General features: G+C 35.9%; 1 long non-coding RNA gene across 3 annotated transcripts; it reads left to right on the forward strand.

Annotated features, from left to right (window-relative positions):
• The first annotated feature begins 9,619 nt into the window (after nucleotides 1–9,619).
• On the forward strand, nucleotides 9,620–58,039 carry LOC113609842 (uncharacterized). 3 transcript variants are annotated; one of them, XR_003428842.1, is made up of 6 exons: nucleotides 9,620–11,072; nucleotides 14,130–14,262; nucleotides 22,620–22,743; nucleotides 24,665–24,771; nucleotides 45,142–45,352; nucleotides 50,718–58,039. It is a non-coding gene; the product is annotated as an uncharacterized LOC113609842 (long non-coding RNA). The 3 variants fall into 3 exon arrangements; XR_003428839.1 differs by lacking the exon at nucleotides 45,142–45,352 and having other exon boundaries at nucleotides 9,625–11,072; XR_003428840.1 differs by lacking the exon at nucleotides 45,142–45,352 and having other exon boundaries at nucleotides 9,625–11,060.
• The last annotated feature ends 14,050 nt before the right edge of the window (nucleotides 58,040–72,089 follow it).

The following is a 72,089-nucleotide window of genomic DNA, read 5'->3' on the forward strand; positions in this document are numbered from 1 at the left end:
TTTGACTTTGGATTTAGTAAAAATATCACCTTTTAGGAGTAATAAGAATAAAGTAGGGGGGAAAATGACTAATTTCTCTCAGTCAATGATTTTAAAACCGTGAGCCATGTGTCCTGCGTGAATGGACAGTTGCTATTGCTACTCTCTCTGGAATGACATAGGCACACTCTTCAATGAGATTTTTCACTAAAGGACCAAGATTTTCAAATATATACTAAGTATTTAGCTGTTATTAAAAAAAAAAAAACTTCAGAGATTTAACGATGGAAAAACTCTTCTGCCTGTATTTTAGGGAGTTGTTATCTGAATTTAAGACTTTGAAAATGGACTTCTATCACCCTGGTCGTGTGTCCTGGAAAATGGCAAATACTATGCTTTTATGGAAAATTGTATGTGCATTCTAAATTTTAAAATTGCCTTATGACCCATTTGTGGTTAACAGTAAAACAATGGAATGAATGGAGCATCTTACTTTCTCAGAGTTAATATTCTGCACTGGTTGTTACTGTTTTCTCTGTAAATGTGTGTATGCTCCAACTCTCATTCAGTTTTGGATGCCTGAGGATTGGAGAAGCTCACCATAATAGAGAGAAAGCAAGAAGTAGGAACATGTTCATACTGGTTCATACTGTATTATTCTGATTTCATCTGTCACTTGCAAATGAATATCATCTAAATGGGTCTAAAGCTTCTGCCAATGTAGGGTTAAAAAGGGCAGAGAACACAAATTCAACAGCATAGATGGCAAATAGAGCATAAAACTTAATTCTGAGATAAACAGAAAAGTGAAATAGAAAGAGTCACATTTTCCATGTCTTCTGATTAAATAATGGAAAGAGAAAGGGTCATCAAATAAGATCTTGGAAACAGAAGATGCTGAGTGTGAACTATTTTGAAATCCTATCCAAACCCCAATATACATGTACAGAGAACAAGTATCTGTGTGTTCTGTTAAATGGTTGTGTGGTTTCAGGATTTGCTCCAGTTGCTGCAGTCAACAGTTCTGAGTTCTATCCTCATCCTGTGCCAAAAGGACATCTTTGTGGAGACTTGCAATGTGCCCTCAGCACGAGTCTCTGTCTGTAGTCCCCAAATCACTTTCAGTGCCATGCATATCCTTAGGGCAGCACACCCCTTCTGAAAGCACTTTTCTCCGGTGCTTTTGTTATGTTCTTACCATCCGTATCTTAGTTATGGTGGATTCCGGTTCTTTGGGAGACTCTAGTTTGACTCATGGAAAAATGTTGAGTTATGGGTAGCGAAGAAGGCCACATTCTGAAACCCTAAATGGTCACGTGGTCTCAAATTAAAGTCAAACCTGGGTTTTCAGTACTTTTAGTTTCTTCTAAGTTTAAAAGGTGGAAGATATCAGGATAAAAGTTGACTATTACGATTGGAAATATTTTCTAATATGATTAATTTTGCTGTTGATTAACACTAAGTTCCTTAATTTGGTGTATATTTTTAAAAATATTCTCACATTTTATATAAACTTGTATGAGTCTAAAAACAATAACAACAAAATACCTGGATCAGTTGTAACCTGCCTAACTTAATACCTTAAATGAGAAGGTAGACTATCCTTCCACCAGTACCTACTTCATAAATACTTAAGTCCCTTGCTTGAAGATGAACACTGCACTTAAATGCTATGAAGCATAAAACTATGAGTCCATTTGAATTTAATATTTAGAGGTGATCTAATAGAGAAATAACTTATGTCTTGGGCACAAATACAAACCAAACGTGGCTTAATTCTTAATAATGAAAAAATGGGAGAATATTCATTGTGTTGGTTCTGTTTTGTTCAGCCTAATTGCCGTAAATCTAAAAGTTATGTCTATACTTATTTTAGTCCTTGAGCTATAGGTCGGTATTGATGGGAAATGTCTTGTAGCAAAATGAGTTCATTTTATACATCATGCTTCTGTGAGGGCAAATCAAGCTTCTGTAATAATCATCAAATAATTCCAACTCTCTGTTGTTAAGAAGAAAGGAACAAAATAGCCTTAACTTAGTATTTCCTCTTTCATTATTTTTACTTAAGCCTACATGTGAGCATTTCCTTCTCCCAAACCTTTACATCAGCAGTTTCCCAACTTGCCTTGCCATATTGATTTTATACTTTTGTCATTAATCATATCTGTCAGATTTTTTTCCTAATGGATGGACAACTTTACAGATTGATTTCCATCTCCAAAGTGTTCAATTTCCTTCCATTCCCAGGGTTCAGTTCACAGTGGTGTTCACTGAAAACTGCTATGTCAAAATTCTGGGCAAATTGATTGATCTTTTTGAATCTCAATCTTCTCATCTGTTAAGAAAAAAACAAGATCAAAACAGACTATATCTACACTCCCCATAGCTATAAGTTAAGTATGTATAACATGTGACTAATGTAAATGAATATAACAAATCTCTCAGGATTTATAATCCCACAAGTTTTTACTACTTGTGGGAGGTAGTCAATAATATAATTTAGTCAGTAGATGGCACTGTTTATTATAGTATTAGGATTAAGAAAGCAGTCACTGAATGTCAATTACCTCACCTGATTAGGGTCCAGGTAGGAGAGGAGGAGGTTCTGTTCTTACATAAGAGAAGACATAGATTCTTTAAAGGTTAAAGTGACCTTGAGAAGGAATCTAGTCTGTCTTCCTGGCTCATTAGACCTCTACAAGGAAAATTCTATTTCAGATATTTTTCAAAGTGGAGGATAATTTTAGCATCATTTATCCCTTTCAAATTTGAAACACTCAAGAAATCTTGTATCCAAATTGCATCTTTTTTTTTTTTTTTCCTATGTCTTTGTATTTGGTCCTGAGTAAAATTAGGAACAAATCTTCTCATTCTTTTCCTGTAAGATCCCTCCAGGCGTATAGGGAACACTATTATTTTATGCATGTACTTTTTCTTTCTTGGGGTCTTCATTCTGAAAAACACATCAAATTTGGGGGAAATGACTATCCACAGTCTAATGTATGAATTCTAATATTACAATACTATCTTGAATTCTAACATACCATTACATAACATGTAAAATCTAGTATCTATAGAAGCATTTAGTTATAAAATAATCAAAATGTGTAAATGTTTATAGGATACAACATTATATACATAGCATTCCCATTAGCTGTAACCAAATCAAATCTTTTAGAGAAATTTATAGATCAAAAAAACATATTATAATTCATAACTATTAAGTACAGAATGTTGCTTTCAACTACCATCTCTTAATCTTTCCCTCATTTTGCTGTTTCTTCATGAATTTAAAAGTTTCTAAATTAGAATAAATTAGTAATTAAAGTACCATATAAGTGAACACTATTAAATAAATATTCAGAATAGTTTTATTATAAGTTCAGAGGGTTAACCATCTTGGACAATAAAATATTACTTTTTTTCTTTAAAAATATCAAGGAAATATCAGTGTACTTAACTTTTTATAATTCTTTTTCTCTCTACTGTATTTTAAGTCTCTTAAAGTCAGGGAATATGTTTCACTTATACATGAATCCAAAGAACCTTGAAAGTAGTAGCTTAATAAAGATATACAGTGGTACATAATAAATATTGGTTGAATGAATACTTTCACCCAAGTTAATTCAATTGTTCAGGAGAATTATCAACTACACCGAAAGTATAGTTTCAGTAACTATTATGTCAACATTTGATTTCCCTGTGATGTCTACTTATCATTGTGTGTTAAGACTTTTTAGTACCTATCTTTGTGTTGTTAATAAAAAGTAAAAACAAGGATAAAGAAAGGCACTTAAAAATTAATCCTGTATAGAAATGTAATTAGATTAAATAATTATCTTTTATCAGCTTTTAGTTATTATGAATATATTCATTATATCATATTATTCTGTACAAAATGCTTTTTTCAGACATATTACTTTACACATTTTCTTTGTGTTCTCTTACAATTATATGCTTACTTATTATTTTAAATTATTTGGAAAACATTGAGGGTTTAATTTCTTCATTTGTTTCATTTTGTTTGGGGAATTTCATATTACTTGTACATTTTACTGTTTTGAAAGTGTTTCTTAAACTTCACCAATAGTCATTAATTATAGGATCATATATGCACTGTAATCTTTATTCTATACAACTCCTGAGATTATGTCACAAAGGACCCTCTGCAGGAAACCTAATATATCTGATTAATAAATGTACCTATTACTTAAAGAAATCACTTGGTATCCTGTGATATCATTTGGTATCCTATGAATATAGTTAAAATAAATAGACTTAGCCTCTTTGAGGAGATATACAGATGGCAAGAAATATATGAAAATGTGTTCAATATCATTAGCATTAGCAAAATGCTAATGATACCATGATGAGGTGGCACCACGCACCTATTAGAACAGCTAAAGTAAAAATAGTAAAAATAGTGACAGTACAAAATGCAGGCGAGGATGCAGAGGAACTGGATCTCACACACATTACTGGTGAGAATGTTACATGGTATAGCCACTCTGGAAAACAGTTTAGTTTTCTTAGAAAGTAAACATATCCTTATCATACAACCCAGCACTTGCAGTCCTGCACATTTATTCCAATAAAAAGTAATGAACTATTCATAATACAACAACTTGGATGAATCTCAAGGGCATTATTCTGAGTGAAAAACAATGTCTAAACATCACATATTGTATGATTTCATTGGTATAACATTTTTGAGATGACAAAATTATAGAGATGGAGAACAAATTAGTGGTTGTCAGAGATTACGGATGGTGGTAGGAGAGTGCTTTAAAAGGGTAGTGAGAGGAAAGAGATCTTTGTAATGATGGCATAGTTCTGTATTTTGATTATGTTGGTCATTACCCAAATCTACACATGTGATAAAATGTCATAGAGCTATACATACACATTGTACTAATGTCAATTTTTCTGTTTTTGATATAATGCTACAGTTATGTAAGATGTAACTATTGGAGAAATTAAGTGAAGAAGACATGGTACTTCTTTCTTTTGTCTTCCCAACTTCCCAACGATAAACAACTTTAAAAAGTCATTTGCCATCTTGTTTTAAATTCCAAAAAAGACAATATAATATTTTTCCTTTCTTTCCTCAATACTATTTTTAATTATTTTATACTTTAAATGATTCTCTTCTGGTGGGTTTGTTTCAATACTTGCTAGATTAAGCTATCTTGGCCGTCTCTTCTGCTTTTGAAGTAGTGGTAAAGATTAAGGGTATGTGGGAGAAATTTTGCAATTTCTCTACTCAACAGCAAGGATGGCTAATACACAGAGTATGCTGAAGTTCATTGGGAAAGAAACATGCCATGTAGGAGTGCTTATTTCTAAGATAAAAATTTTAAATGTTTTCTCTACTAGCTGAAGGAGTGATGACTGTCCTTTTTTGGAAATATATAGACGATTGCTTTTGATGATTGTAAGCAGGACAATATAAAACTAGACCTTCCTTCCCATTCCATGTTATATAGTCAAGTGTGAACAGAGAAAGAAACCGTTAGGAATAAATCTTCCATTTATTCCCCAATCAAATTATGTACAGTACAATGAAATTCTTTACATTTTTATTTGGCTCACAGATGTGTCTGGAAGGAACCTGACTTGCAGTTCAGGATGTCTAGCCATAAATTATTCTCTTCCTGATAGTGTGATACAAAGGATATGGATTTTAATTTTATATGGATTCTACTGCTAAGGACCCTTGAACAACACTATTCTGTCTGAAGAACTTTTGAAGTAAAAATGTGAGATACTTATCTGCCACTCACAGATACATAGCTTAGGTCACAAGTTTGGAAAATGCTATCAGTTGTATGCCATTAGATCTGCAATAATTTGTGATTATTCCTTACTATCATCCCATAAGTGGTTGAAGTTATTCCTGCAGTCACTCACAAAAACTAAAATAACATCATCTTCAGCCCAAATTATAATAAAATACTCACTTTATTAAATATATTTGTCCATGAATATTTGACCTAAAATTATTTTTATATTTCTCTATAAACATATGTAAAATAACTTTATGAGCTAAAATATACTTTTAAAAAACTGTCTTACAAGCCTTTTGCAAAACCTGTTGACGCCTCTTTCTATATGTTGAAGCAATTCTCTATACTTTCACTCTTTTCTTCTTCACTTATTACTGAAGTCCAGAAGTGAGTGTATATTTCAACAAATACTTCTTCCAGCTTCAGGTCTATTATATACTTTACATGAGCCAAGGGTATGGTATTGTACTTGTACCTGTCTAGGTCTCGGTCTTTACTTCCATCATGTCCTACGTTTCCTGGTGAGCTCCCTGAGGACCAAGCTCAGGAGCACTGTCTATAGCCCTGAATATGAAGTGGCCTGCATGGTGAGTATTCAAGATGAATGTGGTATTTATAATTCTGCACTTAGAAATTTAATTTATTTCAACTGAATACTTCTAAAAGAATTTAATTTATTTTAATTAAATTCCTTTAGAATTATTAGTTCAATACATGAAAGGAGAAGCTGTGTGACGTGCAACAATACTCTGCTAGAGACCAAAATGACCTAAGAAGCATGGCCAGGAGACCAGAGTGGCTCAGCCTTCCTCACCTTGGCTCAGCCTTTCTCGCTGTAACTGCAATACCACATACACTTCAACAATCTGTGCTCCATCTCCACTCACCCTTGTAGACTGGAAAATAACTGGACTTAATCCTATGCCCGTATAAAATAGGAAATGTGTTTCTCAACTCTTTAGCCCATGTCTCCTTTCAACAGGTTGAAAAATCTCATCCCTTTCTTTGAAGTTAATTGAAATACCCCAAAATTAAGATGACACACCCACACAAACTCTAAAGTCATTAAACTGCTAAATATGATGTTTCAAAGTTGTCCATGACCACTAGTCTTGATTCTCATATACACACATTGATGTAAAAGACTCTAAGCTCACATCTCCATAAACCAACCCTCACTGGCATCAATGACTGAGAATAGTTGTTGAGTTGGAGCGTTGGTTTGAAGTGCTGTTGCTTTTTCAGAATCTTAAAATGTGAATAGTGAATACACATGTGAATACTGTTATATGACAAATGCCCCAGGGCTCCAAAAAAGAGGCAGAATGTGAAGTATAATAAAACCTGAATGGTTTTTCAGTTCAGTCAATCAAAAAGGGGCCTGACTAGTTCTGCAGGTCATCAGTTTTCTCATTGCCCTCTTCTAGGTTATACCATGAAGCTCACAGGGTTTGCCAACATTCATTGACCAAAGAATTCAATAAAATACTCCTTATTATATTTGTTATATTATAATTATTATAATATATAATTATTATAATAATTCTAAAATTTATATGGAACCACAAAAGACCCTGAAGAGCCAAAGCACTTTTGAGAAAAAAGAATAAAGCTGGAGGTATAACACTCCATGACTTCATACTGTACTGCAAAACTACAGTAATCAAAACAGTATGGTACAGGTACAAAAACAGACACATAGATCAATGGTACATAATAGAGAGCACAGGAATAAATTCACTAACCTATGGTCGATTAATCTATGACAAAGGAGGCAAGGCTATATAATGGAGAAAAGACAGTCTCTTCAATAAGTGGTGCTAGGAAAACTGGACAGCTACACGTAAAAAATGAAATTAGAACATTTTCTCACCCCATACACAAAAATAAACTCAAAATGAATTAAAGACCTAAATGTAAGACCAGAAACCATAAATCTCTTAGAAGAAAATGTAGGCAGAACACTCTTTGACATAAATTGTAGCAATATTTTTTTGAATCTGTCTGCTAAAGCAAAAGAAGCAAAAGCAAAAATAAACAAGTGGAACCTAATTAAACATGAAAGCTTTTGCACAGCAAAGGAAACCATCAACAAAATGAAAAGACAACCTACTGAATGGGAGAAAATATTTGCAATTCATATGACTGGTAAGGGGTTAATAGTCAACATCTATAAATAGCTCATACAACTCAACATCAAAAACAACCAACCAACCCTATTAAAAAATGGGCAGAAGAACTGAATAGACATTTTTCCAAAGAGGAAATGCAGTGGTCAACAGGTACATGAAAAGATGCTCAACAACGCTAATCATCAGGTAAATGCAAATCAAAACCACAATGAGATATCACCTTACACTGATTAGAATGGCTATAATCAAAAAGAACACAAATAGGGCATCCCTGGTGGCGCAGTGGTTGGGAGTCCGCCTGCCGATGCAGGGGACACGGGTTCGTGCCCCGGTCCGGGAAGATCCCACATGCTGCGGAGTGGCTGGGCCCGTGGGCCATGGCCGCTGAGCCTGCGTGTCCAGAGCCTGTGCTCCGCAACGGGACAGGCCACAGCAGTGAGAGGCCCGCGTACCACCAAAAAAAAAAAAAAGAACACAAATGACAAATGTTGGCAAGGATGTGGAGAAAAGGGGATCCTTGTACACTGGTGGTGGAAATATAAATTGGTACAAACACTATGGAAAGCAATATGGAGGTTCCTTAAAAAATTAAAAATAGAATTGCCGTATAAATCCAGCAATTCCACTTCTGGGTATTTATCCAAAGACAATGAAAACACTACTTGAAAAGATGTATACCTCCCCATGTTCATTGTAGCATTATTTACAATAGCCAAGATATGGAAACTACCTGTGTCCATTGATGGATAAATGGATAAAAAAATTGTGGTACATATATACAGTGGAATCTTATTCAGCCATAAAAAAGAATGAAATCTTTCCTTTTGCAACAACATGGGTGAACTTTGAGAGCATTATGCTAAGCGAAATAAGTCAGAAAGAGAAAGACAAATACTCTATGATTTCTCTTGTATGTGGAATCTAAAAAAAAAAAAAGAAGCTCATAGATACAGAGAATAGATCATTGGTTGCAAGAAGCAGGGAGTGAGAGATGGGAGAAATGAGTGAACTGGGTTGTTGGTTTTTTTTTGTTTTTGGTTTTCGGTTTTGTGTTTTTTTAGTTTAAATAAATTAAATAAAAATTTAAAAGAAAAAAAATCTATATAATTTTCTGAGTTTTAGTACATGTTCCTCTTAAGAATGCAATGAGGTTGATGTTTCCAAAAGCTCTTAAATTCTGAAATATAAGAAGAATGCTTTTCAGCATTGAAACCCAAAGGCCACCTAGACACAGTGTGGTGAGCAGACAAATGATAATCTCTTATGACAAATCTAAGATATGCTTTGCCCAACCATATTAAGCTGTTGGAAGAGTCACGTGATCTGGCTACTTGAAGCAAAACCTACACTGTGTTATGCTACTTTTCTTAGGTGGAAGTCATGCCATGTTGCAGGAAGGTGTGTTTAATGTTTCATTTCTAATTACACCCCTGAAAAAGTTATTCCATACATATCATGCAAGAATCTGACTGCAAAAGAAAAGAAAATTCTGGGCTTCCCTGGTGGCGCAGTGGTTGAGGATCTGCCTGCCAATGCAGAGGACACGGGTTCAAACCCTTGTCTGGGAAGATCCTACATGCCGCGGAGCAACTAAGCCCGTGAGCCACAACTACTGAGCCTGCGCGTCTGGAGCCTGTGCTCCGCAACAAGAGAGGCCGCAACAGTGAGAGGCCCGCGCACCGTGATGAAGAGTGGCAGTGGACCCCGCTCGCCTCAACTAGAGAAAGCCCCCGCACAGAAACGAAGACCCAACACAGCCAAAAATAAATTAATGAAAAAAAAAATTTCTGACTTAAGAAGGCTGGATAACATTTACCTGTTTAGGTATGCATTTCACCACACCCCATACCTTCTTACTTCCTTTTTCTTCTAATATAGAGCATGTGCTTTCATTTCCCAATTTTGACTTAAAATTTTATGGCACTAATAATTCATTACATTTACTTAGAACGAGAAATTCATCTAATGACTCATGTGTAAAGGGATGCTTACGAAATAAAAATCAGTGAGCATGTTGTACCATCCAAGTGCCTCCAGAGTTACTTAGACTTGTCCTAACTGATGCTGTAAACTTTGAAATAAAGCAGACTGCAGAACTTCTGTGGTTTGTGACCCCTTCCAAAATATGGCAGAATTTATAGTCATTGCATGTGAAAACTTATATAATTATCATTATAATTTTTTCTTGTAACTAAAATTCTGAATGAGCCCAAACATAGACTTGTGAGTTCATTTTTCTATAATACAAGAAAAAATTAGAATGTTTAAAGGATTAAGTTGTATACGATTTCTGATTGTGTATCTTAGTGCTTAGAAGACTCTTGACTTTTAAAAGAAGGGTAAAAATGCCACTATCTACTATAGAAATTTTTCTTGACATCTTGGCTTTTGGGGCCTATCAATCTGAAGACAACTATTTATTTTTAATACTAACAAATCTGAATTTGGGATATATCTTACAATGATGGGTTGTTAGCGCCCTATTGTAATTTAATTGGTAGTTTTTTTCATGCCTTACAACTGATGGTGTCTTAACTTTGGTGAAATATTGCAGTTGTTAAGATGGATGAATTGATCTGACTTATTAAATCCCTTTTATGTTACTTTTATGTTTCTAGTAAACTTCTTTCACTTTCTGTCCTGTATCATCCTCTGGCCTCAGCCCATTGTACCTTACCTCTGGGCCACAATTCTCCTGCCTATAAAGTAAAGGGGATGGAGCAAGTGGTTTCCAATGTCCCTACATTTTGAATGTGCTCTGATTTACTTCTTTACTGACTACCTAATATCTTTGTCTTTCCTGAAGAGGGCATCCGCAAGGGCACAGTGGATCCCTCCAGTTCCTTAACTGAACACAATACAAAATGTGATGGAGGTAGGTGGGAATAATTAAGGGGTAGGCTCTCACTTAAGTAAGATACAGCTTAGATCCGGAAACACAATATATTTGCCTACATTTATGTCTGATAGTCTTAAAGGGTAATCCCTCTACGTGATCCAGAATTCTGGGAAGATCTATGGGAATTTGTGAGGAAGTCAAAAACTATTCTTATTCTTTTTAGGTCAATGGAGAAAATATTAAAGAGCTAATGATCTTCGTTTGTTCCTTGATTTCTTTGAGAAAGGACCTGAGGGTCACCACCAAGCTCTGAGAATGAAGGAGGTGAGGACTAGTGTAAGTGTCATTCTACACCACAGTCAGGTAATATGGAACTCTTCTTATAGACTGTTGCCGATTTGTGTTACTCAAGCCAGAAATTGGATTCCTCCCTCCTTGTTTGTAACTCCTCACATCAAATCAATTAGAAATCCTATTGATTCTAATTAGCAAACATCTCCCAAAGCTTTCTACCTTTCCCCATCACCACCGTCACTACCCTGATTCAGACTACATCATCTCTCATCTGGGTTATTACAACAACCTTCCAAAAGGTCTCCACGTATCTAATCTTGCTTCCTCTTGTTCATTACAATGAGGCTATTGTATCTGAAAGCTTTTTGAAGCATGAAACATATGTAAAGTACTTCCTGGAATAAAACCTCAAAGCCACCTAGATACAGTGTGGTGAGCAGAATTATGGGCAAATCTCTAATGCCCTTTGGATTTTATAAAGTTCAATGATTCTTTATTGCTTTTAGAAGAAAGTCCAGGGTTTTTTTAACCCAGCTTCCAACATTTTTAATGTTACAACACATTAAAATCATCATATTTAAGTGGCTCACAGGGATACCCTGAAGTGGAGGGATTTGAAGAGTCTACACTGATACTGGACTTTTTAAAAAAATCATTACATTTTATCTAGGTCATAATTACAATAAGAAAAATAAAATACAAAGTGTTAGGGAAGAAACTAAATAGTTTTACATGTATAAATCTTTCAAATAAAATATTTAAAATTTTTTCTACTAAAATTTTTAAATCTGTAAACAGATTACAACTTTTATGTTAAAATTTATGTCTCAAGTGGCTTCACCAAATTTCTAATCAAGACTTTTTAATGATGACCTCTCTGAAATCTTGACAGATCAATCTGTAAGAAACATTGGTCTCACAAAAAGTAGCTAATGACAGAGATGTGTTAAACACTCTTTTTATATTGATGAAAATGACTTTCTCATCATTAACCAGAATTTGGATAACTTGAGCTACTTACATGGTCCTTATTATACTCAATTCTTCTTAAACCTAACAGCTTTCTTTTCTTTCATTGATCAGCATCACCTCAAAATTTCTGATGGTAATGCAAAATGATTTCTAATTCAATAAGACTTTTCATTTCAAAATAATCATGAAATTTTTCCTCAAGTTGCTCTAACAGCCTGTACTAGTCAGGGTTCTCCAGAGAAACAGAACAGAACCAACAAGATATTGTACATATATGGAGAAGGAGAGAGAGAGAGAGAGAGAGGGAGAGAGAGAGATTTTTTTAAGGAACTGGCTCATGTGACTCTGGAGGCTTGGTGAGTGCAAAATCTGATGGGGGAGGAAAGCAGCCTGGAAACTCAGGAAGGACTTGTGGTTCAAGTCCAAAGGCAGTTTGCTGTAAAATCAGAAAGGTAATTTGCTGATTACATTGCACATGTAATGGGTGGAGGTCATGGGGTGGAGGTCACACTTTTGGTTGAGTCAAGCCTTCAACTGATTGAATGAGACCCACCTACATAATGAAGGGCAACCTGCTTTACTCAAAGTCCATGTTTTTTAATGTAAATATCATACAAAAACACCCTCACAGAAACACCCAGAGTAATGTTTGACCAAATATCTGGGCACTGAGGCTCAAGCAAGTTGGCACATGAAATTAACTACCAAAAGTCTTAATTAGTCTTCGAATTCAAATTATGATTCTGACTAAATATTGCTAATGAGAAACTTCCCCTTCCAAAAGAAAATTTTTTCTCTGAATTTGTAAACTTTATGAGTACATATTAATAGAATACTTATATGGTCCTAGAAAGTTTTAAGTTTATTTAAGTGCTTTAAAAAGTTCAGTTAAGTAACCTTTTTTTTGGAGCCAGTAACTTGCATTTTATTTTACTTTTGTTATTGCTCATGAGTATCAAATATAATCCAGGACTAAACAGTACAGTGAGGTAAAAAGTTGAGAAATTCTCAAATATGGAGTAAAATATCTTAAATTTAAATCCCATGCACAAAATTCAGAATGACAAGATTTATGGTTAGACCGTGCTTTACAATGTGACTGAGGTTCAGAAAAGTTAATTAAGGGACAAATGTAGAGTCAGAATGGCAAACCCCAGGGATGAAGAATATGGGCTTTGCACTCACACGTTTTGGGGCCAAAACTTTTTTTGGAGCTAAAGTTTCCTCACCTGCCTCACAGGCCTGAAATAAAAAGTAAATAAGAAAAAAAATACACAGTCCTCAGCACAGTGACTGATGCAAAGTAAGTGTTCAACAAATAGAAGCTGGTATAATTTCTGTTTATATATTCTTTTCATTTTGTTTATCATTATCTTTATTATTACCCTAATTAAGGAGCTGGGATTTGATCCAGGGAATGCTTTTGCTAAAACTCATTTTCAGTAAACTATTTCTCAAGCTGGTATTTCTGTAGAACTGATCAGGAACTAAATACTACCCGAGGAGAATAAAAAAGGAAGTGAATGAAAAAAATTAATACTAAGAAAATAAATACTGCAGTCCATATCAATCACCTCATAAAAGCCTCTTATCACCAAGATAAGAGTGGGTGGAGACACTTCGCTAAATTACTATCAAGGCATTGTGGTAGCATTTGTATTAAGTGTGCCAGAAAAGGAAAATCTTTTTCCCCCCTGTACATTCACCTCATTCATCTCTACAGCTGTGGAAAAAATATTAGTAAATCTGGTCTTGAAGGGCAGAGGTGAGTGTTTAAGCCCCTTTTAGCACCAGCTACAGTTCAGAAACCCTCCATCAGCAACACCAAGTGACTCTTTTCTCTCTTCTGACCATTTCTCTTCTTGGCCTCTGTTTAGATTTTTCTTTATCACAAGTGCTGGGCTATTATGAGTGCAAGACCTATCATATTTTGCTCAAATCTTGTGGTGGTTACAGTGGTTCTTGCTCCTGTTGCTGAAATTGCATTTCTGATAACTCAAATTAGACCTCTGGGCATGGCTCATTCTGACCACAGCTAGTTGTCATTTCATATTTCTATCTGTGAGAGGTAACTGTCTGCTGTCTTCAAAACCAACAATCAAATAAAATTCTTTCCCTTTCTTTTAGATGTTTCTGGTATATTCCTGGGAACTGTGGAGAAATGAAACATGAAAGACATGTTTATGGGCTTTATTCTAGAGCACACAGGATAACAATTGCATGAAGCCAAGAAGGACAGACGTGTCCCTACATTCATCAGGTTGGTAGTAGTTCCTTACAAGGTGGAAGGCGTTGTGGTAGAAGCTGTGAATAACAAAAAGCTGTGTTATAAATGTTCCCTGCTGTCTAAGCCTGAGAATCAAATAAGGTCACTCACTGAAGAAAATGGTACATACACTAAGCCTTGAATTATAGGTTCAATGTCAATCAGTGATGATGATTGGGGAAAAAAATCTCACATGGAGGGAAATACAGGGTAAAAAAGAACAACGCAGAACCAGGGAACTCTTAATAACAGTTTTATTATAATGCAGTGGAAGAATTAAAATTATCAAAAATAAGTCTATAAACATGAGCTGATAAATTCTACAAAAGGTATTGAGTTTGTATTTGGGAGAATTTTTAAAGTGTTTTTTAAAAAAGAATTGGCATAATCAAAGAAACGTGCCACATTTATAGAAAGATTAATGTAGTATTAATGGCAACAAAATTTTAGAAGCATAGATTTGGAATGAGAAGTTGTTCCATCTATGAGCAATTGCCCAGTTTTGAATGCTTACAGTTTTGAACTAGTAAGTTGAGAATTTAGAAGAGAACATGAGTGTGATAGACACTAAGATCCTCCAGGACCTAGTGACTTTTATAGGTGAAAACAAAGAGTGAAAGTCACCTCTGATAATTCATGAATGATCAAAATATAGCCAATACCACAAGAAGTCGGAAGACTTGCACAGAAGTTGTGAGGAGTGGTATGTGGACAAGGGCAAGGAAAGGAAGAATTGAGGTTTAACAGCTGGTCCAGGTAGGAAGAGAAGTAAATCTGAGGAGAAAAAGTCAGTAGAAGACAGAAATGTAAGCCTCATCTATGTGGAACTGATTATTAAAGCCATGAGCACAGATGGTATCACTGGGAAAAGAAGAGCATATGAGAACAAAAAGAACTTACATTTTTTGATCACTTTTTATATATTAGAGCCTGGGTTTGGTATTTCATATATAGCATTTCATTTATCTAGTGTAAAAAAATCTTGAAAAATGTCCAAAACAGGCATGAAAAAAGAGGAAAAGGACATTGAAGGAGAAAGAATAGTGGGAGGAGAAAGGAATAAAGGAAAACAAAATTAATACGTTGTCATATTACCTAAAGCAAAAGGAAGGAAGAGAGGCAGAGGCTGTTCTGCATTGGCAAATTCTGAGTGGGGGGCAACGGGAGGGGAGCATTGAAGATGAAACCCAAGATTAGGTTGATTTTTAATGATCTTTGAGATTCATGGCATAAATTGTGAGGTTGAAAACAAGATTTCAAGGCCTTAAGAATGAGTTTGTAAAATGTTCATAGTAACCCATGAGAGACTAGTGTCTTTTCCGTATAGTCCCTTAGCACTACAGAAAACAATGCAATGTTCCCTGTACTTTATCCCTTGCATCTTCTTCCTTGTGGTCTTTGGTCTAATTTTCATCTGTTCTTGTGTCTGTGAAAAAGATGGCTCTAGGTACACTGGACCTTTCATTAAAGAAATGATCATAGAACTCCATTTATAAACCTGATACTAAAAATACACCAGTGAATTATTTTTCTTCCTAATGGTTTTGAGCATCTTCTCTGTGTCAGTACTGTTGTTTTGTGTGTACTATCTAATTTATTTTCAGAATGACCTTATTGCATCATTGTTATTATTTTCATTTGTCAGTGAGGCAAACAGAGGCACAGACAGGTTATTTTTCTGATGCAAAAAACTCTCCAAATAGAAATTGGAAGCAGTTTTGTATGTAATGGATTATGTGTCTTTTGCATTTGTGATTTAGATGGATCAGTACTATGGTCCATGATCTTAACTGCCAGTTTATGCTTTGTTCTATTTGTTTCCAACAAACATCAGTGAATACTTTTCACGTATGCCCCACATGGAGAAGATATGATAGCTTTCTTTATACTGAGAGTGAGCATCTTCAAAAGTGAATAAAAATGGGTAAAAGTAAATGAAACAAATTTATAAAATTAGTAATTTAGAAAAACAAAATATAAATTATTTTAATTAAATATAAAAAAAAGTTTGACAATTAATAATTCTTATATTGTGAGCTTTTTGTCAATGTGTATTATTGTAGTAATTGAGGTGTTTTGGGGTTTCATATAAGACGCTCTTTCAAAGATATATTCGGTTTCTCTCTCCTTTTATACATTTATTTAATGGGGTTGGCATTTAACATTTTTCATACATGGCTATATTTCACATTGATGTATTAAATATTGTTGAGATGTTTCTTTCTGTATTTTTATAATCTAGTAGGTTATAGGTTTTTATACCTTTCTTAATTGCTTCTATTGCAAAACTATTTTTAAAAATTGGCTAAATAAAAATAATGTTGTAATAAGGGTGGAGTGAATCTATTGTTTTATAAAATTCTTTCCAAGTTGTTCTCTTCACTTTTGTTTTGATATTCAGTCACAGAAACTAAGTAAACGAAACCTCTCTAGGGATAATAGGAATGTAAAAAATACAGACATGCGTGCACACACACACACACACACACAATGTTCATCTCCTTATAAGACACATTTAGAATATTAGGTGAAGAAAAGTCTTAAGGACAAATACTGATTTTCCCATTTCGGTCTTGGAGAGTCAAGGAAAGATATCTCTTGTTTGTTTTTAGGATGCCCAAGTGTTCCATTAGTTCAGTCAAAGATTTAATCAATCATCCAGATGTTTGAATAATTGTCCAAATGTTTTTGTCAACTTTGTGTGAAATAACTGAATGGCCTGAACTGACTTGAGTTGTTATCTTAATGCATGGCAGAGTTCAACTGAGGAAAGTATTAATTGGATCCCAACCACATGGCCTTAACAGAGAAGTAGAAACTGGTACTCCCACATTCCCATTAAATCCTGGGGTCATGCCTATTCACTTTGGTAAAATTGAACTCAAGATTTAGAGAGGTTCTGCCTCAAGAATCTAAAGACCTAGTCTGAAGGGATCTTTTGAATATTTCTTTAGTTGTATAAAATTTGAAAAAAAATCAAATTCGTTACTACCTTTTATATCTGTCTTACTTTAGATCAAGTTCAAAGCTGGAAATGTCACTTTAGTTTCCTTAAAATAATTTTTTTTCTAATGAAATTATTAGGATTTCTTAGATTACCAAATGTTGCAAAACGGTGCATGGAATGATAGTGGAAAGAAAGGACGAACTTTAGAAATAAACACATCTGGTTTTGAATCTTAGCTCTGCTATTATAAATAACTTGATGTTGAGTAAGTTATTCGATTTTCCTAATCTTCAATTTTCTCATCTGTAAATTTCAATATTATTGTAAAGTTTAACTATAATGAACATAAAATGGCTAGAACATTATAACTCATAGCTATTATGATTTTCTTAATCATAATAGATACATTTCTTTAAGATGGAATGTGTCGTATCTATATGGAATTTTAACTTTATATTAGTGCTTATAATCGTTGTATACTCAGTTTTCAACCTGCAACTACTTGGGGCTAGTATTCATTCATCCATTCAACAAATTTTTTAACACTAACTGTATTCCTAGTACTGTCTCAGTAATGCGGAAACAATGAGGAAAACATAGAAAAAAAAAAGAAAATAGACATAGTCTCTGTCCAATTAGAATTTGAAATTAATTTGGAAGAAAAACCAAAAAGGTAAATAATCCGATTTTAAAAATATGATTCTGGAGTGTACTTTACTCGAAAAAGTACAGTAAAAGAAAAAAAAAAGTACAGGTACTGTAAGAAAGTAGAACTGAATGGCCCGATTTAATTTGAATTGTTTAAGAAGGGTCTGAGTAAGTGCTATTCAACCTGATTCTTGAAGGGTAAATGTGGTCAGTAGGTAAATCAAGGGGAAAATGGTAATTCCATGCAGAGAAAACTGATGTGTAAAAGTCCTGAGTCAGGAAAGAGCTTTCTGCATTGAGAAACTAAAACAAGATTGGTGGGGTTGGAAAGTTGGGACAAGGGGTGGCATGATCAGAGGGGAGTCTGGGGTAATGGAAGGGAAAGACAATCAAAGGCATTTTAGAGTCACTCTTAAGCTTAATCTCGAGAGGACAGAACTGAACGCTTGCTTTATTTAGCCTCTTTTCACACCTCTTCCACCGAAATCCCTGTGGAAGTTAGAAAAGAATATTTTACAGGCTGAATTCTCAAAAACAAGAAAGAGAACTCTCAAGGGACTAGAACATGGAAGGAAACCCTGACAGCAGAAGGTCCAACTGAAAAGAGAAAAGAGAATGCAAAATGTGCGAGAGAAAGTTCTGCCTTAAAAGGTGAGAAAGAGTAAAAGGCATCTTCATGACGTCAGTAAGCGACACCAGGGGCCACAGAGCCCAGGGCAGCCAACACAACAGTGAGCTGGAGTAGCACAAAGGGGAATGTATAAAGCAAATACTGTTAGCCCCACAAAGGAAAATGGGCAAATTCACAATCACAGCGAGAGGCTGAACATCTCTCTCTCAGGAACCAACCGAGAAACCACCCGCTAATAAAGAGGGATATGGAGGAGTTGTGTAATGCACTTAACAAGCCTGATTGAATAGCTACACAAAGAAGCCTCCACCATACCAAGAAAACTACATGTCATTTTCAAGCACACAGGCTACAGCCACAAAAATTCAGCATGCGCTAGACCACAATGGGAATGTCAGCAAATTCCATAAAGGTGATATTATACAGGCTCCATTTACTTATGCATCAACAATTACAAGAAATTCCACTATTCAAAAAAAATCCCCATATACCAGGAAATTAAGCACACACACACATACACACAACTGCAAATAATTATTAAAGTGAAAATCAATGTGGAACTTATAAACTATTTGGAGCTGAATAAATAAATGAAAAGTGCTACGTAACAAAACTAGTGGAATATGACTGAAGCAAGACTGAGAAGAAAAGATATAAACTTAAATGTGTCTATTTGAAAAGAAGATTGAAAATAAATAATCTTTGCTTTTAAGACAAGAATCTAGGAAAACAAAACAGAAAACAGAAGAAAGTGATTAATATAAATGAAAGCACAAAACAACTAACTCTAAACTTTAAAAATGGATAAGTAAAAACAAAACCCAGTACATTGAAAAGAATAATAAGTTACTTTAGCAAATATAACCAAGATTTAAAAAATACATATAATTGTCAGAAATGAAAAGTGAAACAAGAACAACACAGAGGAGAGCAAAAAATTGTAAGAAAGCAATAAACTGCAGAGCAGTACATTTGTAAGCCTAAATTAAACCGATAATTAATTTCCAAAAGATAAATTTCAAATGTATGTACTTTTCTGAAGCTTATTATAGTTCAAAAATAGGTTTAAAATTAATGGTAATTAAAATATATTCTCCAGGAGAATAAAAAAAAGAAAGAGAGGAGAGGCAGAATCTAGCTAAAAGGTTCCAGGTGAGTAAAAGTTGTGGGACAAAAGAAGTGGTTCCTTTAGGGCATGTTTAGGACTGTAGTATTCTGTGCCAGGCAAGTTTTCAGGGAGAGATGGTAGGAATATGTAATTTAATATTATTTATTAATATTGGTCATTACTGAAACCTCTAAGTCCTGAACAGTCATTCTGCTTTTTTTTTCTGTTCTGGCCCAAATCTCAGAATCTAGGCTATTATGAGGGTGTTTTAATTTGAAGCCCTTGGAAGCTCTATCAGACCTCCAAGAGTCAAAGAAAATAAGAATGGCTTCTAATAGTTCCCTCCCACCCCAATGAGTGCTCAGAATTCAAAAATAACCCTAATAACAATTTTCTAGGCTATATATACTTTCTTAAAATATTTATTTTCCTGGCCCAGCCTCTCTGACAACTGATATTAATGTTTTAGAAAAGTGCATACAGTCTCAAAAATTGTATGAATTATCATTTATAATTGAGTTGGAAAACGGCGAGACCGTCTGATCTCTTTTCCCCACTAAATAAATGCTTTCTCATGATGACGTGAACTTTATTTGTTATTTAAACTTTTTAGGGGACAAATATGTTTGTTTTTCTACCATCAGGGCTGAGAATGTGCATCTAGAGGTGAATGCATCACTAGTGACTCTGAGCACCCTTCCTCTGTGACTGGGTGAAGTTTACTCAGTGTGTTGGTGGCCCAGGTAGTGCCATCGTGCACCTGCTTTCTCACCCTTTGATTTGGCTTTTAGATATTGTGCCCTTTTTACAAAGGATTACTTGAAAAATACAAGGCATAAATAAAATAGAAGTAAATATGATGAAAAATCATGTGAGAAATGCACACACTTCAGGGTGGATGAGTTTGGTAGGTCTGCCGTAACAAAGTACCAGAGACTGGGTGGCTTAAACAATAGAAATTTCTTTTCTCACAGTTCTGGAGGCTGGAAGTCTGAAATCAAAGTGTCAATAGAGTTGGTTTCCTTCTGAGACCTCTCTCCTTGGCTTGCAGGAAGCTACCGTCTCCTGTGTCTTCATGTGGTCTTCCCTCTTTACCCATCTGTGTCCAAATTTCCTCTTCTTATAAAGACACCAGTCATATCAGATTAGAATCCATCCTATAGAACTCATTTTAACTTAATTACATCTTTAGAGACCCCGCCTCTAAATACTATCACATTCTGAGGTATCGGGGGTTAGGGCTTCCATATGAATATGTGAGAGGGACACGGCGCAGCCCATAACAGGGGATTTTTGTAGAATATAAAAATAAAAGGGGGAAAAATGAGAAATATGGTGTAAAGATAGCTGATAAGACCGTTGTGTGAGCAATGAAAGAAAAATGATTTGAGAAGAATTTAAAACGCTCACATGGGACTTCCCTGATGGTCCAGTGGTTAAGACTCCTCGCTCCCAATGCAGGGGGCATGGGTTTGATCCCTGTTCGGGGAATTAAGATCCCGCATGCCACAAGGTGCATTCAAAAAAAAAGAAAAGTGCTCACAAACTTGGCCAAATACTAGTTAAGCAGTTGAAATTAACTTCTACTTTGCCGCCGACGTAACTCCACAGTACTTTGTTGTTTCCTGTAGCTCGTTGCATTAACCCAGTTAGTTGTGTGAAAAGCTTTTAGAAATTGCCTGCACACCATAAGGACTTAGCAAGTATCAGCCGTCTTGGCCGTCCTCATTGTTAGATTGCATTCTAGCACTCATCACAGTCTGCCTTTAATGCGGTCCACTCATGTGTCTAGTCTCCCCAACAATCCTGAATTCCCAAAAGGCAGAGAGACTCACTTCTGTTTCTCTGTCTCAGGATACAGTGTAGCCACATAGTGTTTGACACCTAGAATGTGCTAAATCAAAGTTAAGCTTCAGAGGAAAAATAAAAACAAAAAACAGATTTGCCATTTCTTAATGTTTTTTCCCCCCTTAAAATCCTGGACTAGACAAATGCTCTAATACATGCTGAATGAAATACAAGTAATATTTGTTTAAGTATGGAAATAAAATTTGTCTTTTTTTGAGAACAGACAAAAGGAAAACCACTTACTGAGGTATTTTAGAGGCTCATGAGAAAAACAGGCAGGAGCTAAATTTTAAACAGTAAAGAATTTTAATTTGGTAGTGTTTGTAAAATGCTTTAAAGATGCAGAGTGATGCATGTGCTTTTTTTTGAACTTGGCAAAAAGGAAAAGGACAAATACTTAAGACCAGATGGAGTGTGAAAAACATGAAGAAAAAAAGTGAAAACTAAGTCAGCAAAAATATAGTTTTTCAGAAATAATTGATATTTTTGCTGTCATCTGGAATGACCAAACCTCCAACTTTAATAAGAGAAAATATAATTTTTAAAATATCCAATTTGTAAATGTATTTTTATTTTGAAGAAATTTAATTAGAGAGGTATGAAAAATGTTATCATTCTGCTTTCTCCTAGAAAGTAAAAATGGGATATCTATATAAACAGGAGCTGAATAGGAAAGCTCTGCTTGGTCTGAACACCTCAAACTTTTGAGTGTGAGATTGGTGTTTTGGTGTGGGCTGCAGGCACTGTATGTAGCTTCCTTATTGTATGTTGTTTCCAGTGGTGGTGATGTATTTTGCTCTCCTACTTTACAGAACTCTATTACAAAACACCTGGTGCAATTTAATAGTCATTTTTGTACTGCTGTTCCATCACTTTATGGTCATATTTAAATTTTTTGAAGTAATTCAAAAATGTTAGCCTGGCATGGTTTGAAGAACTCTGAATCAGGACCTGGCTGGCATTAATGCTCTGCTCAGCTGTGCATTTAGATGTAAACAATGGATAAGTCACCTAATTTCTCTAATCCTCTATTTTCTTATTTGAAAGAGGAGGAAAATACTATCTATTCTCGCTATCTAACGTAGTTGTAATAAGGATCATATGAGAATATGTATCTAAAAGCGCTGCTTAAATGAAATGGGCTTACCTTATTATTATTTGTTAAACAGAACTCATAATTGACTTTTGTCGAATCACCAGCTCCCATACTTCAGATGATATCAACTACAAGAGATGCGTGTTTTCTATATATATTGCTCAGAGAAATTGTAGCAGGCAGCTTCTGTGACAGAGGTTGGTATATGATAAGACATAACCAAAATTTAGAGTTGCAAAAACACTCAAAGATATCTAATTAGGTTTCCATGTGAATTTGTAAATAAGACTGAAACCCAGAAATGGTTAATAATTTTCCTAAGATTAGTGTGCTCTGATAGCTAATTTAGTGCTTACTATGGCTCATACATGATGCTATTGGAAATGATTGCTGGATTAGACAGGGCCTTGCTCAATCTTTTAGATCAGGGGTCAGCAAACTACAGTTCATGGGTTAAATCTGGGCCACCACTTGTTTTTGTAAAGTTTTATTGGAACACATCCACATCTATCTATTTACATACTGTCTATGGCTGCTTTCATGTTACAGTGAAGTAAGTCAGAAAGAAAAACAAATACCATATGCTAACACATATATATGGAATCTAAAAAAAAAAAAAAAAAGGTTCTGATGAACCTAGGGGCAGGACAGGAATAAAGATGCAGAGGTAGAGAATGGACTTGAGTACACGGGGAGGGGAAAGGGTAAACTGGGACGGAGTGAAAGAGTAGCATGGACATATATACACTACCAAATGTAAAATAGATAGCTAGTGGGAAGCAGCTGCATAGCACAGGGAGATCAGCTCCGTGCTTTGTGACCACCTAAAGGGATGGGATAGGGAGGGTGGGAGGGAGACTCAAGAGGGAAGGGACATGGGGATATATGTACACATATAGCTGATTCACTTTGTTGTACAGCAGAGGCTAACACAACATTGTAAGGGGATTATACTACAATAAAGATATTAAAAATAAACAAATTTTTAAAAGCACCATTATTAAAAAAAAAAAGAAAGTAAATTCCATAAATGCTAACTTCCTTGACAAAAGTAAAAGATTTTATTTCCCTCCTTGTAAAGTAAGAAGATACGAACTTCATGGTGTGCACATAGAAGGAGCTTCTGAGACAAAGAACAGAAACTCTCAGTAAACAATAGGTTTTCACACAATAAACAACAGAAAGCAATGGATACTTCTGGAACCCTCTCCATCCTTCTTTCCTACAAGTTTACAGACCAGGGATTGCCTTGACAGGGAAGTGACTATACTGTCTTACTGAAAGATGGTTCTCAAGTCACTAAACAAGAATTAATTGCACATGCTTCTATCATGTTACTTTTAAAGCAGGTCATTGTAAGACAGTGCTAGCCTATGAATTCTCAAGAGAAGTATGTCCTGAGAAAGTAAGCATAGGAAGTTTACCTATTTCCTTATTCATGTTTCTTCCCTTGCCTTTTGCCTGGTGAGGTAATGCAATAACAGAACCTTCAGCTTATTATTTTAAGCAGAGTTCATCTAGTTCACTTTGGGTTCCTGGGTGGTGAAATGCTTGAAGACCTCCCATGGATAGAAAACCTTTGCATTGTAATCTTATTACACAACAGGGAAGGTCAATGGAATGAGCCTTTTTTTCCCCCTCATTTTAGTTTGTCTCTACCACATAAAAATGTGACACAGAATGAAGCAGACCCAAGTCTCTGCGTGTGATATTAACTTGGAACTGCTTTTTGTCTGTCATCATTGACCATGTCACCACTTTGTCACCTGCCTCCTAGATTTTGTCAACTGTAGCTGGGTGTCTAAGATCACTTTCATCCTTGTGGAATGTGCCTGCGGCGTTTGCATGAGGGCTAGTCCACTCAGATAAGGCTATTGCTGCTGGGGAAGTTATTTTGTTTGCATTCCCTGGATTTGTGAGATTAATAGAGAGCCCTCCAAGGTGGGATGAGGAGGACTTCAAAAATGTCAAGGGAGGAAACACGCCCTCTAGCCATTTGATTGTGAGATTGATTTTGCGAAATGACATGTGTAGTGACCCCTTTACACACAGCTTTTTACTTCATCCAGTATTGTGGCTGAGCTTTCTTCATCCCGGTTTTTCTTTCATTCAAAACAGAAAAAAAGAAAGTTTTATCAAACCCCAGAACTCAATCTCCCAGCATCTGTTTACACTTCTTGGAATGACTGAATATGTGTGAGAAGAAAATGGCAGAAACCGGGAGGGTAAGTGAGGAATGGCCCCCTTCCTAAACTCTTCTGAGGACATTTGGTTTCTTCCCGCCTTCATTCCCCTCCTCTTCAGTTCCTCCTTCCCCACAAACAACTTTACTCATTCTGTGCAAAAGTTTGCCATTTGGTGTTCAAGATTAATTTTAATACCTAGATGTTTCAGCTGCTAGTTCTTCAATAGACTCCAGGATTCCCTCTGCACTTTTGGTGACTATATAATAGTCATGGCATAAACAGTAGGATTTGTTTTCATCTACAATCACAACCACAGAGTTTTGTATTTGCTTTAGAGCAGTAGCTCTCAAAATGGAAACTTTGAAAATATTTTATTTATTTGGTTAAAACCATTGGGTCATATCAAAAAACACGACTGAACAAAGAAATATGGAGAGGAAGTGTGGGGAAAGGAAGGACTCAGAGTTATGCTGGAGGACCAATAAAGGGAATAAAACCCATCATTTTAATATCTTATACATTTCCCTTTTCTATTTAAAAGAAAATCTCAATAAGCAGGCTAGCCTGTAACATCATTCTTCCAGGCTTCTCCGTTCCTATTTAACTACATGAAAACCTGTCTGTAAGCCCCCCACTGGGAGAGGGAAAACATTCCCTTTGCTGGCAGGTGGTCTTTTGCAAGCACTTCCCAATTGAAAGCATATGTTCCTGGGTGTGAGGAGGCTTCTGGTAAGTGGAAGGAAGCTCATGTGTAGAATGATTGGATTATGTAGGCAAATTCAAGATAAGCATGCTTAGTCCTCCCTTCCTTCCACAATAAAGGTAGAGGCTTTTGATATCACATAGAAGGTCTCTATCCTACTCATCTTCACCTCCAAGTTGAAGGTCTTCCTTCACTGTCCTACAACATAGTTCAGTGTTCACATCCTCTTTCATATTAGCGTTAAACTAAGACCCCCTTGTTTCTCTTCCTTTTCCTGGTCTTTGCCACCAAGACCAGTTAAGCTACCAATAACATGAGATTGATCTTCTTAAGGATAAGATCCCTTCCGCAGAACTCAGATTTCTTCACAGTTAATGGAAGAAAGGAGAGAGGAAATGAAGAACCAAAAGAATATCCTTTTCCTGTTCAAAGAGGGGGAAAGTCTTTTAGCAAAGATTTTTTTAAAATGAGAAATTTGATTCAGGAAGAGCAGTATGCGAATGACCATTTCAAAGGAAATCAATAAGAAAAGTTCAAGAAAATGATCATAATGAAATATATCTTAGCAATACATCTTTTACTAAACATCAGACATCTATTATGTGCCTTTCCCTGTCTGAACACATTTTCGTAAAGGCTCAACGTAGCTAATTCTGTTGCATTTCCTGGAATGAAGAAAGAGTGAGTTTGCTTCACAAAAGTTAGAATTTAATTGAATTTTGTGAAGTACAAAACCCAAAAAAACATTTCCCCCAATATTCCAAACTCTAAAAATAATTGAGGACTGCACAGAGGCAGTGAAAAACTGCATAATATTAGAAAATGTTCTTTACCTCAACCCAAAAGCACTTTATAAATGGGTACAGTATCTCATGGTGAAAAGAGGAGGTCAGATTGATGCTGTTTTAAGCAATGGGTTATTTAGTTAAGATTTGCTGCATCAGCTTCCAGGTGCTCCCCCAAATGTCAGTGCTCTAATAGTGAACATTCTATTGCTTGAAAGATCAAAGTTTCCTCTACTGGTCAGAAAAAGTGGCATCACATTTTTGCTTTTCCCCAATAACTGATTTTTGTACATTTACTATAGAAAGTGAATCTAACCATATTGAAGGGGATGATAGTCAGGTTACTTAGCTTGGAAAATATTGAAAATGAGGCAGATGCCTCTCATTTTCTTTTTAACAGAAATATCCTACACTGTACTTGCAAACCATTAGTTTATGAGTGAACTAGTTTACAATGTATGTAGTATTATATGTGCATGTTAGCACTTCTAAGAGCTGCTTGAGTAACCCGGAAAAAAGGGTCAAGAAAATATTGAACTGTCCTTCAGTTATTACAGGCTATTTAGAAACTGGAAAACAAGCTAATTCTGATTTAAGAAAAACATAACGATACTTTGTTTTTATATAGTACTTTTCAGACATGACTTCATTATTTATCAGAACATTCTTCTGAGCGTAGGTAGCAAGGGCTTTCTTCAGTTTACAGAGGCATAAACTTGGGCATGAAAAGATTAATTGATTTCTGCCGGGCACAGAAAATCTATGCCAAAGGGAAAGAGAGACCAACTTTCTACAAAGGACTCAGGAGCCTGCTCTTCCTCCAGTAAACAGAAATCACATCATCATTAACTTTTGTAACAACTTCTTAGAATCTTTGCTACACAATGAGTATTAACCATCTGCGTGGTATGGATTTAAGAAGATTTGGGGGTCTTGCTCATTTATTGCTTTATGCTAACACACTGCACTCACATAGAACATAGTCATTGGTTGAACAGCATTGCTTACATGTAATAGAGAAAAGAGGACAATCAGTAATGACACTCGATTCGCGATTCAAGAGTGCACAAAGGGTACAGCGAAGAGTTGTCATTACTTGCTCCTAGCAAGTACTATTTAAGGCCAGAAAATCACATAATTAGAGGCACTTTCAAAGCTCCTGATTTCAAGATAACTTTCAAACATAATTATCACATTTTTGACTGGAGACATATCAAGGCCGCAGACATTAGTTTCTGCAAAAATCCCCTGTCAGTAATGTGTTATAGTACCCTTATAACAATATATCTTGGAAATTACTTTGCTTATGTAGTTTTTCGGGTCTGAATGAAGTAGAAGAGCGACACAGTCAGTTCACATTTTTGTAAGTTCACTTTGGCCTGTAACATGGAGAACGTAGAGGTCGATGAGATGGAAGGCAGGGTGATTAGTTAGGAGGTTTTGGTGAGAATGAAGGTAAAAAATAATGGCGGCATTAATTAGAGTGGTGTTAGTGGTGATGGAAAGAAGTAGGTGGACATACACATACTTACTGGATAAAATAGATGTTTAGTTGGTCTTGGGGGCTGAAAGAAAGGAGTTAAAAATATCTCCCAGGTTTTGTTTGTTTGTTTGTTTTCAATTAAGTGGATGCTGATGCCATTCAGTGAGATTAGGATTAGAGCGTCAAAGATTTAGTCTGGGGAAATGAAGCGCCAGCTTTTGACATGATGAGTTTGAGATGCCTGGGAGATACCTAGGTAAAACCATGGGCAATTGAATGTATGGCTCAGAGTTCAGCCTCAGTGGATATCCTCTATGAAATCTTCCATAATCACTTTAATGGAAAGCCATGTCTAAATTCTGGATGCCTCTTCATGGCTAAGATTTGAGGAGTTATCTTGATTTATCTCACAGTATCTTAATATATAGTTTAACAAAAATATTACCTAATTTCTTCAGTTACTTGTAGTCTAAAAGCGCAAATTTATAGAGGAAATTTAAAAGCAATGATCTTTTCTAAATTCATAGAATATTTGAATTATATCCCTTAATTCTGCTTCAGGCAGGTATTATATTCATATGCACAAACCCAACATTCTTCTTGGAATTCAGTAGTTTCTTGGTATTATGAAATAAGACTTCTATTTTTATAAACAGCAGGTGTTTGACCGGGGAGATGATTCATATGCTTTTAAGTCCAGAGCTCTAATGAATGTTCTAGGTTTTCAGATATGAATTTATAATCTGTCATTCATTCATTCAGCAGGCACTATCCTAGGTGCTTTGATTTGCCTGTTTGATAAACAGCTCTTTCCTTGGAGAGATTATAATCAATGGAGAAGACAGTAAAGAAAAGATATAGTATATAGAATATAGTATAATATATAGTACATTAAATGGTTATTAGTTATTTGGAGAAAAATTAAAGTTGAGAAGATGAAAAGGGAGCACTTAAAGACGAGTGTTTTCAGCTTTCAATGAGGTAGTCAGGGGAAGCTTCACTAGGAAGGTGGAATTTGAGACTAGACCTAAAGGAGATGAGGGAGGATGTCAAGCCACTATATGGGGGAAGAATGCACCCTCAACAGAGGGGACAGAAAGTGCAAGGGCTCTATGTAGTCACGGCCTCCAGAGTAAGGACACCAAAGTGATCAGAGTGGAGTAAGCAACAGGGAAAGCTGTAGTAGATGAAGCTGAAGAGGGAAGGAAGTAGGGGTTCCAGATTGTTTGTACCTTTTAGGCCAAGACAGGAATGAATTCATGGAGAGTTTTAAGCAGATGAGTGACATGCTCTGATGCATTCTTAAAGGATCACTGCTTGTTATGTTAAAAGTAGGCAGTCAAGTGTCAAAATGAAAGCAGGGAAAGTTAGAATAATTCAGGAGAAAATTAATGGGGGTTTGCTGTGATGGTTAATTCCCGCAGGCCTGAAATTGGCCTGAGCTGTTTGGCTGAAGTAAGAGATGTATCTGTATAAGTATGGCTCGCTAACCGATTGTGTCACTGGATAGTTTAAAAAGAAATAATAATAAGAGATGTATCTGGATGTACTAATCTCTAGACAAGGCACAAAATATACTGAATGATAATGTTGCTTTGTAACCATGATTCCCATGCAAGTTTTAGGATGGCTTTTACCAGTTTGTCAGCATTATTGATTTTGTTTATCTACAACAGTGAGATTGCTGATTTGTACCTGGTCTCAGTGAGACTCCTAGAGGGTTCTGACACTGGGGCTGTTTATCTACCGAAAAATAAGCCTGCATGACAGCAAAGTATAAAATATCCTGTTCAGAAATTCATTTTGGGTTTCCTGATCCCAGGGTGTTCTGTGAGGTACACACATCTGTGGTCCCTGATCTTTGAGAGAAAACAACAGAGCCCTGCAGGGGAGGATGATTGGAGCGCGTGCTCAGCCTCTCTAGGATCCTTGCTATGAGACAGGCTTTGGCTAGAATGCAGCCTTACCTTAACTGTTGTTTTATCGTATGTTTTTCCAATAATAAACCTTAGATTTATAATCATTTTCACTTTGAGCTCTGAGAGTCTTCTTTAACAATTGAAGCCTGACTGCCACCACCAGTGCAGGAGCTTAGACTGGACTGGTAGCAGTAGAAGTGATGAGTCAGCCACTTGGATCCTGGATAACATTTAAAGATAGAATTGACATGATTTGCTGTTGGGTTAGATATGGGGTGTGAGAGATAGAGCAGAGTCAAAGATGACTCCCAGTATTATCAGCCTGGGCAACTGGTAGAATAGAGTTTAGAATGATGATTGAGATGAAGCCAAATTAGCATTCATTTAACAGCAAAAAGAAAGTAACTGAAGATATATTGAGTATAGACAACTCTTCTGGGGATATCGGATATAAACAGAAGCAGAGAAAAGGGGGCTTTGTTAAAAGAAAAACAGAGTTTCAAATATTTAAGAGAACTGGTGATATAGGCATAAAAGAAAAAATTATTTTGTTTTTAAATCTTTTAAAAATTTCTTTGGAGAAATGATTTCCTTTCTCCAAACTAGCTGTTTAAAATGTATCTAACAACAACAACAAATAAACAAACAACATGGGAGTAAATACCAGTGTAGCACTTAATTCTGTTATAGGACTTATAGAGTATGCCATTCTATCTCTAGGATATTTCATTCCAAAATGATATTTCACTTAACAACTAAAATAAAAGCATAATAAAATCATAAGTTGAAATGCAGGGAAAATGTAGAATATTGACTCAGTTTAAGCCAAATACTATTCCCTGTGATTCTGGACCCAATATTAATCCTAGAATTATGTGGATTTTATACGAGCTTAAGAAAAGATCATCATTTCTAAGCTAAAATGAATTAAAGCTGCCATTAATTTGCTATTGACCTTTAATATTTATTCTGTTCTGTGTTTTTACATTTCATCTGGAAGTCTTTTTCAGAAACTCTGGGATGACTTTTACCTGGTTACAAAGTGAGAAACTTTGGAAAGTTTCTAACCTCTACATAGTAGGTGCTGAATAAATATTTGTTAAATAGATGAATACATACATGAATGAATATATGAGTGAATGAAGAGTCACATGAATGGTTTATGAATAAACATATGAATTTATAGTAGCATGTATAATGCAAAAAACACATTATATAAACAGAGAGGAAATCATGAATCTTTTGTGATTCCCTTTGTTAACAGGAACAACTTTGAGACATACTTGCAGTCAGGGCAGTGGAAGAGAGCATCATTTTTGACCATTCTAGAGCAAACTGGGAGATGGAATACAAGGGCAGAGTGAGAGGCAAGGCTCATAGCTAATTCAAGTGGTTTCAATAAACGACAACTGTGTGTTTAAGTGCATCCTAGGCCGTGACAATGGAGGTTGAGGTTAGAGTTAGAGCAATAAAGAAGCTGCTCAAGAGAGAAAGTATCACTCCAGGGTAGAACTGTCTCATCAGAGAAAAGAAGTTATTTCTTTCCTCTTCTGAGTCATGAATTCATGACCTCCCTCGCTCCCCTGCATACCTCCCAAGGCATCTGTGAATTGAAAGATTTATATGAACTCTTACAAAGAATGTGACTGTTCTCATAGGTGTTTGCAGACAAGCAGTTTCTCCACCCACTCATCTCCCAAGGAGGTTCCTTAACCAGGTAGCAAATTGAGGCATGGGGTTGAGACAAATGCTGAAAAGTCATTTTAGAGAGGTTAACCTCAGAATGATTTAGGAAATAAAAAGAAAGTAATTCCAAATTCCTGTATCCTCATATGTATGACTAGATAGATAGATAGACAGATAGATAGATTGATAGACAGACAGACATAACAAAGTCTCTGTTATAGAAAAGGCTTCCAACACTAGTTCTTTTTTACTTTTAGGCTATTTAAAAAATTCTTTCTACTTCCTTTTTTTCCCATCTTAGTAAATATGTGCCAATTCTCACAGAATTGTGCTAAAAAAAAAAGAAAGATAAATTGTATATATTAGTGCAATTTGGTAGAAATTAATTAAAGAAACTAGCTCTTCTAAAGCCAAGCAGTCCCACCACCCACTAGCCCACTAAGCAATGCAAACAAGTGGGAATTTCCATTCAAACGGTAGTTGCAAAATATTCTTTGATATTTCAGATTCTCTGTTGATGGTAGGGCTTGTCTCTTCAGTCAAATAGAATATTTCTGTCATTCTAATGAAAAGAAAATTAAATTAAATTTAAAAAGAAGGCAGTCTGTTATTTGTCTTTAGACAATAGACACCAGGAGAGTAATGCAAAGAGAAAAGATGTAGATCAGAAGTTCCCAAGTTTTTCCCACAGATCTCTAGTCCAACCAGATGCTCTGAGAAAATCGTATTCCATGGCAGAACACGTTTCTGCGGTGCTCCATATGCTGTCCTCTCTTAAGGGATGCACAAGGCTCATTAAAATAGTAAAGACCCCCAAATCCTGAAATAAAGAAATCTATTTGGCTTCCTTTAATCCAGTGTTTCTAAAATTTACAAGTCCACAAAGGCTTCTTAAGTGTAACATGCATCAAGATCCTGTAGAGTTAGTGATATGGAATATGCTTGGTGTATGCCTATAGCAGACTATGCAAACATACTCAAGTGTACACAGAGCCGGGCCGCAGGGAAATGGAATCACTTAGAGGTAATCAAAACCTTTGTAGAAAAACATAACCTTTTGATGCTCAGAGTATAGAAAAAAGAAATTAAATAGGTTGGGAACCACGCATCACCCCACTCAGGGATATTTTTGGGATTAGAAAAAATTCAAAAGAAACCAAGAAATTGGAAACAAAAGCCTAATAATTAAATCCACTAAACTGTATTTTTAATTAATCCTTCTGGTAGTTGTGGACAAAACTTTTCTCAGATGAGGAATATTAAGAGCACGATATTTTTCACTAAAACAGTGCCTTCTGAGCTCTGAGTTCCACTTGCCTTTGGAAAACCCCACTTCCCAGGGGTTCTAACGGGTCTTGGAGGAGGAGAGTAGACGTTTTCAAACGCTCATAAAAAGGCTCACAAGGCTTCTTGGATATCAGATTCCTCTTACAAAACAATAATTTGCTGAATTAAGTGCCAGTGAACCAGATGGATTACATTTCCCTCACAATGTGCACAAATTAAAAAATTAAAGAGAAAAGCATTTGGTAAAACCAAATTTGTATTTTGCTGGACCTAAAACATTTAGAAAAATAGTTTGAGATGTTTGGCTAAAGCCCAGTGCCACCAGGCCTGCCTGGCTCTAGACACCAGCCTCATTGACTGAAATATTCTATTAAGCAAGCAGATGGGTGGTGGTTTGTTACTGACTTTTCCACAAAAGCGAACTGTGAAATGTAATATTTCTGGAAGGATAAAGTGCTTGTGCTTCATACTTTTACAAAAGTGGGTTGACCATCTCAAGGATACTTCAGAAATAATATAAACTCTGGGAATGAATTTTTTTTAAAGGTTAACGGTATCAGTATAAGATAATTGAGAAAGGGAGAAAGAACTACCTAAAGAAAACAAGTAAACTAGAAAAATTGGGAGTATAAGTTTTATGAATTGCTTGAATTTCTGCCACTATGAATATAATTATTGGGATGCTTTTTAGAGTAACATGTAATTTCGTGAAACATATTTATTATGCTTTATTTAGTTAATAAACTTTAATTTTTAGAGCAGCTTTAGGTTCACAGCAAAACTGAGTGGAAAGTACAGAGAGTTCCCATACACGCTCTGTTCACTCTACACACACATCCCCCACTACCAATATCTCATAACAGAGTGGTACACTTGTTACAATCAATGAACCTACACTGACATATCACTGTCGCCTGAAGTCCATAGTTTACATTAGGGTTCACTCTGTGTGTGCTTTTAGCAAGGAGGTATCTTGGTATAATGGATTATTTACTTGTCAAATAACCAAGCAGAATAATATAAATTCTGCTTATAATTTATATTATTAGTGCATATTTGAGGATTAAGGATTATCCTTAATCCTGGAACTAAGGCTTTTGCTTGTTTTGAAAGAAACAAAATCACACATTAGTTCATTTGATTTCAAGAAGAAATAAATTAGGAGAATGGAAGTTTTACATACTTAAGTCATCACAATAAACAGACAAGCCTCATACATTATCAAGTGCCATTTCTAATTTGCAATGTAGAAATAATATGTTTTGCTTGGTGTAACCCATTCTTTCTTAAGACAGCCACCTTTGGAAAGACATATCACAGAAAATTAGCTTTATGACAATGCTTTACATAGAAACTTATTGTAATAGCAAAACAAAACCCATATTCATTTCTCATAAACCTATTTTAAGTGCTTCCTTTTCACTATCATGTTGAAACCTTGCATGCACCAACTATGTGCCTCCTTTTTTTTACAAGGATGGAGAAATATATTTTGACTCCACAGACTGAATTTCTGTTTCTTGACCTAAGCTCCACCCCATGATCCACTCACTGAACAGATTAAAATTCCCAAAGGAGAGATTAGAAGCACCAAGATCAATTTAGAGTCTCACAGTGTTCTTGCCAAAGGCCTGATGTACACATTTCTGGCATTAACTCTGATCCAGATATATTCCTGAGGAGGGTGACTGGTGCATGACCTTGCCTCATACCCAAAGAATCACTGTTGTATTCAGCAATGCCCAGAAGCCCTGGATGTACATGGCTTTTAGTGAATTAATTGACCTCAGAATTCACTCATATGGAGCATCTTATCTGGAGTCCAAGCTTTCTATATATAATAGCACTTTGGGTATTATTACTAGTTTAATTTGCTATTAACTTTGCACTCCACAGTAAGAATAACTGCAAATACTTTAGTTTTCACATCAGAGAATATAAATCTAAAAAAAGAACAAAATGAAATTCAGCCACAGTCTCCAACTACTCAGTAAAAGCTGCCCTTTTGTTTTCTTATCTTTCTTTTCTCTTTCTTTTTTTAAACCATGACATCCCAAATTCATTTTCCCTTATCCTTAAAGCAACCTTCATCCTCCAACTTTGGCTCAGATATCCACATTCCTTTAACTTTGGCCTAGAGTTCCAGGGTTAGAGCACTTGGTCCAGACTTGGCCAGTCAAGCACCTTAATGTCTCCCTTCAACTGTCCATCATCCCCCATACCCATCCATCCATAGTGGTAAATTGGGGTGTGTGACCAAAATTTGCTCAAACTGGATTTTCAGTTGTGCAAGCCATTACACATTCTTTTCCGCTTAAGCTGAGTTGAATTGGTTTTCTTCTCATTTGAAACAGTCAAACAAAATAGTTCTGGTATACCCTTTCAAAGATTTTTCTGATGCTACTCATACACATATTTTTAGTTAATGGAGTTATTTCTATGAACTAAATTTTCCAACAACTAAGTGCGAGAACTTTAGTTTGGTGATTTTAATTCTGTGATAAAATTCAAAGATTCAAAATGAACTTTAATTAGCACTGCAATAAGAACTCAAGAATTACTTAATAGCTTTCTTAGATTAATTGATTTTTCTAAAGTGCCTGTAATTTTGGGGCATTTTCAATAGATTTGCTGCTTTGATGTCTAACATTGCAATGCAGAGAACATTCTTTGCTTTTTTTTTATGCTGTTTTATTTCCATCCTGTTTTTTTTTCTCTGTCCTCTTAATTGCTTCTCATATTTGACTGGCCTTTATTTAGAATATAACTCACCAATATTAGACTGAATTTCTCATTAAAATGATCTTGGCTTAATTAGTAGGACAAATGCCCATGAACTGCAAAAAAAACACATCCTGTTTTAAAAGTGTTTGGTCTATAAATTTACAATTTCTTCTTGATTCTGTGTGAAAACCATACCTTCCTACTTTCTGCTTCAACTAGAGAGGTGAGCAAGAATTTCTAATCAAGCCATTGTAGGTGTGAAATATGATAATACTCAAGAGAGTAGCTTTCTAGAGATTAAAGTTTAAATAAACATGAACTTGAAGACTTTCCAAGCTCTCCCCTTAGTTCTCTCCTTTTACCTACCTTACCCATGCTGGAGCAATAGGACTAGTGATAGAGCCTGGGAAAAGGAGTGAGATATAACTTTCTGGCTTCTTTTTCTTTAAAATTCATGTTACTGTACTGACCACTTATTGTTTGAAACTTTTAATCTTTAACAGGGATAAAACCAGGTCTTGTTCACTTTCAGGAAATAAGAATGACTTAATCAAGAGAATCCACATAGACATAGTGAAAGGAAGCTTAGCAAAAACTAGAGTCTTCTATAATCAGAATTTTATCTTGACTGAAATGTTTTCAAAGATTATTATTTTAAAATTTACTTTAATATAAAAACAACATTGATTACAATGTGAGAATATGAGTCAATATTTGTTAATTGCACGTGAGTAGGTGAAGAAAATTAGTGACAAATAATTCTAATTTTGTTTTAGTTTTAACATAACATTCTCTAGAGAGAAAAACTGCCTTCACCATTTAGCATTTTAAATAGTATTTATAATATAATCCTTGAGCTTGTTTTGGGCAGACTCTGGAGCAATCTAGGAGGCTGGTGGGCTGGGTCAAACATTCTAGAATACAGAATGAAATTTCTCCAAATCTGTTAGTGATCAGAAAATAAAGTCTCATTAAAAGAGAGGGAACTGCCTCAAGTGCATGGTCAGTCTCCCTTATAAGCCTTTTCCCAGAATTTGAATTTGCATGGAGTGGAAATCTAAAGATTGTTCAGTTACTTATTTTGCATCTACATAATGAAAAGTTGTCCAATATGAAATAAAAACAAAATTTCAACCCAAACTACTGAAATGTATTCCTATTTATCATTTGAGGAGTTACTCGGTTTTCTTCCTTTCTTTGCCTCAACACTGTTGATTGACATGCCATGAATATGTTTACATGAGTCCAATTCTCCTTAATATTTATAGAGTTTATAGAGTGACAGACTAAAATCTGAGAGAATACAAGACTGTAGTACCTTTACTGTGTGCTGGTCATCTGAGGGCAAGGTTTTAAATCCACACTAAGTGAGGTAATAAGTTTGTTAGTTTTTTAATCTACACATTTACATGTAATTCTATATATTTTTCATATATCAATTTCAAACTGCCTGACTCAAATTACATAGCCAGACATTATTAACCTGAATGACTGAATCAGTCATTTATTTATTTAAGCACTTTTTTCTCTTTTAAGTGTATGACTCCAAATTTTGTTCTTTTCTACTTAATTCCAGATGGCTGGATATACGTAAGTCTATTTAAGTAAATTTTTATTGTAATTAAATAATTGCTAATAACAAGAAAAGCTCCTATTAACAAAGATATGAACAACGTTATCTTTGTATAGAAAGGGAAGTAGAAATACAAATAACAGCTTTTCCACTAGATGATGTAAACAAACATCAACAACAGCAAATGATCTCCTTTATCATGAACATATTTCAAAGGTTAAAATGAGTTTAATATAATTAAATGGTAGAAAAGTCTAAAACCCGTTTTCAGAAAAGTTCAGAGTTTTTTTCTTGAAAAGAGATGGAGTAATCTGTACTCACTTTCTGTAAGCTGCTTTGCCATTTTAAAATACTGTAAATATCTTCCTAGTCAATGCACTCAAACACGTGCACACACAAACACAACCAACATTATTCTTAATTGATACCTATATATCTTAGTATTACTGAGGTATAATTAATTTGGTCAATCCTGTATTTTAGGAAATTTATGTTTCTCACATTTGTCATATCTCCAATTTGTTAAATTATAAATCATACTATGATTAATACACTTAGAATGAAATATTTTCCTAGATCCATGATGATCTTAGGGCAAATTGCTTAGAGGTTGGAGTATGTGCATCTTAGTGAATAAGTTTGTTTTAAACATATGTTGACTAAACAAGATTATCATATTACCTTATACTGTAACCAACACAGATTATTAAACTTTTTTATATACACATGTAAGTTTTTTTCTCAGCTTATCATTTTATTTTTAATTTTTTAATGTTAGTTTTTAATTTACAAAGATCTAGTTTTATTTGGGGAGAGACAGAGATTGAGAACTGAATCTTCCCACCTTTATTCTATGATTTATGGCTTTTATATTATGCTTAGAAAGGTCTTTCTTACTGAAACATGTATATTCACCTAAATCTTATTTTGATACTAATACGGTATTATTTCTGACAGTTAATCACACTCAAGAACATGGCCTGTATGTTTCTATGTATAAAATATTCTCTTTTGCCCCTCCATAAGGATTTGCATTTAGGTCATATAACTTTCTCAGCAAGTCTGTTACTTAGTCATTTATATTTTTGATTGCTATTATAAATGGAATCTTTGTATCAATAGTTTTTAAATAGTTTTTTCTGGTACTTACAAAATCCGTATATATTTTTGTATATTTTTCTTTTTTTTTCCATTGACCATTACAAAATTTTTTCATTGGTTATAACAGCTTCTTAGTTGTTTCTCTTGGAATTCTTTTGGATTTTCTTATTGAAAAATCATTATGTGCATTAGACACAGATTTAACCAAATGTATAAAACGCCTACTGGGTGTTTGGTACCATCCTAAGTGCAACCAGGAAGTGACTAAAATATAGTGAACATGGTTACTGTCCACAGCCAAGGAAAACTAAATATCACTCAGCAGGAATAATCAAGTGGCATTTCCAAAGTAGCATATTAATAGGCACATGCCCACATAGTATAATATATGTAGTAGTGGAATTCAGAAGTACTGAGAGAGATGAGGACAACAGTTCTTGGCAGGCATAGATCAGATGAGGTTAATTATAGAATATTCATAAAAGGAGATGATGTTTTGGGTAATAGTCATAGACTAACAAGAGAACAGTAGTGTTAGACAGATTCTGGGAAGATGGCAGCAGCATAGCTTTTAATCTCTCTGAATCCTCATAAAAAAAATAGAGAAACTAAATACAAAAATGAAAACCTCTGGGCAACTCTAATAACGCAACTAGTTTACAAGATATCCCTAAGAACCGCAAAATACAAGCTGCAGGGAACAAATTTATTTCAGCTAAAAGACTTGGATTGTATCAGCAACTTGATGAAAAGAAGCAGAAGTAGCCTACTGAACATTTGATGGACCTGAGTCCAGGAGAATCTCTAAATAGCCAATAGTATTCATTTTGAAGGACAGTGGGCCAATTTGAGAGTAGCAACTTCAATTAGTAGCTGAATACAAAGCCTCTGTATAAGTTTTTCTATAGCTGCTGTAACAAATTATCACAAATTTAGTAGCTTAAATAGCACAAATTTATTGTTATACTCCTGTAGGTTAGAATTCTTATAGGCTCAGATGGTTTCTGTGCCTCAGGTCCCACAAGGCCTAAATCCAGAGTTATTGGTTATTCGCTAGAATAACCACTATAAATCACTTTTTAGCAAAATAATCAACTGTGAAAAAAATGAGAAAATGACAACATATAGGGGGAAATAACATCATTAAAAAAAAAATTTTTCGTCAGATTTTTTGACAGCAATGCTTCATGCCATAAGAAAATAGAACAACATATTTAAGGAAATGAAGGAAAGAAAATGTATCTTTAAATAAATATTTACTTGGAGAACCAAAATTAAATGAGAGTTAAAAGAGAGACAGCATTTGTAATAGCTAGACTCTCTGACAATGTAAATATAGTACAACGATTTTTAAAAAGTAGTAGATGACTGGGGAGAGCATATGTAAAACAATTATCTATTCTCATGAATCATACAGAATATTGTTATTCTGAGGATGTTCTGTGTGTAGAAAAAAACAATTTAATTATTATGAGATATACTAATTCTATCATTCCCTGTGTCCTTAAGAACAGAACATTTGGTGTGGAATACTGAAGAAATGAGTCTACTTAGAAGAGGTTAAGTAAAAACTCATTAGTATTAAATATGCATTGAAAGTATCAGTATTAAGTCATCAGATTTTATGTACATATATTTAAATATATGTGTAAATGCATATACATACATTTTCCAGTCCTGTCCATTGAAAAGGCCTAGAAAAAAAAATCACAAGCTTTTGGCACCCAGATTATTCTTTTGAAATATCATTTCCCACTTAAAGAAACCAGTGTTTCAAAGAGAAATGGATAATTACATGTTTGAAGGAGGAAATGTAGAGGATGAATCTGGAACTATCAAAGACCACTAATATCATGCCAAAGAATTTAGGAAACAACCGGTCAAGTTTCCATGAATCAGTTTGAGCTTCAAAAAGGATAATACTTGCAATTCATTATCCTGAAAACTGGTGCATAAAAGGGAAACAAACAAGCCTTATTTGTATAAACTATACCACTGGGGGAACAAATAGTATATGAGAGGAAACATAGCTTTTTTAAAGTATTTAAACCAATACATGAAAATAAAATTATAGAATTTGAATAAATACAATTTTATGATGTGAATTAATGGATCTAGGCTTTGAGCATGAATGGCTGGATAACATCCAGAAAGAGAGACAACCAGACAATGATGAACAAACCCAACACTAACTATAGGCATGCCAAAAGGGTAAACATTCTGATCGAGCATCTGGATCCAGTTGCCAATTTGCAGGAAACACAGAGGACAGGGGAAACTATATTGACTCCACCATGAGTGTCCAGTCAATGAAATTCATACTGTGGCAAATTTCCTGTGTGAATTACTTGGATTCTTCAACAGAAAGAAAGAGAAAGGAATAGAGGAGGGAACTAGTAGATTAATAGAGACTTAAAATATATATTGCTTAAAAAATGGATAAAATGCAATTATAGGGTCTAGAGATGGATACTTGGTGATAAAACTATAAAGAAAGCCAAGCAAGTGATCACCATAAAAATTAGAGTAGTGGTTAGTTTTAGGGGGCCACAAAAGGTTATGATTGGGATGGGCACATAGAGGAGCTTCTGGGGTATCTGGTAAAGCTCTATTATCTTGATCTGGGTGGTGTTTACAAGGGTGTTTATAATGACATGTTAAGTTATACACTGATTTTGTGAGGTTTTATTTATTTGTGCTTCATTTTATAATAAAAAAAAGTTAAGAGAAAATGGTGGGCATTGAAGGCATTTGCTTTCTTTTTTTATTTAATTTTTATTTTATATTGGAGCATAGTTGATTTACAATGTTGTGCTAGTTTTAGGTGTACAGCAAAGTGATTCAGTTATACATATACATATATCTATTGTTTTTCAGATTCTTTTCCCACATAGGTTATTACAGAGTATTGAGTAGAGTTCCCTGTGCTGTACAGTAGGTCCTTGTTGATTATCTATATTATATATAGTGGTGTGTATAGGTTAATCCCAACCTCCTAATTTCTCTCTCCCCCACATCTTTCCCCTTTGGTAACAATAAATTTGTTTTTGAAGTCTGTGAGTCTGTTTCTGTTTTGTAAATAAGTTGATTTGTATCATCTTTTTAGATTCCACATGGAAGTGATATCATATGATATTTGTCTTTCTCTGACTTACTTCACTTAGTATGATGATCTCTAGGTCCATCCATGTTGCTGCAAATGGCATTATTTCATTGATTTTATGACTGAGCAATATTCCATTGTATATATGTACCACATCTTTACCCATTCATCTGTCAATGGATATTTAGGTTGATTCCATTTCTTGGTTATTGTAAATAGTGCTTTAGTGAACATTGGGGTGCATGTGTTGCTTGTTTCTTTCAATAATTTTTCTTTGTCTTTAATTTTTGCCAATTTGATTACTCAAATTTTACTCGGTATGTTTCTCCTTGGGTTTATCCTGTATGGGACTCTCTGCCGTTTCTGGACTTGGGTGGCTATTTCCTTTCCCATGTTAGGGAAGTTTTTGACTATAATCTCTTCAAATATTTTCTCTGGTCCTTTTTCTCCTTCTGGGACCCCTATAATGCGAATGTTATTGCATTTAATGTTGTCCCAGAGGTCTCTTAGGCTGTCTTCATTTCTCTTCATTCTTTTTTCTTTATTCCGTTCTGCAGCAGTGAATTCCACCATTCTGTCTTCCAGGTCACTTATCCGTTCTTCTGCCTCAGTTATTTTCCTATTGATTCCTTCTAGTGTAGTTTTCATTTCAGTTATTGCATTGTTCATTTCTGTTTGTTTGTTCTTTAATTCTTGTAGGTTTTTGTTAAACATTTCTTGCATCTTCTCGATCTTTGCCTCCATTCTTTATCCGAGGTCCTGGATCATCTTCACTATCATTATTCTGAATTCTTTTTCTGGAACGTTGCCTATCTCCACTTCATTTAGTTGTTTTTTGGGGGTTTTATCTTGTTCCTTTTTCTGGTACATAGCCCTCTGCCTTTATATCTTGTCTATCTTTCTGTGATTGTGGTTTTTGTTCCACAGGCTGCAAGATTGTAGTTCTTCTTGCTTCTGCTGTCTGCCCTCTGGTGGATGAGGCTATCTAAGAGGGTTGTGCAAGTTTCCTGATGGGAGGGACTGGTGGTGGGTAGAGCTGGGTGTTGCTCTGGTGGGCAGTGCTCAGTAAAACTTTAATCTGCTTGACTGATGATGGGTGGGGCTGGGTTCCCTCCCTGCTGGTTGTTTGACCTGAGGTAACCCAACCCTGGAGCCTACCTGGGCTCTTTGGTGGAGCTAATGGTGGACTCTTGGAGGGCTCACGCCAAGGAACTCTTCCCAAACCTCTGCTGCCAGTGTCCTTGTCCTCACCGTGAGCCACAGCCACCTGCCACCTCTGCAGGAGACCCTCCAGCACTAGCAGGTAGGTCTGGTTCAGTCTCCCCTGGGGTCATTGCTCCTTCCCCTGGGTCCCAGTGCGCACACTACTTTGTGTGTGCCCTCCAAGAGTGGAGTCTCTGTTTCCCCCAGTCCTGTCGAAGTCCTGCAATCAAATCCCACTAGCCTTCAAAGTCTGATTCTCTATGAATTCCTCCTCCCGTTGCCAGACCCCCAGGTTCGGAAGCCTGATGTGGGGCTCAGAAATTACCCACTTTTAAATATGAGGAAACCACAATTAAGAGTCCAGATCACAGAGCAAGTGAGTGTCACTTTGAGTCCTAAACCCTAGCAATTCACGTACACAGCTACATCTCCACACACCTACACCATACACATATATTCACACACACACACACACACACACTCACAAATTGGTAAATATAGACAGATAGAAGATTCAGCAATCACACCCACCTCACCTCCCATCCCAGGGTTCCTATTGATAGTAAAGGAAATAACATCTGTCTTTTTGCCTACCTTACGGACACTACAAATTATCCTACATAAGTGAGAGAGTCACTGTTTCTGAAGGATGTTTTCATAGATCTTTCATGACATAAGTTATGTACATTTTCACTGTTGTTCTAATCCTCTTGCTCAGTTTTTTACAAATCAGCCTCATTTTAGATAGTCTGAGGTGGAGACCTAAGATAATTATGATTTATTTGGCGTCTGTCCTTAGCCCTATTTTATACATGATAACACTGTAGCTAAAGAAGTTTAAGAAACTTGTCCTTTTAGCAAAAATATTGCAGAAATAGAATTTTAACCTGGGATTGTGTGAGGACAAATCTCCACTTCTACCCTGATGACTCCTCTGGGGTCTTTAATCCTTGATAAATGATAGAAAAAGAAAGGTTGTGCCATGAATGCTAACAGTATAGGAACACAATTGCCATCTCTTTATGATAGAAGATCAGGGAGAATGCTCTTTGACATAAATCACAGCAAGATCTTTTTTGACCCAACTCCTAGAGTAATGGAAATAAAAACAAAAATAAACAAATGAGACTAAATGAAACTTAAAAGCTTTTGCACAGCAAAGGAAACTATAAACAAGACGAAAATACATCCCTCAGAATGGGGGAAAATATTTGCAAATGAATCAACGGACAGAGGATTAATCTCCAAAATATATAAACAGCTCATGCAGCTCAATATTAAAAAAGCAAACAACCCAATCCAAAAATGGGCAAAAGACCTAAATAGGCATTTCTCCAAAGAAGACATACAAATGGCCAAGAGGCACATGAAAAGATGCTCAACATCACTAATTATTAGAGAAATGCAAATCAAAACTACAATGAGGGGCTTCCCTGGTGGCGCAGTGGTTGAGAGTCTGCCTGCCGATGCAGGGGACACGGGTTTGTGCCCCGGTCTGGGAAGATCCCACATGCCGCAGAGTGGCTGGGCCCGTGAGCCATAGCCACTGAGCCTGCGCATCCGGAGCCTGTGCTCCGCAGCGGGAGAGGCCACAACAGTGAGAGGCCCATGTACCGCAAAAAAAAAAAAAAAAACTACAATGAGGTATCAACTCACACCGTTTAGAATGGGCATCATCAGAAAATCTACAAACAACAAATGCTGGAGAGGGTGTAGAGTAAAGGGAACCCTCTTGCACTGTTGGTGGGAATGTAAATTGATACAGCCACTATGGAGAACTGTATGGAGGTTCCTTAAAAAACTAAAAATAGAATTACCATACGACCCAGCCATCCCACTACTGGGCATACACCAAAAGAAAACCATAATTCAAAATACACATGCACCCCAATGTTCATTGCAACACTATTTACAATAGCTAGGTCATGGAAGCAACCTAAATGCCCATCGATGAATGGATAAAGAAGTTGTGGTACATATATATAATGGAATATTACTCAGCCATAAAAAGGAATGAAACTGGGTCATTTGTAGAGATGTGGATGGACCTAGAGACTGTCATACAGGGCGAAGTAAGTCAGAAAGAGAAAAACAAATATTGTATATTAATGCATATTTGTGGAATCTAGAAAAATGATACTGATGAACCAGTTTGCAAGGCAGAAACAGAGACAGAGATGTATAGAACAAACATATGGACACCAAAGGGGGAAAGCAAGGGGGGTGGTGGGGTGGTGGTGGGATGAATTGGGAGACTGGGATTGACATATATACACTAATATGTATAAAATAGATAACTAATAAGAACCTGCTGTATAAAAAAATAAAATAAAATTCAAATTAAAAAAAGAAGCAAATGACACAAAGAAGTCTGCTAACAAGGCAAGAAAATTGCAATTAAATTACTACCTTTGTGATTGTTTGGGGAGACTTAATTGACATTGCATGTTACATAAATAGGGATAATAAATGGCCTGGGGATTTTTTTCCTCCTGGTTTCTTATTCAAGGATCAAAAAATATTTTCAATAATTTGCATTCTTATGTATCATTAAGAGGAAAACAGGAATGAGAGAAACAGGATTGGAGATTGCATGTTTTTCTTCCTCTGTTAACTCTGATGAGTAATTTTCTCTGGTCTGAAATCCATTAGTAAAGAAATTTGCAGGTAATAAAAAATAAAATAAGATCGGCATTATGGCAGAGTCTTGCATAAAGGTGACGGCCATTGAAAATATAATTCTAGGAATTATAGAAGCATCCCAAGAAGTAATGTGAATTATTTTCCAGGAACTCTAAACTTGGGTCTTATATGAACCTTGAAAACAAAATTTGTTTTGTAGTTACGAGCTGTGAGTGGATACACAAAACTCTCACAAGTCGTGCAATCGTCCTTGACTAGCCAGTTTCAGCAAGCCCACCTTATGTAGCATATCTGCAGGAGCATTGCTACATCAACTAGGGAAGAAAACCTTCACTTATAAGCCTCGACCACAACACAAAAGATGAGGAGGAGCAGGGTCATTGCAACAGCTGCTTTATAATTCATTACAAGTAAGTAGACACAAGATTCAAGCAAAGACTGACTGCAATATATATAACATCATACCATTGGAAAATCTTTCTCTCAGTAATAGTCAATGAGTTACAATGTGATGGAGAACAATCTCTTTAGGATGCCCCTTATTATATTAAGGATTTTTTTTTCTTCTAAACAACTATTTCTGCTACAATCCTCTTGAAGAAAATGTTATATTGAAACCAAACACTACTTTGCTGGCTTTTCATTTTACGAAGAATTTCAAACTAACAACTTGAGTGAAGGATCATCTTATGTTTAACAATATTGATTAAGCCCATAAAATTTTATGTTTAAATAAATTAAAGCCATAATAACAGAAGGTTTCCAAGATCACATGGTATTATTGTTGGAGAGGCAAATCTTAGATATTCTCTCACCAAAACTATATTTACGTGAGGCAAATGTTTTTCAACCACACTGTATTATTTGGCCCCAAATACCTTTTTTCAACCTCACTGAGACTTGTCTTGGCAAACAAGAAGGTAAAACAAGGAAGCCAAATGGTATATCAGGATACCCTCAAAAGTATACAATACCAGGAATTATAAAGGACAGTGCCTGTAATTTTGGTACTGCAATTTTCCCCAGTAAATCCAGATGACAACCCTATTTTTCATTAGTATCTGTATTCTTAAATTCCAAATGAAGTCCTCTTAGTTGAAAAATTAATGATAATCTCATCTATTAAAAAATTAGGTGATAGTATAAGTAGGCCTAAATGCACATACAATCACACATAGAATCACAAATAACTATGAAAGAAACTGAACCCATTTTTTCTGATGAAAAACTTCCTGATGTGCAAATTTTCATTAATGTCCATATGTATTAAAAATTATAAGTCGTCTTAGTAGGATTAATTCATGACTGATACATAAAATCTTCAATAGGATTAAAATTATTTCAAGGCCACTAAGTCACTAAAAGGAAAAACCAGGATGGTTAGTGAATTTAACAATACCAAATTTTTCTGAAACAAATCAAGGATACTGTATCACATAATCTCCTCGTTCCCTTTGATTATTGGTCTGTAATTTTACCTAGGAATTTTGCTGAAAATTATAGAGGAACCAAAAACTGGACTTTGACATTCGAAATCAGATTTGAGTATGCTCAAAAGAGAGCATATGCTGTTATTCACTACATTTGAGAAACTTTTTAAAAAATAATGACTGAAAATTCTCATGATGAATCTAAAAAGCAAACTGTCCTTTTTCTCTTTCTGTTTTTATATTCTACTAAAATGTAAGTGCATATGTGTTCAATACATTATTTGTGGTAGTTAAAAAAGGAAACAGAAAACCTAAAGAAAGCAATAAAATCACACTTACTAGTATTATCTACAACACTCAATGTTTTGAGCAAGTCAAGGTGAAGACATTGGGGAATGTGAATGCTGACTTTTTAGAAAATCAAAAATTAAAGAAAAGAATGAGCTGGAAAGGCAGAGACACAGTCATGCCACAGAGACTTCTCAGGATGCCAGGCGAGACAAACAAAGCCCATGTCATCTAAGAACAAGGAAAAAAGTCCATTTAAACTCAGCCACCCACAGTGAAAACAGCAACTGACAATGGATTATCAGAATAGATGTTCATTAACCTGCTAACTAGGAAAATTATATTTTGCTATATTGAAAACAGGAAAGTATATTGTTAGAACTTGTGATAGTTTGATCCACCAGTTTGTGAAATAAATACTCATATACATTTCTCATTTTTATTGAAGTCTAAGCATGTTACCATAGGGAGATAAAAAGGGTTATGTCACTAATGCTGTTTTTGCAAAAAGAAACTTCCTAGCTTTTATTAAAATAACTACATATTTTCATTCCATCCCAAACTATATACTTTATATGTGACTTAGAAAGAAAAAGTTAGAAATCTCTGGGTACCTCAATGAACTGTAGTATAATCTCCAAATCTTTACTCATTAATTTATTCTGATGAGCCTTAAGGTTATGCATGAGTCAGCTGGCTGAATTGTGTGAAACAGTGGATAGTACAGCAGGAAGTCTGAGGCTGACATAGTTAACTGTAGATGTTAACGCCTCACTGTGGATATTTCCATGATCACATCCATTCTGATTTTACTTTGTGCCTCAAGATCTCCTAGAACTGGAGGTGTAATGTTTATACATTGTTTTGAGATGAAAAGTATATCCAGAGAGAAGATATTACCGTACCACAGAAGCATCCACCTGAAGCTTGCCAAACAATGTGGACAAGACTGAGGGAGGTGCTAAATGGTTATGCCAACATTATCTCACCTTGAAGTATGAGCATGTAAGAATCCACACTTAATCCCCTAAACACTTCCTTCAATAAATTAAGAAAGCTTGACAGTTTAGCTAATTTATTTTCTTTTATTATTTCTTTATTCCAATTTTATCTGTACAATTTTTACTATGTTGGACTTTTCAAAAATCTTTTAACATTACTTATCAGATACTTTTAATTTAGAAAGCCCTGATATCTTTTCCTTTGTATCAATTGTGTTCACAAAAAAACTCTCAGAAGCTAAATGGATATTTCCCTGAGAAATGCAATTTTAAGGACATATATCAATATTTATATCTAATTTTTCATCAAGTACATTTAGATGCAGAAAATTTTTTCCTTCTATCTATAACCATAAAAGATTAAAGATATATTCATTTTGAATCAAGATGAATGAATAAAGATACAGATCCTTCATTTTACTAGGCTTTGTTGGACTGGTTCATTAATAGATTTTTGAATTTTAAAGTTCTTACCAAAGCAATTTTTATCCCTTAAAAAAAAATAGACAGTTTAATAACAGTTTAGATCAGTTTCTGTTACCAGAATGACTTTGGAGTTCCACGTAAGTGGAGTCAGACAAACTATGTTTTTTAACCCATTTCAGGGGTGCTATTAAAATATACCATGGCAACATCAAGATTGTACTTTCGATCTGTTTCTCAGAGAGTTTTTCTATCCACAATCCAGTGTTTGAGATAATTCCACACGGACGCTCTAGTCTTCATAAGAAACAAGCCTAGATAGAGGAGAATTTTTTTCTTGAGAATTGACTGAGATCAAGAGAGACTGAGAGAACTCTTGTTTTCTTTCTCTCATTGTCTCGATTTTTCAGGCATTATGTCTCTTCACGAAATTTACTAGCTGGGTTCCAGTGTTTCCTTTGCTGGTTATTATCAGAAATATTTATTTAAACAATGCTCAGCAATTATTTATATACAATATTGCATCTTAAAAGCCAGAATAAGAAGATGTAATGGAAAAGAATCAGAAAAAGAATATATATATGTATAACTAAATCTTTGCTGTACACCTGAAACATTGTGAATCAACTATACTTCAATTAAAAAATAAATTAAAAAAAGAAGGAATAAGTGAAGGTAAAATTTTTTTTAAAAAAGATGTGGCAAAAAGAACACTGATGGGAGTCTGGAAACCTCTTCCCATTTGGTTTCCACTGAAACAAATTGTGTGATTCAGAAACGATCTTCACAACCTTAGCATAAATTAATGGAATTGACTAGATAAATTCCAATGAAATTAAGCTCTAAAACCCTATTCCAGAACTAAAAGGTTAACAATAAATCAATAGCAGATGGCTGAAAAGTCACTCTTGAAATTTAGAAACTAAATTTCAAATTACAGAGCTGTTCTTGAAATCACAGATATACTGGATGGTATAAAGTAAGGGAAGAGCAAGGAGAACCATGTAAAATTTTCTCAGGGTAAGACCTGACAGAAATGTGCATAATTCTTGCATTTCCCACATCTAAAATTTTGGTCAATTAGAAAGACTATGGTCAAAAAGGGCATGTAGATGGGGCTTCCCTGGTGGTGCAGTGGTTGAGAGTCCGCCTGCCGATGCAGGGGACACGGCTTCGTGCCCCGGTCCGGGAAGATCCCACATGCCGCGGAGCGTCTGGGCCCGTGAGCCATGGCCACTAAGCCTGCGCATCTGGAGCCTGTGCTACGCAACGGGAGAGGCCACAACAGTGAGAGGCCCACGTACCGCCAAAAAAGGGCATGTAGCTTAGATATTAGCACTCAATTAATAAGAGAGAAATGGGAAAAAATGAATTCTAAAAATGGGGCAAAAACTTTAACTTTCCCCTTGCTCCATCAGCCCCAGTGATGCCACACCAAACAGTTTTAAAAAATTAATTAGAAGTAAATAGTTGTAGTTATTAGACAGATGTCCCTGAGGAGGATTTCATGGTACAATCTCAGTAGACAAAAACCTAAAGGACCTTGCTAGTATTTTATCCTAATCAGTCTTAATGGCCTCTCAACCTTCTTTCAATGGCCTTAGTTCAAAAACCAAACATCTAAATGGCAGAACCATAAAGAATTAGTGAAATGTTCATTGGATTAAAAACTAGAGGGGAAAAAAAATCTGTTAACGTTTTTCAGAAAAAAAAAAAGCCATTTTAGGTCAGTGGCTTTGAAATGAATATTTGCTCTTGTTAGGGGCTGTCTTGGTAGTCATTGCCAGATCCCATACCTGGCACAGAGTTTGGTGCATGGGAAAAACCTAGTAAATGTTTGATTGATGAACAGACATGCTAAATAGGCTTTATTGGAGTCAATTCTTACCCTGCTTTCTGGGCAAGTGGTCATTAATGTAAATGACAAACAGTGGTCTGGGGAATAGTTTATTTAATCTCTTGCTGTAGCTCTTTCTCCAGCCTCTCAACAAGCTCTGATATTGCTCTCTGCACCTTCCCTGACCATACATTCCTGGAGTCTCTATATCACCAGTATTACTCAGGAGATAAAATATCTAAAATAATAAGTCCTTTGACCAGAATGTCTCTTATCTGACCCACAACTTGAGCTAAATAATCAAACCTCAAAGCCCATGGAATTTAAAACTTTAGGGTTGCTGGTGCTGAATATTTTGTGATTTTTTTTTTCCTTTCTTGCACTTAAAAAAAATGCTATGTGCAGGTACAAATAAATATTCCATAGATACTTGTTGGACAAATGACTTTACAGTGCATACTGTAAGCTGTTTGAGGAAAGATTTTATGAAATTTGGTTGGTTGCCACAAAGCCTAAATGTTTTGTGATTCATTCAAACTTTTACCTTGTGCCATATCAGATAAAGTTTTATGAGTTTATCTACAGAAGGAAGAGCTTCTTGTCAAACACAAAAATAGGGAGCAGAGAGAAAGAGGTGGAGTTTCCTTACTGAAATCAGACGTTAACATGCTGTGTTCATTATGAACCCTCACATTCAATAAAGTTGAGAATGCCAGGGTACTGGAGCAGAGTTTTACTGAATATCAAAACAACCTGCTTTAGCAGACTTTGTGTTCTGTCTTTTCATTTCCTGTAGGTGGTTAGCTCCTGAGTTGAACTAAATACCAAAGTCTCTGATTAGAGGTAACTGGTTTCCTTCCTGTGACACTGAAAATGTCAAAAAGTAAGCTGCCTCTGGATGGACCTCACTTTGAAGCTTATTTGTGATGATTCCAGTTAGTTCTAAGGTGGTAAGAATTAGAATATATTATATTTTGTTTTACAGATTCTTTGAAGTTTCTTGCTGGAGCTTATTTTTAAATATCCTCAGTCTTTTGTTTTATATTCATAAGCAAATTGATTTCCTCACTCCTGATTCTATCTTACCAATTTTTAAATTATTTATAGTTACCTGTTACAATTAACAAGAAAATTGTACCTGATCTAGTCATATTTTTATGGAAAACTTTGTTTCATCATTCTATGAACTTCTACCTAAATTGCAAAATTTAAATTGGTCATAAAAGGTTTTTTTTTTATCTTGAAGGAGTTTAAAAAGAAGCAGCATGTATGAAGAAGCTACTGATACTTTATTTTTTCTTTTCAGATAGAGTGATCATGTATATACAATTTTTATCCTGTGCAACTCCAATGATAAAATTCCTAGGATTGATAGGGATTTGGGAAGAAATAGTGGATAAAACTTACAATCATTTGGGATTTAATTAAGTCACATTTTCAGCAGGTGTTCTAAATAAATACAATAACAGTAATAAATATTATTAGCATGCAAGATAGTGCCTGACTGGAGGCGGTAAACATTAGATAGGGTTTGAATAAAGGACTATAAGCTCGGTATCACAGAACTTTAGATAGGTAAGTTACCTAAAAAATGTTCTTGTCCAATTCCTGAGTTTTACAAGTGAGAAAATTCAGTTTCAGGAGAAGAAACTGTTTCAGGTTAAACAGTCTGTTAGTGGCATAGTTGAGGCAACATTCTATGTCTTCTACTTCTGATTCACTACCTTTAGTCTCTGTTTTTTCTAGATATACCAACTGAAAAACAAAAGTGACTACATGTATTGAATTATCCATATAATTATTAATTTAAATAGTACAACTTAACCTTGATCTACAAAGTTATACCTGAACATACTTTGAATAGTGTTGTGAATTTTGTAGATCATGTTCAATTATTTATCGCTTACTCAAAACTTGTTTCCATTGTACAAGCCAAATTATGACAATATAGAAAGTAGAAAAAGAAATGGAGAACATCCACAACTTCTACCATTACAGTACACACTATGCAATTTTTACTCCTAGTACTTATTCATGCTTACATATGTTCTGAAGTTGTAATGATGAGGTAATATGATGTTTGTTATGTTTTATTTAATTAACATTATATCATGACATTTTCATGTTATTACATAATGTTCATAATGACTACTTTAGCAACTGCATAGTATTTCATTGACTTGCTTTGATATTTATTCAGCCATTTCCCTCTTGTTGAACAATTAAGTCACCTCCAATGTAACTGTTAATAACACTGCAGTGAATGTCTTCATTCACATTGCTTGTGTATGTTGTTTTTCTTTAAATTATTTTTCTGTGGGTAAATTACAAACTATTGAATTTTGACTGGATATGAGTATTTAGGTATCAGCAGGGCTCATAGCGCATTTTGCTAAATAGTTTTCCAAAAAGGTTACATCATATAACTAAAGAATAAAGTCATCTAGGCTGTTGATTAAATAGAACAGCCCCACTTTTACCAGACATGGACCATGGAAACAACAGAGAAGCCACAGTTAGGACTGGCCTTGTGTGCAGAAGGGTGTCCAGAAGTCTGCACAGATAATGTACATGACAGTCCCTAGAAATGAAGCCTAGTAGTTTTCCGGAAATTTCCAACAATGTAAATTCTCAGTTAGTGCCTTCTTAAGGAACTAAGATTTTTAAGAAAGTCAAGACATTTGTAGACCAAAGAAGGGTAAAGAATTAGCTAACACATGTGCAGAGTCTAGTTGACATGATTAACACCCATTACCAATCATGTACACTTAGAGAAAATAGCCTTAAGGCTTCAAATAAGTACTAAGAAGGAAGAAGTTGAGCACATGAGACTCTTTTGCCTGTTGAGTGAAAGAAAATAGAAAATTGGACTTAAATCTCTCATCCATCATAAACATGTATTCCCTATACACACACCCCACCCCACCCTCAATCCGATACACACACACACACACACACACACACACACACACAGGTCAATGAAAAGACCATGCTTTTCTTTTTTTTCCCACAGACTTACTGTTTGTTTTCCTCCAAATGGCAATGGCAGAAGTAGATTGAGTTACTTAGGCAGAGTTCTGTGTTAGAACTGTGAACCACCTTTTCGTCCTGCTTTTTTAATAAAAAGGTTGCTTATGTTTCAGTTCAATCTCTGTGGCTATTGCTATTGAGTAAACCCCTTTACTCCAACCTTCTGGGTGAAAAAAGACCATGCTTTTTAAATTTCATAAGTTCTTTAGGACTCAGACCCAGGACTCCCAGGGCTGTGGTGATTGACTTGCTCTTTATTGCTCAGTATTTTTTTTCCTGGTATATGGAGCTACACAGCTACCATTTACTGAAAAGCTGCTATCTCCTAGCCACTTTCTTGGATGCTTTTTGTTTAGGATATCATTTAATCCTCACAACAACTCTATATAGTACCATTTATTTCTCTCTATTACATATGTGGAAATCAAGGCCCAGAATCTTTAAGCAATTTGCATGAAAACACAAGTTCTGAGTTATACGGTGGCAGAGCCAAGATTCACCCTTCTCTGATTGATGCTGTTCTGTGAAGTGCCTCTCAGTGCAGCACAGACAAAGTGAGGGGGGCATTTCTACCTGAATATGTTAACATTTCTGGGATATTTTGGTTCTCTTGAGATTTTTCTATTCATAAAAGTTGAAAAACCTCTCAGTTACTTCTTTTTCTCAGAATGTCGGTCATACTGGATATTTAATCTGCTATTAAATGTATGTCCAGAAGAATACCAATGGGAACCAAAATAGTGGCCCAAAATGAACTCTGTAATGTTTAATGAAATGTTATAATATTTTGCGTTCAATCTTCATGACTAAAGTCATGACAGATGTTCCAAATCAGCAGCTGTGTTGCCAGTGGAATCTCAACAATATTAATTCAGATTTGAACAACCACTCTTGATTTATCTCTTTAGATTCAGGTCCCATAAAAACTAAGGATGAAGTCTCCTGACTGAAGTCTTTAAATTTAATTTCTAAAAAGCAATTAAATCTGATAAAGTGTTTGGGTCTGAGAAATTTTGGTGAAGGCAAAGAATGAAACAGGAATATACCTGTGTCATAACACAGCTACCTTATTAACAATTCTCCTCCTCAAGTAGTTAAGCTGATCTCTCAGCAAATCCATTAAAATTACTCACAAGAATTTAAGTATGTACTGTTAGTCAGAATGATCTTGGTACAGAGTTAAAAAGCATTATTCCTTTCCCTGCTTTGAAATTTTCACCCAAAGAAGGATTAGATGAATTCTAAGTTTTTTAAGTTTGTAGAAGAATTCTACCACAAATTTAAACTCAAGAGGAAAACGGTTTAGATGTATGATTAATATATTATTAGTGAATATTTGGGATAAAAAAGTTTCATACTTAGAAATGCCAAACAAAACCAATTTATATCTATTGTAGGCGGAAAGATACTGGCCATAAATATATCTTGAACTTTTAACTGTGGCAAAAGAAATTTTACTACATGTTCTGCCTGCCTTTACATAGGTAGTTAAACTCTATATAATTATATAGTTAGAAACACAGTTATATAACAAATTAAGTCCTGGGAAAGGGAAAAAAACATGATTCCGTGTAGATACACACAGCCCTCAAAATTTGCTTGCAAATGGTTTGGCTCTTAAACATAATTTCTCACAGAAAAATATTTCAAATTATAGCCCCTCTCCACCTGAAACCCACTGAATGCATAATTAAGTTGAAATGTGGTTATTATATTTGAGACAGAGCTCTTTCAGGGAGGAAGGAGGCAGAGGACACACATTTACTTCTTTCCTTTAGGGCTGTCTATGAATAAAATATTGTCATAGACAATATTTATCAGGAATCTTTTATATTCTTTCATCTGTCACCTGAATTTTGCCTGCTGCTCAGTTTTTGGTGTGTGCTATACTCACTTCCTGTTTTAAACTACACTTATTGGCACACTACCCAGGACCAGCCTACCTCCCAAAGGACTTTGTACCTCAAAATGATCTCCCTCCCCTCTTGTCCCTACTGCAGTGCCTTCCATGTAGAAGGCACTCAATAATTACTCATTGAAGGAATGAATGAAATAAGAAACATACAAAGTAAAAGAGAAAAGATGTGGTTTTGATCCTTTATAGCCTCTTCACTTTCCCTATATTTACATTGTTTTCCAAGTTTCATCCGTTTGTTGTTTTGCACAATGGCTCCCTTGGAGGTGAGAGCTTGAGTTCCAACAAGTGTGGTAAGGGTAGGGTGGAGGACAGCCGGGCACATGTTTTATGCAGATTTTTAGATTCAGTGTTAATGGAAGGCTCACCTTATCTTTAAATGATGAGGTTATTGTAAATAGCGAGGCTACAAAGCTCAAGAGAACATGGTGAATCACGATGACAAAAGGTAAGCACACAGTGGTAATGTGGTGTAGAGATTCCAGACTTGCCTCACGTGTGTTCCAAGCAGTGACGGCATCTTAAAGCAGCCACATCTCTGTCCTATCCAACACATAGAGAGGCACAATAGAACAGTGCAGCTACAGTGCTTCTGCTTTGCAACAGTGGTTCACAGCCAACGATGCTCAATGCTCAGTGTGGCTCCCATGGTAACTCATGGGCGAGGTGCCTCGTTAGGCCCTTCCTGTGCTGCATACCTATCTCATTGCTAAGCTGCTTCTGGTTGAAATCCCATGCACATGCTCTTGTATGGTCAAAAGGAGACTTCCTCTGTACAGAACTCACTCAGAGCCCGACATGGGCACATGGCAGGCTGCTGGCCAAAATGTGCCCGCTAAGCCGCTAACAAATGAATCATGAATCTGGGTGACTGGAGAGACAAATGTTTACCATGGAATGGTAACAAAAAGTCTGGGCTTTTTGCCATTTAGGAAAGAAAAAAGAGTATATAAACTTTCTTATCCTTTCCTGTATGGAGGTCTAAGAAGGTACAGGGCATTCAGTTCAGTCTTTGGACAGCAAGCAAAGTGACAATAAATGAGACTTTTTAGAGATTCACAGTGAAATACACATGTATGTGTGTGTGTATATATATATATATATATATATATATATAAAATTTTCTTTTTTTGTGATGACTGGTTTGCTTTACCATAAACCAGAGTAGGATGTTGTTATTACAATTTAGCTCTTTCCTATTCCAGCCCTTCATTGTTTAAGGCTATAGGGAAAGCAGGTTGTGCTATTACTCATTGAACACCAAGAATGAGGGCAGAATAAGATAATGTTTATGAGTATAGCCTTTGTAGTCAGACAGAGTGGATTTCAATTCCAGACCTGCCACAATCTGGCTGTGTGACTTTTAGGAGGTTACTTAACATCTTCCTCTCTGTAACGGTCACTGCAGGTAGGCAATATGTGTTAAGCACTTAGAACAGTGCCTGGGACAGATTAAGTGCTCAATAAATGTTACTTGAAGATTATTTGCTTACTGATAGTATTCCTAAAATTAGTACTAGGAAAATTTTCCACCAAAGGCATTATGGCCAAAGAGCAAAAAATACACACCAATAATATTATGCCTCACTAGACTAAGTTTGCTAATTCCTCTAAGGAAAGTTATTTGAGTAGAAGTATTTAAAATTAACTATTTGCGTATTGTTTACTTTTTCTTTTCTGTGTTTTATCAGTCCTTATCACTGTGCCTGGTGAATAAATTATTTCAGAAATGGAGATAAGACAAACAAGAGATCTAAGACAATGGAATGTCTAGTATGTTAACATACTCTATTGCAGAGGGAGAAAATTAAGAAAAATGGTTTCTAGCATATTTATGAACAATGTATTATTGATATTCTGTGGTACATACATACATGCATACATATATAGCTGAGCTCAGTCTTTGGGACTGGAATGTGTGATCCAGATGTGCTTGTCTTTCCGTTTGGCCTTCTGCTCCCTTTTCTGAGTGGCCTGCCATGCCTCCATTTCTGCTGTCAGTGGCCCTGGCACCTGGAGGACTTCCAGAAAGGTATATGCTGACCTGAGCTTTGCTGTAATCAGAAGCATCTGGATTCTTCTCCATGAACCTCCAGAACTCATTACATGCTGACTTGTCAGCTGCAACTGTGCATGGTGGCCAGGTTCAGGAGTCCCTAGGTGTGAAAACCCAAAAATGGGTTCAGCTTGCCTCCTGTTCCTCCCAACATCACCCAAGCAGACCAAGGGAAATACTGTCAAGTAGCCAGTGCCAAGATCATCGTCCGTGTACCCCAGAAGGGGTCGGCATGAAGATCCTTACTTACTGCAGAGGGGTCTGCCCCTGCCTCTGAGGCCAACCACTGAGCCTCTCCCAGCTGCGGCTGCTGTGCGCAGGAGGGTGAAGCCACCGGAGCCCAATGGGGCACTGAGCAGAGACAGAACTCCAGGGTCTAGGGGGCTGGCAGCTAGCCGGAGCTTCAGCATCCCCCTATCTCCAGCTCAGCAAGCAGCCAGAAGCACGTCCCAGAGCTCTGGCTGACCAGGGGACTTGGCCTCATCTGGGGAAGGCCCCAAAGGGGCTGACTGTGAAAAGGCCTCATCTTCTTGAGGTTTCTGGGAAAGAGTCATTTGCACCCCAGCCTCCAGATCTCAGTTTCTCTCCTCCTCTGCTTGGGCAATACCTCAAATTCACGAAGATCCAGCGTCCCCAGTGTCACCTCTACTAGCTCCAACTCTACCTGGGGGCCATCCTCTCCCTCTGACTCTGAACCTAGGGAAAAATTTCCTATGTTAGATACATCTAAGGAATAAGCAGAGGGTAGAAGGGTGTGAGCTGCCCCAGATGCATAAGAATGTACATAGATAATCCAGATCACTTGAGATAAAATTGTCACCCCCCCCCCAAAAAAAAAATTTCTCCTTCAGCTGCATTTTGCTTCTCTTTGTCTCTCTGGCAAGCTGGCAAACTGTTTGATGATCCCATGTTCAGCACACAGAGACATTGCAGGTTCTCCAGTATCTTCATTCAACTATTCAGGGAGAAGCCGAGAACATCAAACTATTTTCAGTTATGCTAGAAATGCACCAGGAAGTTTCCTACTGTGTAGCAGAGTGGAAGTGATTTATTTTAAATGAGAAAATGAACCGTTGGTCAATGGAAAGTTGACAGCTAATAAAATATCTGCAGCTGGGACTCATCTCTCCATGCAAAAGAGATCTGAAAAAGAGGCAAGGGGAATTGAGGTGATTTGGACTACTTATGACATGAACTTCTGACACTCATTCTGTAAAACTATTAATATGAAATATGGTTTTCCAACTTCAAGGCTCAGTGATGAAGGAAAGAAAAGATGTGAAATGTTAGAAACTTACTTCATGGGAGACTTATTTCAGATACTCTAAAAATATCTGTAGAACCTCTTGTAAAATTTCCTTGTGAGGCCCCCTTCCTTTAGAACTTCTCTTTGCAATCCAAACCTCCAGTTCAAGTACAGTGTGAGCTAGAGAAGAGAAAGGTAGGAAAGGAAGATTGGGAGTTGGCTCTATCAAAAACACTCTTTAATAACATACCTGTATCTAATAACTGCTTGAATTTTAGAGAACTTTTGTTATTATTTATAGAATTATTCATGCTTTGAATGGAAACATCAGCAAGATGGCAGAATAAGAAGCCTCAAACCCTCCTTTCCCCATGGAGTTATCAATTCAACAATGATACAAGACCAATTCCCTTTGTGAGAAATCCAGACACCAATTAATAGGCTGCTTCACCACAGGCAAGCCTGAAACCAGCTGCATCAAAGCTGGTAGAAAAATTTATAGCATTCACTCATCAGAATCCCTCCCACCAGCACAATGTAGCACACTGCAGCATGATCCGAAGGAAATTCCCAACTCCTGAAATCTCCAGGGAGGGGGGAAGGAGGGACAAAAGACTGGAATATACATATAACATTCTGACTTTTGGTGGGGGCTAACAGAGGAATTGGTTTCTTTCTTGCTTGAATCTAAACACTGACAGGGAAGAACGCCAGGTTGGGGGCTGCTAAGAACAAAGGTGAAAGTTTGAACTAGCATTGCCACTCCTCCTGTCTCAGAATAGAGCAAGAGGGAGAAAACCCCCAACTCCTGGCTTCTCCCTGGAGAGGGAAAGAGTTGAATCATGTGTCCAACGGCTGGCTTCTTTTGGGGGTGGGGGACATGCCAGAGGAATTGGTTTTCATCTTATTTGACTTGGAGTGCTGACAGGACCTGGGATACTCTAGATGCCTGGGGGTCTTTGAGAACAAAAAAGAGCTGGGTGGCTTATGGCAGCTCCATAGAACCTGCAGTACCACAAACAGACACCAGAGGGAAAAAGAGATTATGAACCCTTGAAGAAAGAGCCTGCAAAACCTCTCTGACTGGAAATTTATATGCACAAGCCCAGCGATGATACATCCACAGAAAAGGTTTGAGAGGCCCCCAGAATCTCTATTCAGGCGAATGAGTGAAGGTCTCTGCACGAAGCTTGTCCATAAAGACTGGGAGAAGTGGATGTTGTTTTCAATGTGCAGATTACAACACAAAGTAACCAGTCACATGAAGAAACAGAAAAACATGGCCCAACCAAGGGAACAAAATAAATCTCCAGGTACTGACCCTAAAGAATTGAAAGTATATAAATTACCTGGCAATTTAAGATATTCATCATAAAGATGCTAAAAGCTCAGGAAGATCATACTTGGACAAAATGGTAACAACCACAAAGAGATAGGAAAATAGACTTCAAGTCAGAAATTGTCACAGGAGACAAAGAAGGACATTACATAGTGATAAAAGGATCAATTCACTGGGGAGATAGCAATTACAAATATATATGCATCAAACATCACAGCACTCAAATTTAGGAAGCAAACAATGACAGAACTGAAGATAGAAACAGATAGCAACACAATAATAGTAGGAGCTTTCAATACCCCACTTTCAATAATGGATAGAGCAACCAGATGGAGATCAATATGGAAAGAGAAAACTTGAACAACAGTATAGACCAATGGACCTAACAGACATATACAAAACACCCCACCCAACAGCAGCAGAATACTTATTCTTTTCCAGGAACATTATCCAAGATAGATCACTTGTTAGGTCACAAAACAAGTCTTTACAAATTTAAGAAGTTTGAAATCATACCAAGTATGTTTTCTAACCATAAGAAAATGTAACTAGAAATCAATAGCAGAAGGAAAACTGGAAAACTCACAGATATGTGGAAATTAAACAGCACACTCCTGACAACCAATGAGTTAAGGAAGCAATCAAAAGAGAAGTTAAAAAATATCTTAAGACAAACAAAAATATAACATAATAAAACTTATGGGATGCAGCTAAAGCAGTAATAAGAGGGAAGTTTATGGTGGTAAATACCTGTATTAAAAAGGGATGACCTCAAATACACCTCAAGAAACTAGAAAAAGAAGAACAAACAAAGCCCAAAGTTAGCAGAAGGAAATAATAAAGATTAGAGAATAAATAAAACAGAGATTAGTAAAAAAAAATAGGAAAAGTCAATCAAACTAAGAGTTAGTTGTTTGTGAAGATCAATGAAATTGACAAATAATTAATTAAGAAAAAGAGAGAAAAGTCTCAAATCATAAAATCAGAAATAAAAGAAAACACATTACAATTGATGAAGCAGAAATTAAAAAGATTGTAAGAAACTACTATGAACAATTAAATGTCAACAAATTGGATAAGCTAGAAGAAATGCATACATTTCTAGAAACATGCAAACTACCAAGACTGAATCATGAAGAAGTAGAAAATTTGTACAGACCTATAACTTGTAAGGAGATTGAATCACAATAAAAAGTCTCCCAACAGTAAAAGTCCAGGACCAGATGGCTTCACTAGACAATTCTACAAAATAATCAGAGAAGAATTAATGTCAATCATTCTCAAATCCTTCCAAATAATTGAAGAGGAGAGAACACTTCCAAACTCATTTTTATAAGGCCAGCATTACTCTGATGCTAAAGCCAAAGACACTACAAGAAAAGAAAACTACAGACCAATATCCCTGATGATAACAGATGCAAAAATCCTTAACAAAATACTAGCAAACCAAATTCAATGGCACATTAAAAGCATCATAAACCATGATCAAGTGAGATTTTTTTCCCTTGGGATGCAAAGGTAGTTCAACATACAAAAATCAGTCAATGTAATATACCACGTTAACAAGAGTGAAGGCTAAAAATCACATGATAGTCTCAATAGATCCAGAAAAGGTGTTGGAAAAAATTCAAAAATTCAACACCTTTTCATACTAAAACACTCAACAAACTAGGGATAGAAGAATATTACCTCAACAAAATAGAGACTATATATGAAAACCCCACAGCAAACATCATAGTCAACAGTGAAAAACTGAAAGCTTTATTGCTAAGATCAGGAAAAAGGCAACTGTAAAACAACTACCATAATGTATATTTCTATCTAAAAATTTTGAGATCAGAATAAATCACTTAAAATCAATATGCATTGGAAGTTTGACTTTGATCAAGTCATAGCTATAGCTGAAAACATAGTAAACAGAGATAACTAAACATTATAAATATTTTAGATTAAGCAATAGTTTAGAGGAATAATTTTCAGAAATTCATAAAGTAATAATAATGACCACATCCCAGGCACTTTGCATACAATGCATCTGTTCTTTCAACAGTCATATAAAGAAATTATTTTATCCCCACTTTAGAGATGAGATTGAAACTTAAGGGGGTTAGGTTATTTGTCTAAAGCCAACTGTCTAGTAAATTGCAAGTCTAGAATCCAAAACTACTTCTGTCTACAGGAAGAGATTACCAGCTCAAATTTCTACAAAACTCAATGAGATAACACAAATCTGTGAATCTAGTAGATGTAATGCAATAGGAAATATAAAGTTCTGTGGATGGATATCTCTGCATGATTATTTCCATGTGACTCTTTACATTTCTTTACATTTCCAAGTAAAAGAATGAATGGTGGTTTCCAGCTAAAGGTGGCATATTAAACATATAAACATTTCTTCAGTCATTTAAAAATTTACTAAAATAACAAAATAAAGCTTACTAAATGAAATCTACAAGGTCAAAAAGAAATGGAAATGATATGTGAGTAAGAAAACTTGATAAGCTCAAAAGCAGAGTAAGTGGTAATTGACACCTTTAGACTGAGAAAACAGATTTTTAAGACAATAGTAGGGAAAACAAAAAGCAACTCAATTTACACTGTCATGCCTCAAATGACTCAGTAAAGTGATATTGGGTACCTGTGAAAGTGAATTGAAGGTGGAGCTGAAAAGACTATTGTTTAAAGGTTTGTTTAGGAAACTATTAGACTTCCTAGATCCTCTCTTTCATTCCATGCAACTACGCTTCTCCCACTCGTTATTGTTTCTCTGCAAAAGATAAAGCAGAAATTCTTTGGGAGATACCAAGAAGAGCTGAGATTTAGGATCATTACAGATAGAAGAATTCAATGTAAGTTTTTAAACTGAATGTTGAGGCACCAGTTTTCTTCTGCTACATGGCTTCCAGAATACTAGGAGGCAGACTATTACCTCCCAAGCAGAAGATTGTAGAATTACTTTCTTGGGAGTGTGATCGGCCTAAGAGAAAAGCCCCAATGCATACACAGCCTTCCCCCAATGAAATGGCTTAGTCAGATCACACAAAGAGTAAAGTGCACAGGGAGAACTAAGTTTAGAATCAGTATATTTGTGTCACAACCTTAACTGTTTAGTAGGAGACAGTGAATGATTGTCAACATTTGAAGAAATCTGCTAGCATAAAAGGAATAAATATTCCAAAAGAAATGGGATAAAAGCAACTTGGATATCCAGAGTCTTCACAGGGAGAAGAGAAGTTTTTTAAAAAGAGAGAATAATTACTGTTGTAAGAGATATGAGAATATGTAGCATTTATCAAATAAGAATAGGGGACTATCAAATAGCAAATGGATTAATAGAAATTTCCTACCCTAAAATTATCATAAAAATGGAATAAAAACAAAAAAAGTTTCTGAAACTAAAAGATATGATTGTAGAAATTTAAAATCCAATAGAATGAATGAAAGATAAAGATGAGAGGGGAAAAAAAACCAGGAAGTATGTAGAAAGATAAAAGAAATAGAATAAAAGGAAAAAAGAAAAGATTATTGTAATATTGATCCAGAAGTTTCAACATTTGAAAAACAACACTTAAGAAAAGAAAAAAACAGAAAATCAAGTGGAAGAGATCATAAATAATTCAAGGTAATTTTTCAAAATTGAAAGGTCCCAAAAAGAACCCACAACAGTGCTGATAACGGTCTCCACCAAAACACACCATTGTGAAATTCAAAAACATTAAGAACAAAAAGGAGATCCTATCAGCATCCAGAAAGAAAACAAAATAGATTACAAAAAAAAAAAAAAGGAACCAGAATCACAATGGCTGAGAACTCTGCACTGCAACACTAGAAACTAGATGACAATGGAGTAAAGCCTTTGAAATTGAGTGACTATGATAATCAACCTGGAATTCCATATGCAAACAAATTATCAATTTATTAGATGTGAGAGCATGAAGATGTTTTCAAACTTGAAAGATATCAAAAATGTACTTCATGTATACCTTCTCAGGAAGTTTTTGAGAAGACATATGCACCAAAATGAGGGGATAAACCCATAAAGAGGAAGGGATGGAATCCAGAAAATAGCACATCCAGTCAAAAGGGAAACAAAGGGACTCCCCAAGATAATGGTGAAGAGAAAGACCACGATCACAGCCGTGGACTGGGAAACCAGGCCAGACTAGGGCAGATCAAAAATCTACAAGAGGAATGTATCCACAAAATAAATTGATAAAACACTTGATGTATTTGAACATTTAAAAAGCAGACATAGGTGACCGGGAGAGAGTTTGAGAATGAATTAGTGATAAGTACATAGAAAACTAAACAAATGAAAAATAAGAAAAAATTTACACTCTAGGGAAATAGAAAGTTATGCAAATGGTGAAAAGTAATAGCATTTTCCTATATAGTTTATTTGTAAACACCATTATACATGTATATGCTATTCATAATAATGTGAATACTACTTATTATTTAATTAACCAAAGTTATGATACAACTACATTGAAAGGCTGAGGAAACAGAAAGTGAATAAGGAAAATGTAGTGACACAAGCTAAATTTTCTTTTTCCATAGTAGAAAGTCAGTATATAATGTCTAAAATTAAAAAAATGAAATTAACACTAGATGTGTTATTTAAAGAAACAGAGGTAAGTAGCAAAGGAAATAGCCATAAGACTATACAGAAGGTACTTCTGGGAAAGGAAAACTGGTTTGCGTTGAGGTAGACAGTGTACCTCCATTCAATAAAAATAATATAGAACTGTTAACCTATATGCCTGTGTGTTTTTGTTTTTTTTTGCGGTACGCGGGCCTCTCACTATTGTGGCCTCTCCCATTGCGGAGCACAGGCTCTGGACACGCAGGCTCAGCAACCATGGCTCACGGGCCCAGCCGCTCTGCGGCATGTGGGATCTTCCCGGACTGGGGCACGAAGCCGTGTCCCCTGCATCGGCAGGCGGACTCTCAACCACTGCGCTACCAGGGAAGCCCTGCCTGTGTTATTTTGATTTAGAAAAAATAAATAGTTAAAATAAAAATAACAAGGCACTAATTTTATTGAAAGATTAATTGGATTAATAGATATTCTCTACCCTAAGATAAAACATTGTGTACAGCAGTGTCAAGCTGTGGCCTAATTGAAAGGAAATAAACAAGATATGAACTTCCTGAAAAAGTAAATAAAGAGAAATAAAGAAATATTTCTTTATCTTCTACTGGAGCAGTGATGCTGGTTTGTTTGAATCTTTTTTTTTTTTTTTAATAACAGTACTGCTTTCCTGGCCTAGTGCTTTTGCTGTGGAAGGAAAAGTTATTCCAAGCTGAGTGCTAAAGTCAAAGAGCGGCAGCCCCAAGCCTGCTGTTTTCAATTAGCATGCCAGTCCCAATGGCACGTCCGGCAGACAGTGTTTTATTAGGGGTTGGTCATCTCCTCCGATCCACGTGAACAGCCTGCGGTTCTACATGCTTCCCTTGACCTTCCGGTCCCTCTAGAGTTGTGTGACCACTGGAAGCTGAAACCACAGCTGTCTGCCACTTGACTCCCAAAGCTCAATCGTCTCTGCTCTTTCCCCTGGGGACAGAGAGGGAAAGCAAGTTGATGGAAAGAGCGTCTCTTCCCTGAGATAAAACAGTGTCTCTTCCTTGAACCAGTTTGAGAACTGCGGTGAATGAGCAGAGATGTGGAAGGGTGGTCGTGTGAATGCTCAGCAGGGGTCAAGTGAGAAATGCTGCTTCTGTCAGCACAGGGTCCTGTTCTGGGCTGGAGGAGAGTGGCCCTTTATGGGTTCAGAGGAGGGCAAGGTACCTAAAGGCTTGGCACATAAGACTCTAAAGAAGGGTGAGTGGACCTGGAATTTAGCCTAAAGAAGAGAATTTGAGGGTGATTTTAAAAGGAACTCTGGAGCAGGAAATATCATTAAATTAGGAATGGGGACCAGATGTTCTCAGTCATAAGAGCACAGAGCAGGGAGAAAGAATGACCTTATAGAATAAGGCAGAGCTTCATGATGGTTGTTAAACACTGGAATGGGGTGTCCATGGAGTCTGTGGAATTCTCCATAAAAATAAGACCTTTGTCTAATATGAGCATTTGTGTGTAGCTTTGCCTACAGCAGAAGGTATTAAGGAAACTGTCTGGGGAGTCTGTCCATGAGCATTCTTTGTATCAGAGACTTTCAGATAAATAAGATAAAAGACCACTTGGAACCCCCATTTATATGCATCCCTGGGCCCCATAGCTATAAGGACCTGAATGAACAGTACAAAGTTGAATTTTCTTCTTTTTCTCCTCTATTCTCTTTCCATGTATGTTTATAAACATATCAGCTATAGCGATAACAGGGGAACAACAATCCCTCAATTTCACCCTTTTACTCATGGATTTGTGTTAGGGATAGAAAATTATTTACCTTGATACCATGGTCATTGAGATAGGCTGAAATTCTATTTTGGCACTTTTAAGATTTTCAACGAGATGACAGCTGCTAAGGAGTAATTTTTAGGCTTGACTAAAAATGTTCCTTTTATTTTTTAATTTTTTCCAGCTTTTTGGAGGTACAATTGAAAAGTAAAATCACAAGATATGTGAAGTGTAACATCGTGGTGATTTGATATAGTATACGTAGAGGATTCCCAACATCTAGTTAATTAACGTACCCACCACCTCACTTTTTTATCTTTTTTAGTGAGAACACTTAAGTTCTACTCTCTTAGCAAATTTCAGTTATATAATACAGTGTTATAAGCTATAGTCCCCATGTTTTACATTAGATCCTCAGACATTATTCATCTAGCTGAACGTTTGTATCCTTTTACCAACCTCTTCCTATATCTCCCACCCCACTGTGCCTGGCAACCATTTTTCTACTCTCTCTTTCTGCGAGCTTGACTTTTTTTAAAAAAGATTCCATATATTTAAAAAATACCATGCAGTATTTATTTTTCTCTGTCTGGGTTTTTTCGCTTAGCATAACACCCTCAAGTTTCATCCCTGTTGTTGCAAATTGTAGGATTTCTTCCTTCCCATGGCTGAATAATATTCCATTGCACATGTACACCACATCTTTATACACTCAGCTGTCGATGGACACCTGGGTTATTTCCATATTTTGGCTATTGTGAATAATGCTGCAATGAACATGGGAGTGCAGATACCTCTTTATATCTGCTTTTATTTTCTTTAGGTATATACCCTGAAGTGAGATTGCTGGATCATATTGTAGTTATATTTTTAATTTTTTGAGGAACTCCCATTCTGTTTTCCCTAGTGGCTGCACCAATTGATATCCCCCCTAATAGTGCACAAGGGTTTACTTTTCTCCATATCTTTGCCAACATGTATCTCTTGTCTCTTTGATGATAGTCATTCTAACAGATGTGAGATAATATCTCATTCATCTTTATACTAGTGGAGTTAAAATATAAGAATAAAAATATTTATATTCTAAAGCAACTCTCTTTTTGTGCATCCTACTGTAGAAGATATAGCATATCAGAGAACTATGGCAAACGAAAGAAGTTAGTTATTTGATGATAAATTGAGTGAAGTGGATATGAGGAAGGAAAGATAGAGGAAAGAAGATGACTTCAAAGTTCTTGGATTGAGAGACTGAAAACAGACACAGTGCCCCTGAATGCAGCCTGAAGTTGGAGAGGAAGTCAGCTGGAGGGAAAAGCAGAGTTTTGCTTATAATTATTGAGTTTTAGATGATGATATAGCTTTCCCTCAAAAAATATCGTCTCAGGAAGTACAAAATAAGGATTAAACCACAGGGGTGAGGAGAACATCCAGGTTAGAAATTTATCCACTGAAGATATACAGTGTGTGAAAGTTCTAGATTAGAGTACATAGAAACTTTCTGAATTAACACACACATGGAGAGGCTGGGAAAATATTCATATGTATACTGTTGGGAAAACAAGAGGTAGAGGTGAGAGAAATGGAAAAGGTAAGGAAATGCAGGAATGAGAAGATTTATTTCTATAAAACTCTATGTATTTCTGTACTTATGTGTACTTATGTGTCTCTCCATTAAAATTTTTCCCTAAAATTATCTTGTAAAAGAAGATTGGATAAAAGTATATGATATATGATAATATACTGCAAATTGATGACGGCATTTAAATTTTTAAGAAGTTATTATTTTAAAAAAGTTATATTCCTTCTGTGAAAGCATCGTGGAAAAAAATGCAAGGATGAGAAAGTCTAAACTATTCAGAAATATCTGTTTGTGATTGTCCCATATGAAATCAGAACTCATAGTAGTTGGACTCTGAAAGTGCTTAAATTATTTTGTATATACTTTTCATAAGAAATGTAGCTAAAAATACTCATGAATTTTTATCAAATCTGTGATTTTTATCAGAAGTTTCCACTGACTTAGCTTCAATTTAAGAAGAAAACATTTCTCTGACAAACTTAATTCTCTCAATGCAATACTTTGACCTGATTATTTGACTTCTTTCTCTTCCTCTTTTAAACCATTCCTATTTACTTTCTAAGTTACCCAGGTAGGCATAACTTTGTCATCCATTCATTTTATTTAATTGTATATGACAACTTTCAATCATTTGTCACTATTGGAACAAATTTTAGCAGTTTTTAGATAAATAGAACCAGGAAAAATTCCATTACAAAAAGTGAAATAGGGTGAAATTTTCCTTCAGTATAGTTTAATAATTTTGCCCATGTTCTCAGTGGCCTTTCAACCATCTGACAATTCAGGGGTGAAGTTTTGGCTGATGATAGTTAAGTTCTGATGGGAAACATGTGCTGCTCAATAGTTTCTAAGACTTTTGACCCTAAAATTCAGTTAAATTTTAATTTTCTCGAGGTTCTCTTTTTCTTAGTAATGAAATACAAATCCGTATTTGCATGTTTTGAAGATCTTCCTGGGTGTATTTTATGGTATTAAAATACCATTATATACAGAATTAACTAAAGGACTTCCTATAGCTAACATATTTCACAAATCCCCAGATAGCTTCAAAACATTTTAAGTTGGCATGTGGATTTTTTCCCATGATTCGCGTGTAATTCTATCAGTGACTCATTCCGTGAAGCCTCCATTGAGGACAATGATGTGCTCAGAATTTGTCTCTGAACTTAAAGAGCAGTTTGGGAAATTACATTTAATTCAATTATATAGGGATTGATTGATTAATGCTAATTTGTGGAGGCAAACACTGAGACATATTTTATGATTTCTACAGATTATCAAAAAGTCGACATTTGGAAGACATTTGCTGTCTGAAACTAAAAGTAACCAATGGACACTACTTTATGTACCAAGAGTGCCTCTGCCTCTCACCACTCAGCTCTGTAACAGTGCTCATTGTTGACAGGCGGGAAGATGGCTCTTCGATGTTCCTAATGTTGCCTTCCACATGGAAGAATCCCACTAATGTGATACTCTTAGCTTCTCTCCATCCCTTATTTATTCCTCCTTAAGGAGACAAAAGATTCCATTTAATGGGTGAATCTAGAAGAAACTAGCTATGTACAAACTAGCCCTGTTCTACTCCCATTATCTTTTTGGAAGAAAGTGTCTGGTGGTCCAGCACTGCTTGTCCCTGTATAGATTATGTTTTTCTAATTCTGAGGGTCAGTATTAAGAAATCCATTTGCCCACACATTTAAGCCATATGCTACTTTATCAGCTTTTCATGAATTATTTTGTTCTCCATCTGTCTTGTTCTTTTGTCCTACTTTTCAGTTGGTTCATGAACCAAGCAGAGTACAGAGGTATCGTTCACTGAGCACCGCAGACCCCAATACTCCACTCCTGGCCAACAGTCAATCATTCATGTTTTTCATACAGCAAATATTTATGAAGTCTTTGCTACATGCTGGGTACTGTGCTAGGTGCTGGTGATGGTGAAAGGGTTGACTCAGTCCCTTCTGTAATGGGTTTAATGTCTAACCTCTAATTACAGGATCAGCACCAAACCCAGGCAAAGGTTACCATATTGGCTGTGCAGCTGGAGAAATTAGGTAAGGAAGGAAAGGGAGCCTGAATTCTAATTCTGCTTAACTTAGCTCCTATTCCAAAAACTGACAAAAGATAGCTCTATTAAAATATAAACGATTCAGTTCAGACTATTTAACGGTAAACCTTTTGGACATTATTTTTTTTTAACATCTTTATTGGGATATAATTGCTTTACAATGGTGTGTTAGTTTCCGCTTGATAACAAAGTGAATCAGCTATACAGATACATATATCCCCATACCTCCTCCCTCTTGCGTCTCCCTCCCCCCCTCCCTATCCCACCCCTCTAGGTGGTCACAGAGCACCGAGCTGATCTGCCTGTGCTATGTGGCTGCTTCCCACTAGCTAGCTATTTTACATTTGGTAGTGTATATATGTCCATGCCACTCTCTCACTTTGTCCCAGCGTACCCTTCCCCCTCCCCACATCCTCAAGCCCATTGTAAGAATTTATTTGAAATTTAGTGTCTTTGAACTAAATTTATAATATTTTACACTTTTAAATGAGGTATACAGAATATATTATTTGCTCCCAAATGTTGGATATGCCTTATATTTTTTCATAAATCCATCTGAGTTCTTTTTCTTTCATTGTAATTTGGTTTGTCTGTAAGCTCTTTCCTTTCCCCCTTGCCCCCATAATTGCAGTGATAGGGAACTGACAGTTTTATCCTTGTTTCTTAGTCTATTCACTATGTAATTAATAAATGACCCATTATGAATCTATACCTCATTTGCAATTGCATCTTCAAAATATCTTTCCTTTGCCGCTTCACTGAATTTTCTTGAACTGCCTTACAGAATTCAGGAAAAAAAAAATGAAAGGAGAATGAATAGATCCTGGAACTTTCCTTATACTAGGCCTAGAACTGCACAAAGAGAATGTCTTTGGAGAATATACTGTTAACGCAGCTGGGGAAAAGGAGTGGAGACATTTCCAAAACCCACCCAGAGTTACTCCCACCTGGAACCCACATCATATCATCATCTCGCCTGAGAAGCAGCCTGTTCCGAATTCCTCTTTCACTCTCTTTTTTTAAAGAAATTCATTTATTTATGTTTATTTTTGGCTGCGTTGGGTCTTCGTTGCTGCACACGGGCTTTCTCTAGTTGCAGCGAGCGGGGGCTGCTCTTCATTGCGGTGTGCATGCTTCTCATTGTGGTGGCTTCTCTTGTTGCAGAGCAAGGGCTCTAGGCACGCGGGCTTCAGTAGTTGTGGCATGCAGGCTCAGTAGTTGTGGCTCACGGGCTCTAGAGCGCAGGTTCAGTAGTTGTGGCTCACGGGCTTAGTTGCTCCACGGCATGTGGGATCTCCCCGGACCAGGGCTCGAACCCATGTCCCCAGCATTGGCAGACGGATTCTTAACCCCTGCGCCACCAGGGAAGCCCTCCTCTTTCACTCTTAATCTACTACCAGGCCAAGGTCTACCCAGGCCTGAGTCTGTCACCTCTAATAAGCTGGATAACGTCAGTGTACTGGGATGGATTTTTGCTTTCTCAAAGATACTCTGTTCCAAGAAATATAATGCTTTTTTTTTATTAATTTTTGAACAGTAAATTATGTACTGTTCATAGGACATGCCAACATAGTTTAAAAATGACACTATGGAAAATCATTAGCCAAGCCCTTTACAACTTTTAAAGATAGAATTTAAATGCAGTTTCAAGAACTCTCATAAAAACAATCTTTATCTGTTTCTGACTGTGACTGATTTTGACTCTGCTAGGAAAATCTCAGGGTGGAAATTTCCTGAGCCGACGGCAGGTCATGCTAAATTAGAGCCACCACTCTTGGGAGGTGGCAGGAGTTAAAGAATGTAACTAGATTTATTTCTCATTTGTTATATATCCAAAAGAGCATTGAAGAGTAACTTTCTAATTCCTCAGTTTTAAAAATAGTGGATCAGTTTTTCCATTCAGCTTCCCGTAGCAGAATGGAAGCAAAAGACACCTAAAACACAGCTTCAAGTCACTTGCAGCACGTTTTGGAAACATTTTTTCCCCCAAGAGAAGAAAATTGTCTTTTTCTTTTAGTTTTTTCCAAGTCCATATTATCTTTTCCACGGCACGTGATTAGGATATCAAAAGCAGACATACTGTACTCTATAAATGGACCTCTAACATTTAAGCCTTGTTGAGATGCGCACAGGATTTCATTGGAAAGGGCGATTCCTGTAAACTGAACCGCAGACCATCTGTGCCTACCTTCCATCCCCTAATTTACCTTTTTTTTTTTTTTTTAAGAAAAGTAAACTCTTCCTTCGCTTCTAGATATCTTTTATTCACTACTCACATTAGTTAATCCCTAAAAACTAACATTTTAGTATGGCAAGATGACAATTCATTTAACCCATTATCTGAGAGGAAGCCAGGAATTGAAGGCAAAGGGGACTGTGGTTCTTTTTAATAAGATTTCTATTCCTTTATCAACACTTTAAAAGGTTGTGCTCCTTTCCTGACATCACCCTTAACTTTATTTTTTCCTATCTCTTCTTTTGATATTAATTTTCCCCCCAAATTTAATGTAACTATGTAAATCAGCTATAGCTACTCTAATGCTGCATAACAAACCACTCAGAAAAGTTCAGTGCCTTGTGGCCACAAGT

Source organism: Aethalodelphis obliquidens, unplaced genomic scaffold (assembly GCF_003676395.1).
Source record: "Aethalodelphis obliquidens isolate GAN/ISIS:26980383/991018 unplaced genomic scaffold, ASM367639v1 scaffold3, whole genome shotgun sequence".
NCBI classification, from domain to species: Eukaryota; Metazoa; Chordata; class Mammalia; order Artiodactyla; family Delphinidae; genus Aethalodelphis; species Aethalodelphis obliquidens.